At 38.2% G+C, this 70,061-nt stretch overlaps 7 protein-coding genes and 1 long non-coding RNA gene across 9 annotated transcripts; 5 read left to right on the forward strand and 3 right to left on the reverse strand.

Annotated features, from left to right (window-relative positions):
• Positions 1 to 470: 470 nt before the first annotated feature.
• Positions 471 to 3,533, reverse strand: LOC111581810 (retinal cone rhodopsin-sensitive cGMP 3',5'-cyclic phosphodiesterase subunit gamma-like). Its single transcript, XM_023290160.3, has 3 exons — positions 3,375 to 3,533; positions 1,785 to 1,904; positions 471 to 1,126 (listed from the first exon to the last, which is right to left on the reverse strand). Exons 2-3 carry the CDS (start codon positions 1,892 to 1,894, stop codon positions 1,009 to 1,011), a joined length of 228 nt encoding a protein of 75 aa, XP_023145928.1. The 5' UTR covers positions 1,895 to 1,904; positions 3,375 to 3,533; the 3' UTR covers positions 471 to 1,008.
• A 3,090-nt stretch (positions 3,534 to 6,623) lies between these two features.
• LOC111581809 (retinal cone rhodopsin-sensitive cGMP 3',5'-cyclic phosphodiesterase subunit gamma-like) lies at positions 6,624 to 8,346 on the forward strand. Its single transcript, XM_023290159.3, has 3 exons — positions 6,624 to 6,765; positions 7,398 to 7,513; positions 7,632 to 8,346. The coding sequence occupies exons 2-3, from the start codon at positions 7,410 to 7,412 to the stop codon at positions 7,747 to 7,749; spliced, it is 222 nt and encodes a 73-aa protein (XP_023145927.1). The 5' UTR covers positions 6,624 to 6,765; positions 7,398 to 7,409; the 3' UTR covers positions 7,750 to 8,346.
• Positions 8,347 to 21,502: 13,156 nt separating this feature from the next.
• LOC111581813 (endoplasmic reticulum resident protein 27) lies at positions 21,503 to 27,007 on the forward strand. The gene is made up of 7 exons (XM_023290163.3): positions 21,503 to 21,696; positions 23,142 to 23,227; positions 24,339 to 24,476; positions 24,593 to 24,709; positions 24,989 to 25,114; positions 25,327 to 25,524; positions 26,903 to 27,007. The coding sequence occupies exons 1-7, from the start codon at positions 21,639 to 21,641 to the stop codon at positions 26,942 to 26,944; spliced, it is 765 nt and encodes a 254-aa protein (XP_023145931.1). The 5' UTR covers positions 21,503 to 21,638; the 3' UTR covers positions 26,945 to 27,007.
• Positions 27,008 to 35,399: 8,392 nt separating this feature from the next.
• On the forward strand, positions 35,400 to 37,151 carry bglapl (bone gamma-carboxyglutamate (gla) protein, like). Its single transcript, XM_023290161.3, has 4 exons — positions 35,400 to 35,560; positions 35,677 to 36,057; positions 36,173 to 36,269; positions 36,470 to 37,151. Exons 1-4 carry the CDS (start codon positions 35,500 to 35,502, stop codon positions 36,570 to 36,572), a joined length of 642 nt encoding a protein of 213 aa, XP_023145929.2. The 5' UTR covers positions 35,400 to 35,499; the 3' UTR covers positions 36,573 to 37,151.
• A 5,569-nt stretch (positions 37,152 to 42,720) lies between these two features.
• slc34a2a (solute carrier family 34 member 2a) lies at positions 42,721 to 52,062 on the reverse strand. Its single transcript, XM_035957203.2, has 13 exons — positions 51,888 to 52,062; positions 50,847 to 50,910; positions 50,626 to 50,733; positions 49,510 to 49,638; positions 49,134 to 49,277; positions 48,912 to 49,023; positions 48,042 to 48,234; positions 47,454 to 47,549; positions 47,244 to 47,364; positions 46,926 to 47,093; positions 46,694 to 46,810; positions 46,269 to 46,393; positions 42,721 to 45,364 (listed from the first exon to the last, which is right to left on the reverse strand). The coding sequence occupies exons 1-13, from the start codon at positions 51,909 to 51,911 to the stop codon at positions 44,798 to 44,800; spliced, it is 1,968 nt and encodes a 655-aa protein (XP_035813096.2). The 5' UTR covers positions 51,912 to 52,062; the 3' UTR covers positions 42,721 to 44,797.
• Positions 52,063 to 55,221: 3,159 nt separating this feature from the next.
• On the forward strand, positions 55,222 to 57,873 carry LOC111581804 (OCIA domain-containing protein 1). Its single transcript, XM_023290154.3, has 8 exons — positions 55,222 to 55,403; positions 55,629 to 55,713; positions 55,810 to 55,863; positions 55,965 to 56,012; positions 56,477 to 56,606; positions 56,754 to 56,926; positions 57,409 to 57,570; positions 57,683 to 57,873. The coding sequence occupies exons 1-8, from the start codon at positions 55,350 to 55,352 to the stop codon at positions 57,718 to 57,720; spliced, it is 744 nt and encodes a 247-aa protein (XP_023145922.1). The 5' UTR covers positions 55,222 to 55,349; the 3' UTR covers positions 57,721 to 57,873.
• Positions 57,874 to 57,998: 125 nt separating this feature from the next.
• On the reverse strand, positions 57,999 to 59,959 carry rhbdd2 (rhomboid domain containing 2). The gene has a single exon (XM_023290156.3). It carries the CDS (start codon positions 59,720 to 59,722, stop codon positions 58,739 to 58,741), a length of 984 nt encoding a protein of 327 aa, XP_023145924.1. The 5' UTR covers positions 59,723 to 59,959; the 3' UTR covers positions 57,999 to 58,738.
• Positions 59,960 to 62,685: 2,726 nt separating this feature from the next.
• On the forward strand, positions 62,686 to 66,705 carry LOC129348819 (uncharacterized). 2 transcript variants are annotated; one of them, XR_008601518.1, is made up of 3 exons: positions 62,686 to 62,754; positions 64,594 to 66,426; positions 66,531 to 66,705. It is a non-coding gene; the product is annotated as an uncharacterized LOC129348819 (long non-coding RNA). The 2 variants fall into 2 exon arrangements; XR_008601519.1 differs by lacking the exon at positions 62,686 to 62,754 and adding an exon at positions 62,839 to 63,620.
• Positions 66,706 to 70,061: the final 3,356 nt, after the last annotated feature.

Raw genomic sequence — 70,061 nt, forward strand, 5'->3', positions numbered from 1 at the left:
ATGTCCTTATTTTTGAAATAAAAGGAATTTTTTCAATGAAGATAACATTGAATTATTCAGAAATACAGTCTAGACATTGTTGATGTGATAAATGATTATTCAGCTGGAAATGGTTTATTTTTAATGGAATACATTACAAAAACTCTGTTCCCTTACATAGGAGTACAGAGGCCCATTTCCTTCAACCATCACTCCTGTGTTCTAATGCTACATTGTGTTAGCTAATGGTGTTGAAAGACTGATTGATGATTAGAAAACCCTTGTGCAGTTATGCTGGCACATGAATAAAAGTGTGAGCTTTCACGGAAAACAGTAAACTGCATGGGTGACCCCAAACTTTTGAATGGTAGTGTATGTGTACACAGTTTAATAGTATTCACTGTAATAGTTGATGAGATATTTCTGTCTGCAGGACCAATTTAGTGAAAAGACTGAACAAGAGCCATTTAAAAGACAGGAGAAGACAATACTTCTTGGGGAAAATATTTATTTACAGTTATACTTAACTGTGAGTTCCACTAACGCATTTAAATCCATAGTTCAAAAAAATAAAAATATATATTCAATAAACAGTTTTACATCAGGAGGAATTGCTCCAAAGAGGGGGAGGGAGGTAGAGTCAAAAAGGCATAAGAGAGGAACAAAGGTTCAGTGATTAAATTTGCTTATAAGAGATGCCAGTTATCTCTCAGCAATACAGAACACAGGTGCAAACATGGGGCAGGGAATTGGGAGTAATGGTGTGTAGTATGGACACTTCAGTGAAGCATCTATAAATAAATTATTATATGACTTTTTAAATATTACATGTGCCATTGTTAAGACATTTTGAATCAGCTTTGGGCTCCAATTTACAAGCAGCATTTCCCAAAACACATGAGGGCCTAGCTCAACAACAAACATCAGGTCAGGTACATGGGGAGGCGAAGGAGAACAAGGTGAGATGGAAAAAGGAGGAGGAGGAGGAGGAGGAGGGGGAAGTTCAGGAAGATCGGTGCAGGGAGGTTTCTAGACAATTCCATATTTCGCCAGGTCGCTGAGCTCCATGTCCCCAAAGGCTTCCCATGGGCAAACCACTGTGATGTCAGTGCCGAGGCCCTCCATGCCGGGGATGTCGTCTCCGAATCTAGAAAAGCGACCAAAAATATGTCTTAACTTTCTGTCAAGCTGACAAAAAGAAGCAGTCAGGCTGTATATTTCAATAAAAACATGCTGTTACAAGTAAAAGCTTTGCATTCCAAATCCTGCTTACAAGTACAATTACTGTCCATGTGATTGGTTAATTATTGCACTATGCTAAATTGTTAATATTGATTCAATAATCTATCAGAAGAATATTTCTTTTCTAGGTGAATGTTGCTGTTTTATATCCAATCTGGCAGATTTATATGGCCATGAAATGAATAACAAAATAAAATGGGGAAAGAATAAATAAGTCCTGCCACATAAATCTCCTCCCATTTCTTGGACTTTTCTCTAGTCGGTTTTTTTTTATTTGTTTGTTTGTTTTTGTTTGCAGGAAGATCTATTTTTCGTAACATGACAATGTTAACCATCACTGGTTTTCTATTTTATGAGATCATAGTGTGCTTTTTAGGAAAAATTTTAATCTTGTAATCTTAATCTTGAAAAGTGCCTGCAACTGTGTGGTACAAGTAGTGGAGTAAAAAGTATTTTACTTGGAAATGTAGTTCAGTTGAAATATTAAATGGTGACACGTGTAAATACTCCAGTAAAGAAGAAATAGTTTCCAGCACTGGAGGCATTCAAACCCATCCTCTTACCCCTTCTGGCCTGGTTTAGGGGCCTTGCTCTTGAAGGTACGAGTAGTCCTCTGCTTGAACTTGGGAGGTCCCTTCTTGTCGGCGGGAGCTGCAACGGCTGCGTCTGCCATCTTTTATGCTCTGTGCCAAAAAGAATTAACAGTCAGTTAATCTTGCAGTTTAAGACCCTTCCTCCTCCTTCTCTTCATCTTCCTCTAAACCCCTTCTGTCCCGTGCATTGATGACATAACACTCTCAGGTTAAGTCAAGTTATACACCAAAGCTGTCATAGCTCCTTAAGACCCTGTTACACAAACGGCTTTGATTATTTTTACACCTCGGCTTTTCGGATTACTCTCGGCCAAGTTATGGACTGAATATTTTAAGACCAGGACATCACCTAATTCCACAGTTCCACTGAAGTCAACATATTCAGTGTGGTGAAAATAATTAAGCCTAAGCATAAGGAGATTTTGTCTCTAACAACTCATTTTCAATCTGCTTAATCTGACCTTTTCTGACTGCAGTGAACCGTTGTCTTATTTTACAGGAAAGCTGAGCAGTGCTGTGGACTTTACTAGAAATGAGCTCACTGATGGCTTCTTTGAACATAAAGTAATTCAGCTCTTATACTTCACACCCTAATTTCTATTTTTTTTAATATACTTAACATGTTTACAGTATGGTGCTGCTGATTTTACATAAAGTATACTTTAGAAATGAAGTCACAGCAACAGTTAAAAAAAATGTGCAAAGTGTTGACAACAACAAACCCACAATTTTTTCAGGTATATTCCATTTTTTTTTTCTTATTGCTATCATGTACATTTTTACAGCTACCATCTGTTAATTCTACTGTGATAAAAAAATACTAAGAAGAAGAAGGAGGAGAGGAGCAACATTTTTTATAGATTGTATGCTCTAGCTTTTACACATGCATATTCATTATCCCTGAAACTGAGGTTGGACAAATTGTAAAAGTAATCCTAATGTGGTAATATTCAGATGGTGAGCTGAAAATGAACCCCAGATGGGTTTAAAATGACCGTAACTAAAAGTTGTTTCTCCTCTTCGAACTTTGTTTATATAAAGCAAAATAAGGCTTTTTGAAATCAGGCTGTTCAGGCACAAAATATATACTGTAGGTTTCTGTTAATTTCTTCTGTCAGATAAGATAATGACAAAACACCAGTAAACCCCCTGTCGTTTAACAAGAGACATTTCAAAGCCAGTGCGGTTCACAGCCTCCAAAAGGTAAAAAGAAATAAATTAATAATTGAACATTCACATCTTTCAAAAAAAAACGTTGAAAAAGTTCTTTGCATTGGAAGAAAGTTTAAAAAATAAGTAGGAGAGACATGCAAAGTATGATTTAAAGCAAGGGTGCACACTGCACAGTGCACAAAACACAAAATTTAAAGGCTTCAAAATAAAGTTCTACAGAAGTAAGAGCACATGGATGACATCTCTAGGCCATTCTCAGAATTTGCACCTAAAATTGTGCTTCCTCAACACTTCCCTACTTATTTAGGCTACTCCCCTTAATCCCTATCACAGAATGGAAAGTTAGCCAGAAGTCACAGCTGAGCAAAGGTCAGAGTTTGATCTTACCTGTTTCTGTAGCAGCACAGTTGGCTTCAGGCTGATGTGTCTCTGGTCAGTTGGTGTCTTTCTGGTCTGGGTCTGTGGTCGTCTTATATACTGCCACCTCTAATCCCCCAACATGCTCATCAGTGCCGTCATAACTTTTTTTTTTACACCCCCCGCCCTCTATTTTACCTGTTGGCTTTATCAGCTTAAGGAGGGGACTCCGAGACCTAGATTGCGTGCTGCCATGTGAAGACATTTTCTGCCTTACATAAGGCAGCATCTCAGAGGTCAACTAGGTGGGATTTACTCAGCAGTATGAGATGCTTTGAGACCTGATTCTGAGCACAGATGTGCTCCTGTCTGAATAGGTGCATTTTTATAACACCACATTGTCATTCTACAACCACCAAGCAGCAAATGTCTGACAGTATGAAAACCCTGGTGAAGCTATAAAGCGGCCTTTAAGTTAAGATTTTCTTTACGAAATTAAATAAAATAGGAAGATTTGGGGCTAAAGCTAGTTTTTATACAATACAACTGAGAGCACCATTAATGTTAACCATCTTTAGACTCTTCAGTTCAGAGTATTAATTATCTCTTATGTATTGATCTATTTACTTACTCATTGTTGCCCTTTGCCTTCAGTCCATGCCATGAGACAGGGATTAAGAGCTGAAAGGTTAAGTGTTCTTTATTTACCACCATGTGAATGCTCACCTGAAAGAAGTTCACTGAGCCTCTGCTCTTACATCACATGTTCCAGATCCCCGAGCATTCAATGCCAGGGCACATGTTTGTTTACAAATGAAGGGAACGTGTATCCAGATTTTTAGTATTGCACAATTTCTGCTGGTTTCCTGAAGTGACTTGTAATCAATGAGCATTCAAACCTGCCTGAATGAAGAGAATGAAACATATTAATAATAATATTTTTACACAAAAAGTAATGGCACTGTCATGATGGCTCCAGTTACTATGAGACTTCATGTAATAATGTAAAAATTCTCTTTTCAAGTCTGTCATGTACAGAGCAGTGAAAAAATATTTGTCCCCACTACAGAAATCTTCTATTTTTGCATATTTGTGACATTTAAACATTTCAGATCATCAAACTAATTTTAATATAAGATCCAAGAAAACACAAAATGCAGCTTTAAAATCATGATTATTGCAGGAAAAATGCTGTCTAGCCCCAACTTGCCCTACATGAAAAGGCAATTCCCCCCTTAGCTACTAATCTACTAAATGACCAAATTCATTTGGCATTTGGGTTCAGTTTCACCAGCAACATTCACGTATAACTACTGCAGGCTTGTTGAAACTAACATCAGTGAAATACAACCTGTCTGGAATTGTGATGTAGGCTAAAGGCTCTCCAAAAGCAGCACATGATGCTACATCCTAAAGACATTGAAGAACAGATGAAAAACAATGTCACTGACATTTATGAGTCTGGAAAGCATAACAAAACCATTTCTCAGGCTCTGGGAGTCCAGCGAACTATAGTGGGAGCCATTATCCTCAAGAGGAGAAAACATGTAAAAGTGGTGAACCTTTCAGGAGTGGCCGGTCGACCACAATTTCTCAAACATCTCATCCAGGAGGTCACAAAAGAACCCAGACGAACATCAAAAGAACTGCAGGCCTCACTTCCTTCAGCTAAGGTCAGGGTACATGATTCCACAATAAGGAAGACACTGGGCAACAATGGCATCCATGGGAGAGATGCAAGGCCCAAACCACTACTGACCAAAATAAACCTAAAGGCTTGTCTGGTATTTACAAAAAATATATATGAATGAGCCCCAAGACTTTTGGGATTTCATCCTGTGGACCGATAAGTCAAAGGTGGAAATTTTTGAAAGACATGGGTCCCGTTACATTTGGCATAAAGCTGAGACTGCAATCCACAAGAAAACCATCATACTAGCAGCATGGTGGTGGTAGAGTGATGGTTTAGGGCTGCTTTACTTCCACATGACCTGGACAACTTATCGTGATTGATGAAGCCGGGAATTCTACTCTCTATCGGAAAATCCGACTGGATAGCATCCACCCATCAGTTCATGATCTAAAGCTCAAGTGCGAGTGGGTTAGGCAGCAGGACAATGGCCCAAAGCAAACAGGGAAGTCCACCTCTAAGTGGCTCAAAAAGAACAAAACTAAGGTTTTGGAGTGGCCAAGTTAAAGTCTGTACTTGAATCCAGCTGAGATGCTGTGGCAAGATCTTTAAAGGGCAGTTGATCCTCGAAAACCATCAAATATGACTGAATTAAAACTATTCTGCAGATAAGAGTGGGCCAAAATTCCTCCATGGCCATGTAAAAGGCTGATCGCAAGCTATTACAAATGTTTAACTGAAGTTGTTGCTGTTAAGGGTGGCCCAGCCAGTTATTAGGTTCCACAGGGGTGATAGAGGTTTTCAATAAATCTTCAAAAACCATCATTTAAAAACTGCATGCAGTGTTTTGTGAGTTATCTCTGTCTAATAATAAATAAATAATTCTAAATATTAGATTGATGATGTGGAACATTTAAGTGTGGGAAATACGCTAAAATATAAGATATCAAAAAGGGACAGATATTTTTTCACAGCACTGTATCTACTGCATATATATATAACTATGCAAACTCTATAATTCATACAATTCTATATATTTGTTGAGTCTGTTATTATTGTGGGTAGCTACGTAGTAAAAAGGGAAAAGGAGGGGAGCTACTGAATCTAGAAAACTGAGAAAGCATATCAGTAATTTATTTCATGAAGGCTTTTTCATGCAACATTTCTTCTCTCTTTCTTGCTGTAGGCTATTATCACCAGCCTGTTTGAGAAGTTTGTTCTTGCAGATTCACAGGAAAAACTAAAAGAGCATTGTTTTACAATTGCAGTTTTTTCTCTACATATTGTAAATCCAAATTCTTCTTTCTCAGAATCCAAATGAACAGCTTTTTGTAGCATGAAATTGCCAAATTCTCTATAAATATGAACATTTTCATGCTACAGATTGCCACAGCACGTGATAGGCAGACAGATAGACAGACATCTATCAGCAGATATTCTCAGCTTCCATTTCACAGTCCTGCTAATTGCTGCTATTCACTGCTGCCAACGATTGGCACCTCTATAATTCACTTCAATTGGCACTCTGAAAGCCATATCTAACTTGAAATACACCTCGTATATATTTATCTCGCTCTGCCCTTATCTCTTCTATTTGTGTCTGAGTTGGCACTGAACAGAACTGGGCAGAGTTGGCACATCAAAGAATGTTAGATTGAACATCTGAGAGGATTAGCAGCTCAGAGGACTTTATAAGGGAGACATCAGACTGAGAGAGAAGCATCACAAGTGAGAAACTGACAGACTGATCAGACAGCATCAGAAAAGGACTTTTGGGATTGTGAATCAAAGGTAAGATGAGACCGCAATTTTCTCAACTCTGATGCAGGGAGTTAAGACTTCAGCTGCTTGACATGTATCGCCTCAGATTATTTTTCTGTTTTTGCAACTGTTTCCTTACAGAAGAGAAACACAAGTGGAATATTGGCTTTTTTAAAAACAATTTCTCTGAAATGGAGCTGAAACGAGACACTTCATAAGGAGCACTTCTTTCTGCTGGGCATTTTTGTTTTTTTGAATCACTCGAGGCCTTGTCACTATTTTGTTTTTGGATCTAGATAAATTTTGAACACTGCTTGTGGATTTTCTTTTCAATGGTTAATGCTTTTCTAATTTGGTGATTGGGCAGATTGCAAGCTTGATGAAGAGGGTCAAAAACACAAGCGATGGCATTATACGTTCACAGCGAGGAATAAATTTGCAGTGATGATGTCTCTATAAAGGGGATATTATTATCAGAAAACTACAAAACTACAAAAAAAGAAACATACAATGTGACTGCTTAAAAATTGTAGAGCAATTAGAGAGCAAATTACAAATGAAGACTGTTTTTCAGTGCATGGTAATGGCAAATGTTCATGCTTGGGTTTGGAAGTAGCGAGATGTGGAGGGAACTCACATATTTTCTTCTTTGTTTCTTTCAGTAAATCAGAAAAATGGCAGATGTAGCAACTCCCGCTGAGAAGAAGGCACCTCCCAAGTTCAAGCAGAGGACCGTGCGCACCTTCAAGAGCAAGGCGCCCAAACCAGGCCAGAAGGGGTGAGTTTATTAAGAAACGCAACACACATTTTAGAATTTTAGGCCTGCTTTTACTTCATCAATCAAAACACCGCCCTTCAGTTCGTGCTCATCAAAGCTTGTGTTTTCCTTCATTCAGATTCGGAGACGACATCCCCGGCATGGAGGGCCTCGGCACTGACATCACAGTGATCTGCCCATGGGAAGCCTTCGGGGACATGGAGCTCAGCGACCTGGCGAAATATGGAATTATTTAGCACCTCTCTCCTCAGCCTTTGCCCTTATTGCCACTACTGTCCCTTATGTGATTGTACTATTAATTAAGCAGCTGGTAAGCTACTACCTATGTGCTCTACAGAGGAGGCAGCCTTTGATGTTTTAGAGGTTCAACCTAATACTTCCTGTCCTCGCTGCTGTTTCAGGGACTTTACTTTCCCTTGCCTTTCTGCCACTACCCCTTCTTCCCTTCCTAATTGTCTTCATTCCTACCTCTTTCTTTTCTTCTTCTTCCTCTTTACGTCTGTCATTCGTCTCTTGTAACCGGTGCAGTCAGCACAGGGAAAGACAAAAACAAACTGAATATATTGTATGTGTTGTAAATATGAGAGGAGGTTTGACATCTGCTGTTGTGAAATCCCAGGACTGCTCTCATTTCTCTCCTCTTTCACCTCTTCTTCTCAAAGCTGCTGATTCAACATGCACAGATTTTGTGTATTAGATAAATTACATTTTATTTTTATGAGAAAGTCTATAATTCACTTTACTCTTTCCGGAATAACATCAACCCTGTCTATTTTCTCAGTAGAGAGGAACAATTACGAAAAACAGAATAAAAGTGAATATTTTCCGTAGAACATCTGTGTTTGTGTTCCTTATTATTAACACAGGAAGCTGACGGTGAAAATTACTGGTGAAATTATTTTGGTGTTATACTCACAGTACTCACAATAACAAAAATAGCTACATACATACACATTCTTGTGCCTCACTGTTTCCGTCTTCATTTGGTGCATATAATATACTCATTACCGACACTGGTGTGACTACACTTGCATATTATGAAACTGAAAAAGAGTGCATAATTATTCACTCAAACTGTAAAAATAAATCTGGCTTCAAGGATAAAGCGTGAAGAAAAATAGGAGGTAGTGAAGATAAATGCAGCTCCTGTTGCCATGGCTACCAGACCTACTTATTCACAGACACTTACAAAGTCTTTTTGGATTTTCAGCACCACTAAGAAAGAGAAAGGTTTTACTGGGAAGATGAACACTAAACAAGTCAACAGAAACACTGCAACAAAGCCCATATTACTGTTTGCTTCACTCTATTCATTCATTCATTGAACCTTTATTTACACGTTGAGTACACTGAGGTATGAAGCCCTCATTTACAACGTGGCAGAGTAAGGGGATAAAAGATGCAGTCGCAGAGTTAAGAAACTTGGGCAACAATGATAATAAAAATATCAAGGCAAAGTAAAAACAACACAAACAAAACATTAATTAGAGCATTGAGATTTAACAACTAATGAATTAAGTAAAACAAAAGCAGCTGGAATTAGAATAAGAGGCAATTGAAAATTGAGCTGCCCCAAGGATAAAAATGAATCAAGCTGCAGATTGTTCTGCAAGTTATTCCAGGTTGCAGGTGCACAGTGAGTAAAACTGGATTTTCCGAGCTCAGTGAAAACATCCGACACCTGCAGAGTTATCCAGGCATTTGAGTGCATTTGGTAAGAGCCCAAATATAAAAAGACAGCAATGAGGTTATGTAAGGGGGGTAAAAACACAGTAGGAGCTTTATAAATAGATAAACCCAGTCTCTGTCATGCCTTATAGAGAGGGAGGGCCACCCATCCTTAGCATATAGCTAACAGTAAAATGTATTTTAATTACCACCAATAATAAATCTTCAGGAAAAGTTTTAAACATTGTCTAAGAACTAAAGAGTTGCAGGTGAAAACATGATTTATTCCTATAAAAAATATATTTTTTTCAGAGTTTAGTCAACAATGTGGTCAAATTATCTTTAAAAACCAGCTAGTCATAAAATGTAAATAAATGCCTGGATATTTGTACTTTATTGTGGCGCTTTTAATATTTGTGTCGCTCAGAGTAGAAATGACCAGATTGTCATGAGCAATATTTCTGACTTTGGTGAAAATCATGAATTAAAATCTATCAGCACTAACAACATACACAAAAATGTGAAAAATAATTAGTTGAAAACATGTAATGATTTGTTGTTATGATCTGTTAAAAATGTTGCAATGCTGGTGAAAAATGCTGGTGATTAGTACTAATGTGATAGGATTCATTTCAAAATGTGAAAGAGTTGATTTTTTTCTTACATAACTGATAATTTGTACAAACATGGGACAGGGTTCATGAATTGTTCAAAAATGTTACAAAGGTGGTAGTTTGCACAAGTGAAGCATGATTTGATGACAGTTAATGATTTCCTAAAAATGTTAGAAGTGATAATTTGCACAGAAATGTAACTGGTGTGATTTTGAACAAAATGCTGCAAATATGCTGATTCATACAAAACTGCCAAGAAAGATATTTACCAAAGTTTCAGAGATGGGATACCTCTGACTTTTAAATACTGGAACAGATTTCCATATATGTGTGTGTGTGTGTGTGTGTGTGTGTGTGTGTGTGTGTGTGTGTGTGTGTGTGTGTGTGTGTGTGTGTGTGTGTGTGTGTGTGTGTGTGTGTGTGTGTGTGTGTGTGTGTGTTTCCTACCATCATTGTTGTGGAAATCGTTGTTAATAATTATTGTAAGGAATAATTAACATAAATGTGATCAGACAGTCTTTTTACATATTATTTTCATTATTATTATTGTTTAAAGATGATGGAGCAAGTTTGCTATTGAGGAAGTTTGTATCAAAGAAGTTGCCCTTCGTACTACTCAGTACCCTTGAAGTTGCTCCCAGGTTCAAAGAGGTTGGTAACTCCTGGTTTAGAAACTAAAAGTAAAGAGAGGAAGATTTCAAAAAGGAAAAAAAAACTAAATACAATATAGTCAATATTTGTTATGACCATCCTTTACCTTTAAAACAATACAAATTGGGTTCCGTCGGGGTCAGACCATCTGTTGCAGGACTCCTTCTTCTTCTGCTTCTTTTTCTTCTTACTTGCTCTTGTTTATACTCACTTCTTCTTTGTGACTCCTGCTGTGTGTTTGAGAATGTTGTCGTGCTGCAGAATGAATGTGGGACTGATCTGAAACCTTCCTGATGATATTATGCATTGGATAAGAATCTGAACTTCTAAAAAGTAAATATTTTGTGGATTATAAATTTGCAGGAATCATATGTTTAATTAAATATGCAGCCATTTGCATACATTTCTGGAACAGAAATCTGGACATTGGATGAGGTCAAGATCATTTTGGCTGTCTCTTTTAATTACTGCATAAAGAGAAAATACTATCAATACCAAAAAATAAATAATACATTTTTACAAACAAAACATTACAAAAATCAGCCTGTGACTGTTGTATGAACAAACTCCATGGTAAAATCCTTGAGAATATAGGCTTAAAAAACTAAAAACTATGATGCATTTAAATGCTGCTGAAGTGGAGATTTCAGGCTCAGCGTTAAACATAGATCAGCTACTGCATTAAACATTAAAACCACCTGTTTCATATCGTTTAGGTCCCCTTGTGTAGGAGCAGCCAAGCAGTTCTGAACCATTGGAGCACAGATGCAGGATCTCTTGGCTGTTCCGTTATTTTATTTTATTTTATTTTATTTTATTTTATTTTATTTTATTTTATTCATTTTATTCAAGCCTTTATTTAACCAGGTAGGTCAATTGAGAACCAGTTCTCTTTTACAATGACAACCTGGCCAAGAGGCAGCATAAAAGGTAGATACACAAAACAGTGAGGACATAAACAGAAAGAAGAACAAAACACAACCCAAAAAGAAAAAAACAAACACAAAAAACAGATAATACAACTATAAACAGTGACACATAATAGCAGGTAGTGTACAGTAGTGGTACTGTTGTGTCTGTCATGTCTCAAGGATGCTAGATCAGATCGGGATCTGGGGATGTTTGAGACCAGGTCAATATCCTGGGCTCTTGGGCTCTTGGTCATGTTCCTCAAGCCATTCCTGAGAAGTTTCTGCAGTATTGAAGGCCACATTGTCCTGTTGGTATGTGTTGAAGTTAAGTGTTATTTACCTTGTCTGTCAGTTTGTGTAGTGGTTTTAATGTTGTGGCTTATCTGTACGCAGACACAAATAGACAAAGTGGATAAGAATAAACATCTAAATGTCTATTTTGGACGTTTTCTTTCCACTTGTCTAAGAGAAGGCATGTTATGTAAGCAAAATAGGAAAAAAACTCAAAATTAACCAGTGTGTGAAAAAAATTGTTTTTGTCTCACCCATGGCAACCCTGGGACCACAAAACTTACCCACATTACAAACCCCAGTTTATCCTCTGGAAATATTCAACTGTCCTAAAGTCATACTTAAGTAGAGTATTTAGCAGCTGCACATCCAGCGTTTCGTTTGGATCTGGTATTATTTGTTGGCACCAGTGACATTGTGCATGCAGCCTCCAGAAAGCAATGTGCATTTGTGTCACTGCATCAGTTAGCTGTTCAAGCCTTCAAACTGTAAACAGACAAAAGGGACAGTGCCTGGTGCAATGTAGCATAAAAAGCAGTTTAAAACGTTTGGCCAGTTAGTTTATGGGGACCTGAGGTGGAGACGTGAGGAGACGGGTGAATGCAGAAGAGTAAAAGTGAAGGAAAGCTATTACAGGCTGAGATAACAAAACCCCAGCAAATAAAACTAACAACTTTTTTTTTTGAAAAAACAACAATACATACAGCAATTTTCAGTAGAACAGTTTTTCTGATTGTTTCTTTAGTCTTCCAACTGTGATCAGATCATGTGTTAGTTTGAATAAGTCCTAATGAATGCAATGAGGGAACGTGATCCACTACTTCACATGTAGATTAGAGAAAAGATTACTGAGAAGAACTTCACGTGTGCTTTTTTCTCATCCCATGACTCCCGACTTTCAGGTTGAGAATTAGCTGTAGAGCACAAGACAAAACTCATGCAGTAAAGGTGTGGTTTGCAGGATATTTACAAGAATACAACTAGGAGGCGGTTTGTTGCTGTCAGAGATGCATCATCTGTATCTGCTGGTTACTGATGGAAAATGATTTTAATGTGGCAGTTTGAGACTTCATTTTACAACAGAAAATACCAGAAAGCCTCTAAATGAGATATTTCAGTGAAATGTTTTAAGGATTGATTTGGTATTTTTAGGCTCAGCAAGTGTATTTACAGATACCTGAAGCAAAATTATCCTCTCCAGTCTATTTTTACTCCCTGGCAATGGGATTTAGACTTTGCAAAGTTACAGACAACACATGCACAGTAATCATTTGGGATTGTTCAAGCCGTCTATCTTATTTTGTGTCGTCATTAAAGCTAAAGCTGCTCAGCCAGTAAAATATACCCTCTGTCTGTCCTCAGGCATGGACAAAGACCACTGTGTTCAGCAGAAGGCATTAGGGACTGGTATAGGGTAAATGAGAAACATTACAACCAGTGACAGGAGAAGTAAGTGCCATTGATAATCTTGGTAAAATGCAATTTTCTGATGGAAACTTTGAGTCCTAGCATTAATGGAGATGTTATTTTGACATGCATCATATGAAGCAAACCCCCTGATGGGAACAGTAGTCACCAACACCAGCGACCAGCATGACAGTGTTACCTGCTGTTCCCCAGATCCCAGAGCCCACTGGTATGCCAGCGTTCCAGTGCCAGACACCCAGAAGTATCATGTCCTTGGTCCAACAGAATAGAGCTGTTTTGAGATTACAAAGATGACTTACACAATATTAGGCAGGTGGTTTTAATGTAGTGGCTGTTAGATATGTTGCAAAAAACCAAACTACTCTGATAGCTGCAGTGGGTTCAGTAAAATCTTGTATTTCCATTATAAAAATCTCAAATCTGATTCACCCCGCTGTCACTCAGACTGCTGTCTACCACTGTCTAAAAATGCTATATTTTGTCATAATTAAATTAAAAGTAATTTACAAAGACTCATTTCTTGTAATAGTCCCTGAAATCTGGCCATAGGTCTTTAGCTATCTCTCAAAGTGGGAAGCATATTAGAATTGCTAATCAAAAGCCCGTGCACATGTGTCAGTAACACTGAAGTAAAGTGTAATATTAGAAAATATTTGCCCTCAAGTGCCAGTAGTTGAAATCCAGGCTGTTGCAATGATAAGATGCTTTTGTCCCATCAGCCTTTGGCTTTCTAAAAAGAGATGTAGAAATATTGCTTAACCGTTGCGTCATTTCTTTCTACCTACTCTCCTGTCCTGAGGATGAAATTTTTTTTATTTTACCATTTTTTTTATTGTTACATATTTATATTTGTATCTTGCAATGATTTCTATTTCTGAAGATTGTTAGCTGCTGCCTGCAATCCAAATTGCCGGTTGGATTTGACTTGACTCTACTCTCTGCTCTACTGAGCTTCTTCACGCTGTAACTCTTAAAGGAAACTGAAAAGCAGCATCAGTTTTTAGCCCCAAAACACATAAATATTATGTTGATCTGAAAATGAGTAAACAAATAAGCAACTAAATCCTTTATAAGTAGAAGATTAACAGACGTTTAACTTATAAATAATTGATAACCTACGAACTCTAATTCAAACACTGCATGCAAAAATATGCACTCTCGAATGCCAAGTTACAGTCAAAGGAACCTATAATACTGAGATCATCAACGAGAAATTTCAGTTGGTGTTTGTGTTTGAGCATCGAGTGAAAAGATACAGTTCTAAGAAACAGTTTGCTTTTTCAGATATCTACAGCGGTGTAGTGTCATATAAAGAAACATACGAAATTGTTCCACAAACCGCAACTTTTCTTGGAATCATCCACAAACTATGCCACAGATATAGGATTAAAATACAGTTCCTAAAAGAAGAGAGCAGATGTGTGTGTGTGATTGCAACATGCAGAGTCTGTATATGTGTCTCCGGTTTTCCTCTTTTTATGCTCGAAGCAGTGATAACAAATATTATATATTCCTCCTCATAATTGGGTCTGGAACACAGAACAATTACTGGGACCCCTGAGATGATGTCTGCCAGGTACAGCTCTGGTTTCTTGTTTGTCATTTTGTTCTTTGATCTGGCGTGAAGGTGCGACTCTTCACTCTGAGGCTCAACTAACTGGCAGCTTACAGGCTCTAATAGGATTGGTACGTGGCCATATAGGTCAGTACAGAGAGACAGACAGACTTAGTAACAGAGTGTTATTGCAGCCAAGACTAAAGTTGAACATGATCAGCTACTGGCAATGCATGTATATTTTTTGTATAACATAAAAGGAGAATTCATAGATACATGTTTAATTGATGCAGTGGTGATACAGTCAGCTTTGGAAGCAGACAGAAACTGATATCTGATTGTGTAGGATCACCTTGGTAGATTTGTTGTATCTTTGTGCCAAAGGAAGATCTTCTTTAAGGCTAATGGTTTGCAAGAAAACCCTATTTGCATTTAATAACATTACAGCTTCCAGGACCAGTTGAATGATTTGAAATGTGAGAATGATGCAGAAAAGGTCTTACAGGCAGACAGGTGAAGGTGAAGGTTCAGGTACAGATACCAGTAAAGAACAAGATGAGAATGAAATCATGACAATCTGGCAGTCGTTAATGTACCGAAGAGATGACTGGAGGATGAGGAACAGATGAGAAGGTGGTCCTACGAGACTGGAGAGGAAGTCTGAGGGCATCTGGTGGTCAGGTGGTGAACAGTTGGGGGTCTAGGGGAAGTGAGAACATGGCTGAAGGCAGAAACAGAGGCAGAACGGACAAACAGAAAAGACTGAGCCTGCAAAAAATTAACTTCATATAGTACTGAGCTACTTACAAAGTCACTGGATTTTTTTTCAGCATGCACAGTGTGTCACATCCAACTTCTAGCTATTTGCTATTTGATTCAAGGAATAGACTGTTTACTTGGTTATGATTTTATTTAGGGTTTTATCAAGACAATCATCAACTTTTTTTTTTTTAACACCAATTGGTTGATTCATTACCTACTTTGCTACCCACCCTCCTCCCTATGTAAACTGTGCATGCATCTTCTACACATACAGTATCATAGGTAATTATACAAACAGTGTCAGAGGGCTTCCCCGTTCTCTGTGGTCCTCTGACATAACCATCAGACAATCTGTGAGCTGCTTACATTCCACCCAAGAAACCCATACTGCAAACACTCCCACACAGCTGACACAGCCGCCATGACCAGACACAACCACGACGGAGGCATTCTGAATATTATTTTAGATAATTTAGCTTAAGATTATTTTAGATGATGCAAATATTTTGCATTTTAAAGTGGTTTGCTTATAGGGTTTTTGGTCCATTTTGTAGTTATGCTCAAGTAAACAAACTCAATATTTCCAACAGGCTTCTGAAATCAGAATTTTGGAAAAACTTCCTTTTTTAACAATTCTAAATGTTTCTTTTGATTGAGATGTTTGTTTTTCTTATCTTCATGACAAATATTGAGGGTCACATGTGCAAATTGCATAAGTGAGCCACTTACAGTGTCAGAAGAAGCTCAGCAGCAGGGTCTGAGGATTAGCGAGACTCTCACACACACCGAGGCTTCTTCAAAGCCTAACAGGGTTAAAGGCTGTCTAACAGATGATTGAAAAATAGTGGCAGCTTTAACCTTGCCAAAGTCTAAATGCCAGTAATCCATCAGCCTCAGTTTTAGCTGCATTACATCACTGATCTCACCACTAAACACTCCTTCATATCTACCTGTGAACTCTTGCTCATGTGTTGGGACCACTTATGTACATGTCATAGAGTTTGATTTTATCTTATTGTTCAGTTTGGTTTAGTTTTATGTATATATAGCACCATTTCACAACATGAGTCATAAGTCAATATTAAATTATTGAGAGAAATCCAACAAATCCAGTGATTAAATTTGAGCCATTACTTGGCCACTGTGGGAAGAAACAACTCAACTCAGAAAAGTTTGTCAGAAAGATACAGCAAGCATGAGAATAATAAACAATGGGCACGTTGGTGAGGTGCAGATCAGAAACAAGCAGCTCACGAGCCACAGATACCTGCAGAGCAAACAGAATTCAAACCACGGGAGAGAGAAGACACAAAGTTAATGGCATGTAATGGTGCCATATAAATGCATAAAGGGGGAAAATAGGAGAGTAGAGAAGAGGTGCTCAGTGCATCATGGAGAGTCTCCCAGCAATCCAAACATATAGCAGCATAACTAGGAGAAGGCTGAGGGCCGTCTGAGCCAGACCTAACTATAACCTTTAGCAGAAATGAGAGTTTTAAGACTAATGTTAAAAGCAGAGAAGGGCGTCTGCCTCCTGAACCCAAACTGAGAGCTCATTCCACAGCAGGGGAGCTTGGAAGCTGCCTGTTTGCTCTGCAGAAAAAGGGCATCATTGTAACTGCATAAACTGTCTTTTTGCAATTAAGCATCCATGTAAATTCTGACAGGCCTTGAAGTGCAGCTTGTCTTTCTTCTTTGTTTCACATTCGGGTTCTCACCTCAGTTCGCATTTGCAACATGCGATCGGATCATGTCTTAAAGTGCGAAGCTGTTATGATCGTCACATGATAACACAAGCCATAGCTGTTGCGATAAACTGCACGCCTTCTTCTGTCACCTGCTGATCATGTGATCTGCTCTTTTTCAGTCCTCTACAAAGAACTGATGACAGATTAAGGACACTAGGTTCTGGCCAAGTGCCATGATAGCAAAGACCTTTAATCTGTGCAGGAGCTTATCTTTAATTATTGTATAAAATAACGCCATCATCTCGCTTAGTTTAACAATAATGAAAGAGGCATTGTTTCTTTTTTTATTAACTGCATTAACACAAACTAATTTCTAATCTGGAGGTTGCAAAACACAACCGCTAAATGGTGCAATGTGTGTGTGTTTTTTAATACAAAATCATCATGGAAGAAGTCGTGTCACCACAATGCTTCAAGCAAAACACAGTGTGCAACAAATGTGATGTTTTAATTTGTGCCACTGTGTGTACTGCAATCTTCATGTCTGCTTTGTTTATTTGTAGCACCGAGTATATGAGCAACCGGGCCTGTAATTTTACCCTAAGCTGCACCCTCTTTGAGCCAGTTTAACATGTAACACAAAGTCAGAAAAGTTTTATTTGTTCCATCCATTTCTGCTTTTTCCATTTTCTTCCTGTCACATTTTTTCTGCCATTTTCAGGCATGCTTTATGTCAGGAATGTTATAAACACCAACTTTAGTGTCTCAGCACTGTAATAACTTAAAGACAATAAAATTCTCTTTGTTGCCTTTCAAAGTGTCACTAGACGAAAGAGATTTCAGGCAGACAGAATAAGACAGAAAAAAATGATGATGAAAAATTGAACGCGAATAATATTTTATAGCTTTTAGCCACTAGTTGTGATGATTTCTCAAATTCCTCCAAAGTTATGCTATATTCTGACTTTGAGAGTCTACAAAACACAAGTTACAGTGTAAATCTCTTGTACATACATGGTAACAGGAAAATATTTGGTAAGTGAGGACGTGCAAGAAACAAGGGGTTAAAATTTGCATTAATGAAGATCGAGAACTAAATAATGCTGTTAGTGCTTTTTTAATTGGTAAGATTATATTTATATATTACAAGGTGCAAACAGGGAACCTGGAGATGTTTATGTGTATATCATGAAAAGGAGTCAAACTTTGTTTAATGAAATGAATAAACATTAATATAAACGGCAACCAGACTGTAATTGCAGTGGAAATGTTGTAGACAATGGAAAATTATATGTTGTTGTCCAATATTTATTAAAAATATTAGAAAACTTAACCTAAAAACAAGTATATAGATATTCTATAAATTTATATATTGTGCATAAAATCAAAACATTTCAATTTTATTTTTGCATAGATACATTGTAATTTTGAAATAAATTTAAACATCAGCAGTATTATGCTACAGTGCCTGCCTTGTTACTAAGTAATAATATTCTGTCAATAATTTAAAACTTCTCTTTCGTGCAGATTATTAAGTAATGCATTTTTTAACAGATACCTTACATATAGTAATTAAATGCACAATAATATGTGAGCCATAATCTAAAGCGTCATGTGTCACTGTGGTGTGACGGTGCAAAGACAGAATAGGTGTTTGTAAGAAGCTTTACTTTCATGCGTCCTCGCCTGAGAAAAGCTGCAGGCTCATGCTATGTCTGTGACGTGTTCATGGACATTTCCAAGAAGCCATAAGTCTCTGATGGTAAGTGTTGCCCTAATTTGCAGCAGTATTTTCCTATTACCCTTAAGTCCCATCTGAACACAGGTCATACACAACAGCACTGGTCCCATAATTACTGTCGACACTTGTTTGTGTGACAATAATGAATCCATTTGTGAGCCGAATAATAATTACCACACTGAATAAACCAATGAGTCTTCTGTTTCTCTTATTATTTTTTGATTTGTAGCCATGCTAGCAGTGCCTTTAAAAAGTATTCTTGCCCCTTGAAAGTTTACCCCCTGTAATGGCTTTTCAACACTGAATTATCAACATGCATCAATCTGCCAAGAGCAGGTCATCCTCAAAAACTGAGTGACCATGCAAGAAGGAGACCAGTGAGTGAGGCCACCAAGACACCTATGACTCCTCTGAATGAACTTGAGCTGCTGAGATGGGAGAGACCGTACAAACAACCACTGCTGCCCTTTCTTCAGCAGTCACAGCTTCATGGGAGAGCGGTAAATAGAGAGCCACTGTTGAAAAAAGCCCTTATTAAATCCAGGCTAGAGTTCACCAGAGTATATGTGGGAGACTCTGAAGTCAACTGGAGGAAGGTTCATTGGTCTGAGATTTTTTTCAACATAAATAAAAGGAGGGAAAGCTTTTTATAGTCGCTGTAGCTCTGGAAATCCAGCATGTTGTTCCAGACTGAAATATAGGTCATCAACTACTGCACAGACTGAGGTGAAATTGTGTACAGATGTGCCACAGATGGATACCACAGTCTTCACATATAGATAATGTCTATAAGATGGATTGCCGTAAAATGCGGTGCTCGCTTTCATATTCTAAGATGTGTTAGTATGAGGTTCAAAGCAGCACGATGCCTGTACAACCTCACAGAGCTGCAACGCGAAGTTTATTGTTGTTAATGGTTGTTTCATTATTTATGTGTTCTACTTCTGTGACTGCTTCGTTTTTCTGATTATCTGACCTGATTATTTGCGCTACTGACGTTCTGCTCATGTCTTTGTACATACTAAGAATTGTCTCGCTTCTTTTATGTGGTGTCGTTTTCTTGTTTTTTTTAAACTACTACTGTCAGGACCCTGAGGATTTTCTCATTATTGCTCTCATGAGTCTCCTTCTTGTACTGACCACATGAGGACAATTACATTGTACAAAACAGCTTTAGGAGAACACAGCAGTAAGAATATTTTGGTTTCGCAATAAAAAGAGCCTTTTTGTGTTTCATATTTTTAGAGTTATATGTTACAAGTATTTGGATTTTATTGATTTTAAAAGAGAAAGTTCATTGGGTTTGGGTAAAAACTGTCTTGTCCTCAAGAGTTCAATGTATTTTTGTGCACTGAGCTGTTTTCTTTCTTTTTTTTCCTTTTTTTTCCCTGTGGCAAACCAAAATGTAACATGCATGCATTTTTAGCAGAGTTTTTTTTTGGAGGATGTTGCTTGGTGGAATGTAAAACTTAGTGTAAATCATAGTTTTTTAGTCATGTTTAATAAATTGCTGTAGTGCTGCTATGAAATAAATCTGCATTTCAGAGATGTTGCAATTTTGTTTTAACATCAACACAAAAGACAACATTTCTGGGGTTGTGGGAGCTGCTGTTTGATTGTGGGCCTTTTTTCTTTCTTTATTGAGTTATGACAGAAAATGCTCTCCGTATTGGTTTTTTTTTTCGTCTCATTTTTAGATCTCGTTCAATTATTTCTGTCATCACTGTTTTGTCAGTAATTTGAAAAAGATTCATATGGATTCCTTATGGATATAATAACTGGTCACTGGTTCCTTTATGGCATTCAGTAAATGCACATCTGCACCAGAAAAAGCAACAATATTAAGTTTTGGAATCTGTACCATCAGACATTCTCATTTCTAGGATTGTGAAGTTAATAGATGATCAATCTCAAAGATTTTGATTTGACATTTATTCAGATATGTTGCCTTACACTCACATAACGTATGAAATGCATACCTGGGATTTTAATAATGATAGATGGTTGTAGTAAATCGTTTTGTATAAGACTTTACTATCTTCATAAAGATGTCTTACAGGATTAAAAGACGCGACTCAAGCAAAAATTGTTAATAGATAGCTTCTTTGTCAAAACACTATTGCATAAAAGCTGTTTGATTTTAATGCGTTTCCAAACACCACATAGCTGAGAGGCAAAATGAGCTTTCTCTGCATGATGATAAATAAGTAGGAGCTGTGTCCCTCATGTGGTGCAGCTACTGAAGTGCACTCCAGTTAATCTTTGGCCTCTCGCTGGTCACACAGGCCTCCTCACCGGCTATTAGCAGCCTGCCTGGGGGTCCGTCATAAATATTAACCAGAGTGCTATTTCTCCTCACACGCAACAGATTTAGGTAACACATTGCGGCAGAAGACATTTAAAGGGCAAAGTTATTAAGAGGATGGTGCTAATGAGACATCAAGACACAAGAAAAGGTGTCTGATGCTGCACAAAAGTACGCTTCAACTGGGCTAACCCCATCATTAATGACCCCCTCAACCTCAGATGACCACAGGAAGCACACACTCATACACAACTCGTGTCTCCTGTCGCACAGTGACACGTAGTCCAGCGTCCGGCAGCCAAACTTATCAACAGCACCTGGCTGATTCTCATGGAGCTTCCAATCAGAACACAGAAAGGCCGCAGCAGCCACAGCCGGCTGCCATGTGGCGGCCATCAGACACAAGGCAGAGGTGACAAGACTTTTTGTAAAGAGCCACACAGAGTCTTCTGGGCTTTCCTTGGCTTACCTTTAGTGCACCTGCTTCTGTGTGAGTTGAATCATTGCAAACATGCTGATTACTCTATTTTTCGCCTTCCTGGTGTCTTCTGTCATTGCCACAAAGAAAGGTAAATTATTTTAAGTACTTTATATCATCATTATAGTCATGTCTCTCTCCTTAATGTAAATATATAACACAATATGATTTTCTTGCGCTTTATGTGTTATTCCTTTTTGCAGCTGTTGTCATCCTACACAGTTTTTTAGCCATTATTTCAATGTTGGGTTTCCTGGTTGGTAGAATTAAATATTTGTACAGCCACAGAGTGGACTGGATTGGTATTTTGTTAATACATTCATTGCCTCTAGAGGACAATCCTAATGATTTTGGTGTTTCTTGACTTGACCTCTACCCTCAGCATTAGATTCACAATTTTGGTTTTCACTGAAAAACAGTATTGTTCTACTGAGATTGAACTGTAACAATTTTGGAGGTTCCTTAACTTATTTATTTATTTATTTATTTGTGCCATCATCAGGTGAATTTTCAGCAGTTTATGATCAAATACTTCTTACATTCCCATGAGCCTCAGCTAACGATGTTCACCATCTTAGCTTAGTCTGAACTGCATTAATAATAATTTATATAGATTACATACTTTCATGTGAACTACAACAAATGGATTGATTTGATTTACTGCTGTCTGCACGTGGACCAGATCAGATAAACTGTCAATGAGTTGCCCTGACAAATAAAGTTGTTTTGTGTGTGTGTGTGTGTGTGTGTGTGTGTGTGTGTGTGTGTGTGTGTGTGTGTGTGTGTGTGTGTGTGTGTGTGTGTGTGTGTGTGTGTGTGTGTGTGTATGTGTGTGTATATATATATATATATATATATATATATATATATATATATATATATATATATATATATATATATATATGTATTTATTAGGCAAGCTAGCAATGCAGCTTAAAAGGTCCCATATGGTAAAGCCCATTACTACTGTTGTGTTTTTTGAGTGTAAAGCCTTTAAACCAGTGAAAATTAGCCACTTAAAATGGGGTTAAAATCCCGTTTTCCAGCAGTCATGCTAAAATGAACTATCTTTGCAGCATGTTTCACTGAAAAACTAAAAGACGCATTCTGAAGAGATGTGACATTTAATATTAATTTACCTAAAGGGGGCACAATATGGGACCTTTAATGATGGCAATAATAGTCAATCAGTAGGTTGAATCAAATATCAGAGACTGAATTGTCATGAAATTTTGGATATTCGTAGCTCACAGAGGATAAATCATACTTTCGATCCCACTCACTGAACATCACAAAATATTTGTGAAATTTTTGCAAGCTAACACAGTAAACTACGATGGTAAATATGTAGGACACTACAGTGTGATAAACACTGGTACATGTTTACTGTGTGTTGATGCTTATGTTAGCTTGCATCTCTATGTCTATGTACAGCCTCACTATGCATGGCTTTAGACTTTTAGTCTTGTTAAAACTGTGAATCGGGGTGTGCAAGTTATGCTGGATTCTGTTGTATCTCATGTTTTTATTTTGCAGACAGTGCCCTTCCCAGGCTGAACGACACCGAAGCTGTTGAGGCCTTCATCGACTCGGCCGAAGTGGTGATCGTTGCATTCCTGGAGGTCAGACAGGAAAAATGCATGTAAACTTTAAAAAAGCAACAGTCTGAAACATGGACTCAAATAAGCTTGGTTAAAACAAGGCCACAGGAGCTGTTTCATGGTTTAGTTTATTATGCTAACATGCATGGAGCAAGCCACACATGATCAGATCAATTAGCTGAGAGTGAGACTGTGAGGTCTCCAAAAATACTGCATTTGTTTGCACCCTGGTCTCGGTAATGCTGCTGTCACGAATAGATTTCGAAGAAGGATATATTTCCTGGGGCCACACCTTTGGCTGCACCAGTGCTATGAGGACAGAGGGTGGCTGGCTGTCCCACAGTGGAAAGCTCTTTGGCCAAACTGTGTGTGCGGGGGAAGATGGCAGGCTTGACAGGAAATGCATACGTATCTGAGGACTGGTGGGATTGGCTCCGCTGACCCCCTCGTAAACAAGTGCAAACGCAGGGAGAAGGTTCATGAGAGGAGAGTGGAGGAGAGAGACGGAGAGCACAGGAGTAGTACATAGTTGGACTGTGATGCTGAAAGTGACCAAAATATTGGTGCTGTGACTCACTGAGAATGAACCCATATTACAGGCTGCAAAATGAGAAAACGGAGTGCCAAAGCTCATGCAACAGTGTCTCAGAAATAGATGTGATTCACCTTCCTTTGACTCAGCCTCATCTCTCTTTATTTACTTCCTTTATTTTTTCCAGTTTTCTCTCTGCCACCTGCGCTTTCAAAATTCCTTTTGGTTCACATGCAATAGTTCTCTGAAGAATCTATGGGAAAGTTCCTGGCATTCCTTGCAACCACTGGTGGTTTTGAACAGTCCGAACAATATTCAAATGATGTACACTGCTGTTCAAAGTTTCTACACTTTTGTTCATGTGCTAACATAATTGCACAATAACAATATCTAGAATGTATTTCTGATTAATGTTATCTTCATTGAACAGAATGCTTTTATTTTAAAAATAAGGACATTTCTAAGTGACCCCAAACTTTTGAACGGTAGTGTATGAATAATAATTAGCACATTTTAATAAAAGAAAAAAACTGGGACAAGTTGAGAAAATGAAAATAAAAAACAGAGATATAATTGAAATGATCTCCCTCTGTATTTTAGGGAGAGGAGAGTCACGGCTATAAGGAATTCCTGGCAGCTGCAAAGCGAGTCGACTCAGTTCCTGCAGCCATTTGCACTGTGAAGGAAGTGTGGGCTGACTACAGCCTCTCCTCAGACACCATCACCCTCTTCAGAAAAGTACTCTACACCATCACAACCATGCTTGATTTTCTCTACATGTTGTCATAAATAAACATTATGGATTCCATCAGTTATATCAGAGTGATGATGATGATGTGATATTCGTAATCCAGGCAGATAACCACCAGGAGAACCTCGTCATCGCTGATGCTAAAAAGTTAGAAGCTGATGGTCTTGTGAACTTCATCTCCGTCAATGAGGTTCGATATATCACAGAGTACAGCCAAGTGGTACGTTCAACTTGTGCTTTCAAAAAGTTCCCACTGTTAAATGTGAATTGTCCTCACATTTCTTCACTTCTTTCATTGAAAATATATTGAACTACAAAAAGAGCTAGAATCAAAGAGCAGTTAACAGGTGCACAGATGTCAGTGCAAGAGGAAGAACACTTTCTCTGGGTGTTAGATCGAAACAGAAGATCATGGGTAGCCAGTGGGAAGTAGTGCTTGTCCCAGTTTGAACCTCACTCTTTTTATATGCTGCTATCTCTTCTCTTCTGTTTCTCTCAGACAGCAGTGGGTCTGTTCAATTCAGAGGTGAAATCACACCTCCTGGTCTTTGCCAACAGAGGAACTAAAGAATATACTGAGCTCAAGAAGGAAATAGGAGCTGTGGCCCCTGAGTTCACAGGAAAGGTGAGAATACTGAGAAACTCCCTTCACCTCCGGAGGAACAATTTTAAATCAATTTGAGCATTTCACAGGTTGAGCAAGTTCTCAGAAATGTATCTGGCAACTAAGTAGTGACATGTTCACAGTATACCTCATTCATATTCTGCCACGATTCAAGTGACTTGATTTAATCTGTAATTCCATCATAAAGTTAAATGTTTGTGTCTTTGTTCCAGTTCTTGTTCGTTCTGATTAATGGAGCCGTGAAGTCCAACTCTAAATCACTTAGCTACTTTGGCCTCAAGTCACAGGATCTCCCACGAATTGGCATCTACGACGGCGACTCTGACATGAAGTGGCTCCTACCTGAAGGAGAGCTTTCTGCAGAACGAGTGCGAGAATTCTGTCAGTCGTTCCTACGAGGAGAACTGAAGGTGGGCAGCCACAATGTAAAACTAGTCCCAACTGAGAAGTGTGTCTTTTTATTACAGTGTGAATTGATGAGTAACACTACTGAATTCTTCAATTTTGAATGCTGCCATTTGACAAAAGTCCTGTATTATTATAACATGTACACGGATTTTGAGTTCAATTCTAAAATTTACTTCAATTAGCAAAAAGGACACTTTCTTGGTCAGGAGAAGCAACTTTTGCTAAACAACTAAAGCACTCTGGTGGCACTTTGATTGGAATTATACAGCACAGCAAAGTATAAAAAACCAAGAAGCAATAATCTGCTTCACGTGAAGAAAGGAAAATGGCAGCCGGACTGGGCCACGCGAGTGGTGGACAACAAGACTACAAGCTCTTCTTGCTGTCATTGTAAAGTATATGTGCCACACAACAGACAGGAAACCTCTGGTCTGTGCAGCAATTTGTTCTGTGACACCACACAGAGCTCCAGCTGGGTGTGACACACAGTCTGAAGCCTTCAGACAGACGAAACTGTGGCACTAAAAAGCCTGAATTCAGATTACATTATATAGTGTGAATAACCACCTGTGGAAAGAAAAAAAATGCATCTTTTACTTGAATAAAAGCAGCAACACTGTAGAAATTCTATATAACAAATAAAAGTTATGGATTCTAAAGTTTATTATCATTTCAAGATTAAAATATTTTAGAAACTTGAATGGAAGAGCACCTTTGACTATTATGATCTTTAGCTTTTTTTGAGATTTTTGACCACTGGAAACAATCATTTCTGGTGCACAACAGTCCTGAGCAAATCTTTGCTTCCTTTGAAGTGATGTGTTCAAGAGAAGGTTTATCAAAAAGAAAAAAAGACTTAATTATGAGACAGACAAAGCTTCTCTTCTTTAAAATTCTCCCTTCAGGTTCCCTCACAGCAGCTGCTCCTTCATCAGTCACCTTGAGTTACTGCTGATAACAGCACTGCTTCCCTACACTTACTGTCACCAAAATCACCAGTAACACAATCAGTTCTACAACTTGCTGCTGCAATTTGCTGGTTTTGTTCATTTGCCTTCAGGAAAGTCATGATTTTTCATAGAATGTTTTCAAGCTGTCGGCAACTTTACTCGAAAATGAAATGCTTTGACTGTAACTCCCTTATTATAATTTCTGGACTGTTTTCTTTATGTTTACTTGATAAATGGGATTGACAAGTTCTTTGTCTATCTACTTTCTGTCCTATGTTCATTTTAAAAATAAAGAAATGAGTAAATATCTTCACAAGTCAACTAGGAATGACTTAAAAAGACAAAGTCCTCAAATTAATGTGAAATTCTGTTTACAAGTGTCCACTGTTTTATCTGCTGTATTTCATTTATTTATCTTTCTGTGTTTCAGGAGGTCGAGCAGGCTGGATCAAAGCCCAAAACAGAACTGTAAGACAATGTAACATGAATGAATTATTATACATTAAATAAAAAAATAAATGGGGGGAAAAAAACATCTCATGTGAACTCCGTCTGGTGTGAGAACAGAAGGGTTTTGTATCAGACTCTTGTCTTGCCTTTCAGTACAAAGGAAACTATGCAAGGTTCCCATTTGCATGTGTGTATGTGTATATCATGTGTCCTCACTTATTTACCCATCTATGTTATGTTTTGTCTGTTTACACGAGCGCGAGCCGTCTGTGGTCTGGTTAGCCGACCTCAGGTCACTAGCCGCAAGTCGCAGCAATCTGGCAGAGTTTGTTAGTCTGTCCGCTAATGTTATTGTCAGAACCACAACACACCGACCTCAGAGAGACTGACAGAAAGCAGACTGGGAAGATGTGGATGGAGGCAGTTAAAGACGCAGTAGTTAGTGGTAGTTTCTCATATGATTCATTCAAGATAGAAAAGTCAAGTTGAGTCCAGTCACTTTTATTTATACAGCACAATTTAAAAAAAACAAAAAAAACAACAGAAGTGCTTCCCAGACGAGACAGATGGATTAACAATACAAAAGTTAAAAACAAACACAAAACACGACAACCACAAAAACACAAGAGGCAAGGTGAAGCCTAAAAGGGCAATAAAGAAGCTGAATAAAAGGCAGCAACAAAGTCATTCACAGTAAGATTAAGTTAAGAGTACTTGACCAGGGAGCAACATCAGACTGATGTGAACAGCAAGAGAAGTAAAGTGGTTTTGTTAAATCTGATTTTAAATCATCAGTGGTGGGATAGCATTTATTATGGGATGGGAGATTATTCCAGAGCGCAACTGAGAAACACCAGTCACCTTTGGTTTTGAGTTGTAAGTGGCAGAGGAGTTATTGTGAGGACCTTAGACCAGATTATGGAGTCAGCAGATTACCAGTGTATGGTGCAGGTAATCCATTGAGGATTTTATAAACAAAAGATGAATTTTTTTTAGAATAATTTTATATTTCACTGGTAACCAGTGAGAGTGAACCAGAGCATGAGATGTGTTGTCTTTAATTTGTCCAAGTTAGAAGTCCAGCAGCTTCATTTTGAACCATCCATCCATCCATTGATCTATACACCGCTTCATCCTCATTAGAGGGGCTGGAGTCTATCCCAGCTGACTTAGAGTGAAAGCAGGGGACACCCTGGGCAGGTCAGCAGCCTATCACAGGGCTACAGATAAAGATAAACATCACACTCGCATTCACATCTACCGACAATATAAAGTCACCAATTAACCTCAGCATGTTTCTGGACTGTGGGAGGAAGTCGGAGAACCCAGAGAAAAGCCACACATGCACATGGAGAACACGCAAACTCCATTCAGAAAGATCATGGGAAGGCCAGGACGCAAACTGGTGATCTTATAGCTGCAAGGCATAAGTGCTAACCACCAAGCCACTGTGCAGCCCCATTTTGAACCATTTGTAATTAAATATTTTAGGATACAGTGAGTTACAGTTGTTCAGCTGACAGCTAATAAGAGCACAGATCACTGTTTCTAGTTCCTTATAAGACCGAGATCCCATTAATTTAATTCTAAGGGGATTTAAAAAAAAGAAGACTGTCCAGTACTTCGCAGTACTACTGACATATGTTTAAGTTTAAAGGCAAGTTCAGGGTATTTAATTACATCTGCAGACAGGCGACAAAAGCACATTGCTGAGTTTAGTGGCAAAGCTAGAAGGGTAAAATATGATTAGTTGAAGTTTATTTTCATTTACTTGAGGGAAATTCCTCACCATCCAGCACCTGATGTAGTTCAAACAATGAAATGGCTCAATAATTAGTGAGCACTCACAGGTAAAACCGTGCAACAGTGGATAGGGATGTTGTTCAAAAAAGAGCACTGGGGAATCCTGTACGAGAGATAAAATGGGCCCTCAGGTGGATCTTTTGGGGCATGAGATAAAGGGAGCAGGGAATAAAGAACTGTTGTCTAATCTGATCAAAACGGTTCTTTCTCTCAGGTAGGAGGTGAGAGAAAGAAGCGTTTCCAAAAATAAAGTGTGTAAATAAAGTGGAAAAACACAATCTGTGCAAGTTAAACTAACATGAAAACCCTCAGTAAAGGATGTTTGGAGGCAGCAATCAGACGCAATTAAAAAAAAAAACAACAACTAGGGCATCAAATTCAAAATTAGCTTGATATTTGACTTGAGGACATATCAGACTCTGTAAATATGGGATAAAAGGGAGAGTATTTCGCTGTAAAGGGTGTAAAAGCTCTATAAAAGAACAACAGATGGGCTGCAGACATCAAGAGTGAAAAAGTTTGGGTTTGTCCCAAAAATATTCTCTCAAGCAAGAAGGGAATTTCAAGGCCCAGACTGGGATCAGTATAATTAGTGGTGTTGCGCTGCCAAGCGGATACATCCGGCGGAATTGGGAAAGCCTGGCAGGTGGACACTTCTCAGAGACCAGATGGAAATATACAGTATGCATCGCCCGCCATCTGAGTTTGTTTATGGCTGCAACTGAGACAACCGACAGATGAGACGGTGTTACGTAAAGAGCTGATGAGGGTCGAAGGGTGACAGACATGAGTGACGCTGTGTTTTAGTCCTCTAACATCAAAAGGTGAATTGTAAGTTGAGGTTCCCATATAGTTAGCTTCTCCTTATGTTTGATTTTAAATATTACTGCACCCCTGAGCCAGTAATTAAACAATTCAGTCACTAATTACTCATGATTAGAATATGATTCAGTCAGCATGTGGGTTGTTTGTCTTATTTATTCAACAGTCATTTTTAATAAACAATCAAGGCTGCTCCTGGCTTCACATCATGTACAAAAAAACACCTGCTCTAAAATGAAAAATAGCATGGCCTTCTGTGGCTTACAGCTGATTGACTGAGAAACTTGAAATGTTCTGACAATTAACTTTGTCTTTTAAGTTTAGACTTTGCAGATTATTAAAAGAAACTCAGTACTTCAGTTCTGGATGCTGGAGGCTGGAGAGACTGATGAACATCTGTAGCGCCGGAGGCACCAACATAACGGTGTGTTTTATCTAATCTGTTCCCCCTAAAAAACATCAATTTGTTGTGATGTCCTAGATTACACAAGGTAAGGAATCATTGTCAAAGTAAAGTTTTAAAAAGTTGAATTTCTGAAGCTCTTTCATACCTGATGCAAGCACGAAAAACCGCAATGCAGCAGATTCTTTCACATCATAAACTATGACCACACTGGCTTCTCGGATTACTTTCTGACTTTGCATTTATTTGGACAAACCTTTCACAAGACACGAGATTGATTTGGCACTATAGTATTTATCTTTTTGAGCTATGGAAACCACAAATCCTCTCAAGATGGGTTATATTTCAGCTATGGTGGTACAATTTTGCCGTAGCTTGATGCTGGTGGTCATGGAAACGCCACAAAAGGAAAGTCACAGCTTCAACCACTTGTATTCTGTAATTTGCACTATTGTAGGTGTTACATTTACAAGTGCATTTAGATGGTGAGGTTGACGATGAGAAGATGAATGTTGTCTCTTATGACATTTGACATGTGAAGCGACTCTCCTCCTTCATCTCCTGCTCAAACTAAACACGATACTCTCTGTGCTTCTGATCTCACAGGCCTGTTGCTCCAAACGGAGCAGGAACTTGGCTCTTACGGTCTCGAGGAAACATCATAAATCTACATCTAAAACTGGCCTCTAAGAAAGACAAGTCTTTAATAAGTAAGCAATAAGTATACTGTAGTAGGAACTCTAGTCTATTCTCTAGCCAAGAGTATGACTAATGTTATTCCTAACTTTTCAAATACATCTTTCTTTTTTTTAAAATCACATGAAGCTTTATGTTTATCCTTTCAATCTGACTTGATGTACTCGAAAATATATATTTAAGTGACAAATTAGGTTTTAATTAAATGGCTGTTAGCATTAGAGGAAGGCTACTAATAGAGGAGATTTTCTGATCGTGCAGGAGATCTGAACTTGTTCAAACAGAATCACCAAGAAATCTGTCTGCCAAACACAACAATTTAACAACAAACAATTTACAAAAAATCTTTACATCTAATGCAACATATACAGTATACTGTATATACTGTGCTGTATAGAGACTTGAAATCAAATCCTCCACATACATGTTTGCTGCTCCAAACATGAAACATCATGAACGGCCCATTTAAATCCATTATGTTTGTGGACTTTTCTTTCATTTACATGTAAAATAGCATTAGGAGAGAATAATCTCCAGAGGACTTTGCGCATTCAAATTTATCTTTACAAGTTTTTCAGTCGTTATTTCTTTTCTACTTTTTATTATTGAATTTTTTAAAGATCTAATATAAATGTTTAAAATTGTCTTTATCTATCTATCTATCTATCTATCTATCTATCTATCTATCTATCTATCTATCTATCTATCTATCAGTAGAGTAGACAAACAGATTCGGGGGACTCCTATAATCCCCCCATGGTAACATTGTTGTATTACAGCAGCTTCCACTGATGTCAAACTTTCAGAATATTTCATCGTCGGCACAATGTAGCTATTATTATAGGTACTGTGCTGGAAGGTGAATGCACGACCATGAAAAACAGGAAACCTTCTGTCTGTCTGTGAGCTTCTACACGCACAGTGAGGTAATGGCTTTGAAAAAAATGCTGAACGCACGCCTCTAACTGGTCATTTGAAAGTTGTTTGTTCCAGCGATATGAAGCATGTGCGTTATGCAAGTGGAGAAAAGCTGGCATGGACAAAAGAAGGAAATTTACAATTAAGACCTTTCAAGATTACAAGAAGAATGGCTGCAGTTATCCAACACCAACACAAAGTCTGTGCTGTTGTACACTTTTACTGACTTCAGCTGCAAACCTTTAGTGAAAAACACATTTCTTTTTGTATAGAAATTCCAATATAAATAAAAAAGTAAGCCCATTCCTACATTTATAGCACATTCAAAACCATAAAATTAGATTCAGCAGGTCCAGATCAGGTGCCAATGGCTGAAACCTCCTTAGAGAGTGACAGGTGTAAAACCATTCTTTTTGAAATCTAGGATCTGTTTTTCTCTTCTGTTTCTCTTCCCTTCGCATCATGCAAAGATCTAAAATATCTCTAAGGTGCTCTAATCTCCAGATTATTCGAAATGAATCATTCCACTGTGGAGAAAATCACCTCCAAGTGGCACAGATTTCAAACAATTGCAAATTTGTCCAGGATTGGCTGCCCCAGAAAATTCAACCCGAGAGCAGACAGTTTTTTCTTCAAGGAACCCCAAATTTCTTCACAAGATCTGTAGGTAACTCTTGCAGCTGCTAGTGTGAAAAGGCATGTGTACAATCAGAAGGAGCTCAGGAAAAAGCCCTTGGTGCCCAAAAAGAACATTAGAGCAAAACTGAATTGCCATTGAACATACAGGCAAGGAGCGAGCCATTTGGAATGATGTGCTCTGGACAGACGAATCAAAGATAGAGCCGGTTGGCCACAGTACAGTAACAGTAGACATGTTTGGCATTGACTAAAGGCAGCTTTTCAGGAGAAAAACCTCACACTAACTCTGAAGGGTGGTGAAAATATTGTGGTTTGGGGTTTGGTCTGCATCTTATCAAAAAGTCCTTGAAGGTGTCCGAGCGGTGAAACTGCATCAGACGTGAAACTTTTATCAGAACAATGGGCAAAAAGAAAGAAAGAAAGAAAGAAATATAGAGTTGTGGACTGATCTGGTCAGTGTCCTGGTTTGAATCCCACTGAAATGTTGTGGGAGGACTTGAGATGGGCAGTGCATGTTAGAAAACCCTCAAACTGGAATTTTGCATGAAATAGAAGTCAACAATTTCAATAAGCCGATGTCAGAGAGTGGTGGACACAGTAAGGCAAAATGCCTCCAAGAAGTTGTTTTTGCTTAAGGGAGTAATCCTAACTTATGATGCCAGGGGTGAACTTACTTTTTCTACAGACCAATATTATATCTATTGATATTCTTGTTGAATAAATGACTGAAAAGCTTATTTTCCTTGTGATTTTGTTCAAGTACTTCTTGTATGCAGTGTTGCAAAGGGGATCATGTATTTGCTCATACAAATACATCTAAAAACAACAACTGACTGTGTCATGTGTAGATTTGAATCTACATGTGTCAGCTCAAACTTACGAAGGTTAAAGAATCATATTACTGTAAAACAACATTGTATTACTGGTTTTAATAAATATAATTATTACAAAGTAATAATAACCCTCACATACATATGTAAATGGAGAAATGTAGCAAACAGTAAAACAACTTAAGACTAATGTATAAGAAATAAAAATGAAAACCAATAAAACAGAAAATGACTAATTAACATGGAAAAAAGGCAATAGAAACATTTTAAGATGTCAATACAATAAAACAAATAATTAGATCCTATTTAAATTCTGGCCCAAAAAACAATCTAATCAAACGCCAGGCTGAAGACGCACTTTTAAGTTCAGCTTCTTTCCTCAGACAGACTGTTCCAGCAGCTCGAGGCATGAAAACTGAAAGTTGTCTCACCAAATGTTTTTGTCCTACGCTTTGGAATGACTAAAAGACTTGTGCCAGGGAACATGATGGACCTCAGGGGAAATGGTTTAAAAACAAGTCAAAAACTTTCAAATCAATACAAATACACGAGGGAAAACTCATTACAGACAGTACTATATTTGACCTGTGAGGATAACAGATCATGTAATGTAAAGGATGATTAGATGTTTATCACTGGGCTGACTGCCAGTAGCATACACAGAACAATATCTGGCATATGGTTGCGTCTACGTCCACCGGAGAGACAAGAGCTGCTGCCTAAACCTGAAGCAACAGCAGAAAAACAAAACAATGTGAGCTTTACTCATTGTCTAGATGAAATGCTTTTAAAGCCAAAATGCAGCAACAAATAAGGAACTCATCCAAATCAGAAATGCCCCAGACGCTGTATTTCCTGCCTCCGCAGGGACGTTACGGCAATTGTTTTCTCCATCTGTGTCCCCCATGCACTGAAATGCATCCACAAAAATGGACACCGGACCAGACATTGAAATTACATGGCACACAGTCCAAAACAAATCCCTGACACCAGGAATAACGCTAGACTAAGAAACACGAACGACACCAGGGTCACTCTGCAGCACCACTGAATCTCTCGCTGCATGACAGATGAAGCTAGTTGGGGGCCCTCCGAGATATTTATACGCGAAGTGATATGTGTGCACAAATGTTTGGTTATCTAGACAGTATTTAAGATGCAATATGGTTTAGGTCAAAATTGCAAACTCCAAATACCGTTTTTTATCAAAAAACCACAGCTTGAACCATATCATACAAACAGAAGGCTGCATCCAAACCCGCATGCATAACGCTGTGCATCCAACACACGGGGGCTGCCTATATTTAGCTCTATATATGCTGAAATACATCAAGCGAGGCTGAATATTGGGCTACTGGTCGGTGTTGGTAAGCCGTGGCCGTGCACTGGATCTGTCGAAGGCCCGGGCCGAGATGGATCCGTAAATAGCGACTGACTGCGGTTCTAGTGGGACTCTGCAACACTCTAATTAAGCTCTGTCGCATAATGAGGCTCACTGCTGTTCCGTGTCACTCGATTAGTAGCTTGTGGTCAGCTCAGGCTATAGTTTGGGGTTTGTGGGGGTGGGAGATCACATCTGGGGCAAGGAGTATAGTAGCATAACGGCAATGGAAGAACTGGCAACCTCTAGGTTAAAGAGGTAGTGCTGCAGTGGGTCTCCCTGATTAAAAACTAATTACATTTCAAGGTTATTTTATAGAAATCTTGTAACACCACCAGTTTGGACTCTCAGGGTTTGCTGTATTATTTATACTTTGGTGATGAAGGATGAGGATTGAAAGGAATTTGAAGGAGATGCACAGAAATAAGACAAGCAGAAAAATGATTGGTTTGACCTCAGGAAATAATTGGCAGGGAAATGAAGGTGTTTTGTTGGAGGAAATATAAGAAAAATATTGTTTAGTTTATCCACAAGCCTGAAAAAGAAAATATTTTAAGATGGCAATATAGTAATTTAATATGACATGGCAGGTCTTGCAAGTTATTAAAAAAATTGTAGGAAACATGTTTTTGATTCCATGTAGTACATCACAGAGACGGGGAATCCCCTGTAGTGTGAAGGTAATCCTTCTCCCATGTTGAACTGACTGTCAGGTGAAGGTTTACATACATAAATACATATATGTTTACATGCCTTACCGTGTAGTGTACGTGAAGTGAAATGCCACGGATGTTTGTGGCTTTGTAAGCGGGTGAATGAGAGTTTGGTCTTAGTGCCAGGGGCTGCGTGGGTGTTTGTGGGAGCTTTCACGACAAGTGGAAGCGGAAATGTTGACATTTGATTCCCCAGCCAATCAGAGGGTTATCTCATTGTGTGGGTCTGGCCTGATTCAAGAGGTGGACTACAGTATATATTGACCTGAACACAGGGCAAAGAATCAGAACAAGCCATCGAAGCGAAAGCAAGGAAGAGCAAGCGACAAAGAAACCAACTTGTCTACGACGAGACTCTAACTACAAGGCATCATGAAGACTTTGGCTCTCCTCTCCATCTGTGCTCTTCTGTCAGTGTGCTGGTCCATGGGAGGTAAGGACAAACTCATGCTATCATCGCTGCAAATCCCAGTATTACTGTCCACGTTACTCAATGCAATGTAAGGATCTACAGTATGTTTAACAAATGTGACTTTCTGTGTGTTTCAGCTGTGGAACCTGAGGTTGTCGTGGATCCTGCTGCCGACACAGCCGCTGAAGCTGCACCTGCCGACCCTGCAGCTGCCTCCTCTGACTCCTCATCTGCTTCAGACTCTTCTTCATCTTCCGAGTCTGACTCAGCCTCATCCTCCGAATCTGACTCTTCCTCGGACTCTTCAGCATCTGATTCCAACTCGAGCTCAGACTCTTCAGCCTCCGATTCATCCTCCTCCTCCTCTTCTGAGTCCTCCGAGTCCTCCGAGTCCTCTGAATCTTCTTCCTCTGAGTCCTCTTCTTCTGAGTCCGACTCCTCAGACTCCTCAGACTCTTCTGCCTCTGACTCTTCCTCTTCATCATCCTCATCTTCATCAGAGTCAGCCAGTGCTGAGGGTATGTAGCTGTTTGTTTCCAGAGGGAATATTTGCATGGTTTAGAGTTTAACATTTTTCATATGAATAGAAGAAAAATCAAGAAAAGCCTGAGTTTGTGATGTTTTTCCCCTCAGCTGCTCAAGTAGTCATGAAGAGGGACCTGGCTGCTGTTCTCCTGAGGAGAAGAAGAGCTGCTCCAGCAGGCGACCTCTCCCCTCTGCAGCTAGAAAGGTAGCTATTTGCTCTAATTGTATAAAATTGATTCACTCAGGTAGAATACAGTTGTAGATTCTGCAAGTTATTTTTTTTATTAACCCTAATCATAATTTACCGTTTTACTCTGGTGCAAGAAACATAATTAGGAAGCAAAACACAGAATGAAAAGTGATGTTACACACCTTCTAATCCTGTTTCTTTCTCCTTCCATCCAGCCTGAGAGAGGTGTGTGAGCTGAATGTTGCCTGTGATGAGATGGCTGAGACTGCAGGTATCGTCGCCGCATACGTCGCCTACTATGGACCCGTCCCTTTCTAAGTTAAAGACTCCTCTTTAGTGCATGTGTGAACAGTTTTTTCTGACATTTTGGTATAGAACAGAGCAACAACAACTTCCCTAAATCCAGACAAGGAGCAGAAAAACAAAAAAGAAGGGTTTGGCCCATGGTATGAAACCAGATGGAGATTTTTTTTTCTTTAGGCACAAATCATTGCACAAGTGACCAGCTTCAGTGGTTTTATTCATATAAGGCCTCTTCGATGCTTTCAGAGAGGCACATGGAAATGCTAGCCTGTGAAGTATGCAGTAGCCCCTAAAACTTTAAATTATTCTTTGCGTCTACAGTAAAATGCAATGAATGGTGCTACAGGTGCAAATGTATTGTATGTTAATGTATTGATGTTTTTATATCATGCTTTAGTCTTACTTTAATTGTTAGTTCTAGTGAGTAGTGGATGTAGTAATGAGTTGTTAGAAGTACTGTAGATTTAGCAGTAATGTAGTGATAGTGGCAGTGTACAGTATGTGTAAAATGCACATTAGTTATCTGTAATGACTGTAGTCACAAATCACCTCTGGGTTTGAGAATAATAAATTATTTTGTTTTGTCAAACTGTATTGTCTTTGTTGCCTTAATGTATTCTCAATGTTAGTTAAGGGAATATTATTATTTTAAACTTAAACATTTCAATGTGCAGAAACATTTTTTTGGTCTCTGGGAGCTGTGGGAATAAGGTCCTCTGAACAAACTAATATTAGTGTGACCTTGTAAAATTAATTTGGCAAATTTGTAAGCAAACAGCCTCTGATTTACACATTGAGTAGCTCTATTCAAGTTGAACATTTAGAAGTTAAACAAGGCGAAATCTTAGCTTGAAGCATTCCCCAACACATTATACAAAATTAAATGTCAACATGGCAAACAATAAGCTGTCTGGAACTAAACCTATAACCAGGACTGAAAAAAATGAAGCCAAGGCATAAATTGAATAAAAATGCAGTTCCTTGAATGCGTTTTGATTCTGGCTCCAAAAACCAGTCAGTTCCAAAGGACCTCCATGCTAAAATGCTCAATTTTACAACAAAAATAATGTTTACAGCCTGGTTCAAAAAATGGTTTTGGTCTTGGGCTAATTTCCTCATTTGTGACGACTGCATTTGGGGTGAATTTTTGTATAACTCAGTTTAAATTGTATCAATGCTTAAAGATATGCATAATTAAGAGTGTGTCAGCTCCACTCATGTCCTTGCTCTTGGCTCATTTTTGATTAGTTGAATAAAGTTAGGTAGGAGGAATCAGGCTCTGCCAACATAGTGATGGTTGGAACCACCACATCTCAGAGGTTTTGTTTATCTTTCTTTGCAGTCTATGTCTGGAACACAACACGCACATTGGGGTCAGAGGTAATCGTCAGGTTGTCTGAAAGTTAATTATGCAGCTCTGTCTGGAATGCTGGAGGCTTGTTTAAAGCGATTACCACCACTCTGATGGTATTTCTCGAGTCCCCATAGTGCTTTTTGCCTAATGATGAAATTAATTTATTTTCATCCTAAGATGGAACTTTGATTCATACACCTTATACCTTGTTGGCGAGCTGCCATTTTGTGTGGTGAATCAGGAACAGAAATGCAACTTGGGAAATGAGTCCAAATCTTGCAGCCTGGTACATCTACTAAATAACTATGTAGCATTCACTCTGGAATAGTTCGTTGTTGTCCATTAGGAATCCCAACATGAACAGACACCGCCAGTCACAATCGGTCACAATCAGTCACAGTCAGTCACTTCCATATTATTGGACCTCCTCACAGTCACTCTCAACACCTGAGCCAATCACCAGCAGTCTCTCTTCCACCTGGAATCTTCCTTTATTTGAAGCCCATCAGCTTCATTCAGTCACACACAGTCACTTGAACAACAGGATCACCCTACACCACATCTCTGGAAACCATTCACTTTTCACAAGCCTGGAAACCTGGAAATCACAGCATCAAAGAGGACGTGAGTTCAAACTCTCGTTAAGCATGTTGGAAGTTGGTTGATATCATGCTATTGCTCATTGTAATACTCATGCTAATGCTAACAGGCCTTCAACTGCTTTTGGATTTCTGGATGCCACCCACCTGAACCAACATTGTGCTGAACATTGATATTGGTGAGCAACTAATGGAAAATGTGATGAATGACTGATGAAGATGATAATGATAATTATGAACCCTTACTGCTGAACAGGTTAGATTTGAACTGATGGTGAGCTACCCTGGACCAAACTGGAAAACCGTCTGACAAGTTTCAGCCCTTCACCCATCCCACTCATTGGCAGGTCTAAAGCCCCACAGCTTCATCCCTTCCAGAATGGTGTGGTAGGACTTGTTGGAAATTGTGGGATTGATATTGAGCAAAGCACATAGTCACTTTATATTGTTTAAAGTGAAGCTGCTCATTGTGATTTGGATTGATTTGAAGGATAGGTGAAGGTTTGATTTTCTGATTTTCTGTTATTGTTTTGTATTTTTGTATTATTATTTTGATCATTGTTTTGCTTTGATACATTCAAGTATTTTCTGTTGATTATTTTTAATACATTACCGGTGAACTAATTTCTGTGTTTTGTCTTCAGTAATTTTCACACAGCTCCCAGAGCCGAACCTTTTCACAGCCTAGCCCTTAGCCCACCTAATAGTAACCTATTTCCATTTGCAAGTGCTACAACTAACTCGAAGGAAATGAATACTCATGCAATCATTTATTTCATGTTTTATGTTTTTAAATAATTGACATTACTTTGAAGCAAAATCTGTTTTCACTTTGACATGAAAGACTATTTTTTGTAAAGTCTTAAAAACTTCTGTAGTGAAATTAGACTGACCATTACTCAATGTTGAAATGAAATAAAAGGGGGAAGCTTCCAAAGGCTGAATGCTTTTGAAAGGCACTGTATCTGCTGTGAATCAGTGCTGAATTTTACAACCACACATAAACATGTCCAATAAAGATGGCATCTTTATTCAGTCTCTATTACTCCCTCAGCATTCAGCTGTCTTAATATGTTCCCATAACTACCATTAGATGGCAGTGTTGTTCAATTAAACACATACTCGTCCACAGATCAGAACATTCATTCTATATTTCTCTGGAATACATGACAAGTCTACAGTCTGAAGAGGAGAGTCTTATTCATGTTTGGTAATGATTCCAAACAGACTATGGCCTGGAAAGTCAGTGCATGCTGCTGAGCCACTCAATACAAACACACAGAGCAGGAACCCAGACAACTTGATTACAAACTACAGTTTCCAAAGGGGTCAAATGTCTGATGCTGAATTATTATTTTTTTTTTTAGGAAATGATGTTCAAGACCTTTACAATATTATTATTTGCTTGACTAAAATGCAGGAGTTTAGTTTGACATCCAAGCAAACAGATAATAATGTTGCAGCGTAAGTCCATAAAAGATGTATTGATAAGCGCGGCTAGTAAATCAACGCAAAGGAGCTAAATTTGTTTTGGGAAAAAAAACATTTAAACTGGAGGACATGAGTGTGACTTGATTATGCTCCTCTTGGTTCTGCATTTTGCTTGAAGCTAAGATGTACAGTCTTCATTCAAGCACGTGACATACAGTGTATTTGTTTGTGCATTTGCCCTCTGCAACTAAGGTCACAGACACCACATCCTTACAAGTCTGAAAAGACGTCCATCCATCCATCCATCCATTATCTATACATTGCTTAATCCTCATTAGGGTCATGGGGGGGCTGGAGCCTATCCCAGCTGACTTAGTGCAAAGGCAGGGTATACCCAGGTAGCTTTCTCATGTGCAACCTGTTTAAAGTGAAGATTAGGTCAGTGTGGTTGTCAGTCTATCACAGGGCTACACAGACAGACGGTCACACTCACATTCACGCCTACGGACAATTTAGAGTCACCAATTAATCTGAGCATGATTTTGGACTGTGGGAGGAAGACGGAGTATCCAAAGAAAACCCACGCATGCACAGGGAGAACATGAAAACTCCATGCAGACACATCCTGGAAAGGTCGGGAATCTTCTAGCTGCAAGAAAGTGCTAACCACCAAGCCACTGTGCAGTCCCCTGGAAAGACATATTTTGGAAAATTGAACAATAGAGAAAATTACATTTAGTTTGTGTGAAGGAGATGGAGATGAATAACTTGCTTAATGTAAGTGAATGTGTGGTTGACTTCTGAAGCAAATTCAAAATGAGCAAAGAGAAACTTTCCCAATTTAAGCCAAAGTGAAAACTGCTTCCTGTGTCAAACTCATACACATCGAGCTGCATGACACAGCTCAAAGATTTATGTAAAGTAACAATGAGTAAAAGTCCTTTTTTATGTTGTGGAGACAGACTTTGATTCTCTAGATTTATTAAAGTAGGCGTAGGAGATTTGAAAACATTATACCTCAAAACAGTCACAGCGAGAGTCGATAAGATTAACGGTGTGTCGGCCTCATTGGCAGGCGTGTTAATAAACTCTGGTGACACTGTTGCTGTCATAGAGGCGACACACCCTATCACATGCTGAGCAGCCATGTAGGCCTGGACGAGTGCAATGTGCCTCTGCTTTATCACTTACCGGACAGATCAGCCCCTCTCAGCTGCCTCCCTTACACACAGATAGACTCCTGAAGCTTGTTTCACCGCCTCTCCTTGAGTTCAAACTTAATCCCTAGTTATAAAATTACTAAGTAGAGATTTATGCATCACTGAAGAGAGAATAGACAGAAGACACAGTTTCTTACACAGAGATACAATTACTGACTGCCTGGTCACTGGGCCTTAAAGGGTCAAATGGTCTAAACTATTGTAAGATACCACATCAACAATAGTGGTAGCAGTTGCAGCAATAGTTCACGAAAGGTTTAACTTCATAACTCTAGCTTCTTTCTCAATTCCTGTGTCCTGCACACTTTGTGCTCCAACCGACATAATGATTCAGAGCTTTTAGTGCTGTTTTCATAAAAGAAAAATTAATTTTATGAGGTTAACTGACTAATTTAATGTTAGCTTTGTAATACACAACCTGCTTAAAGGGAAGAGTAGGTTATTGTGGTTCACGGCCAACATGTGACCTGACATTTTATAAAATGCTGTTGAAAATATTTTAAAATGCAATTATATAAAAATGATAAAACATACTTATACTGTAATATAGCAAAAATAATAATAATAATAATAATAATAATAATAATAATAATAAAATTACTATGATACATAGATATTTTCCATTCAATTTAAAATATCATTTCAGAAACCTACATGTATTCAAATATAAATACAAAGTGATAACAATGATAAGGTTCCATATTGTTTCCCCCACTAAAACTGCATTTGTGGAAGTCAGCCTGGGGTTTGAGAAGCTACAGTGATCTCCAGTTTACATACTTCAAGCTTTTTACTGGAGGGTAAAGAGGTTCCCTAGCAACCACATACAACAGCTCTTAAATTTTGATGGTCCAATGCAATAGATGAATCGCTAGTTTGAAACCGGCTCAGTTACTACGTACTAAAGAAGCATGTTAATCACAAAGATATTAATACATTTGCGAGTAGTTGATGCATAAAGACTGATGTCCTTCCTATATACAGTATCTCTGTGTGTGTGCATTCCCTGTAGCGTTGAGTGCCAGTTGACCATGTGGAAACTCTCTCGTGGTGTTTGTGGCGTGCAATTTCGCACAGTTGTGCAGCTTCTATATTGACATATTGATAATCCATCTCATGTTCTTTGCACATGGCTCGCTGACATGTGACAGTGTAGCAGGCAGCACAACACTGGAAGTTTCCTGGACACTGGCTCGGACAATTTAAGAGCAAAATAATACACAACATACAAATGCAACAGTCCTAAACTAGACCCAGAAGAGCGCCTCGCCCTCTTAAAGAAAGCTGTTACAAAAAAATATGAGCCATTATTGATAATAATGTTGATGCTGATAAAAATTTATGATATTTTAAGACATAAATCATGTTTGTTTTTCTGAACACTTTGGACTCTACGTATGTTCACGCCCACTTTGTTTTACTCAGAAAAGATAACACTGATAGCAGGGCAATAAATATAGGGTCAGCATACATATAGAATGAGGAATGCATTCACAATGATAAGTCTGGTGGTTTCTGGAAGGAAGCTTCCAAAGTGACTCATTCAATTAGGTAATTAGTAATGTTAATTTTTTATTTTTTCATTTTCACAGAGTATTTTCAAGACACAATATACAACTCAAAATTTTAGACAAAATGTCAAAAACATACAGTCAGATGCTCATTCATCTAATTTCAGACCACATATTCCTTGAATACAATTATCTGTTCAATTACAAAAGAATTTTACACCTTAAAACGATGCGTAAAGGATCTCAATGTGTCTCACACAGTAAAAAACATTTTTCTTTGTATAAATGCAAAAGAGAAACCTGATAGAAATGTCAAAATGTGGCAATTCTCTGTCTGCTTAATCAAACCTGCTATCTGCCTGTTAGGATCTAGAATAAAGGCCATGGCAGCTGTAGTAGTTGTTACAAGTTAACCTATAGATAATAAAACAAGCTAACAGAGTGTGCTGGCCAAATACAGACACAGAGCTTTACATCGATTATTACAAATCCCAGATGTTACTTTTGTTGTGTTCTAACTTTACATGTACCATACATTTTATTGGTATTATATATTGTATTTGTAGATAAAACCCAATAACTGTGTTTGATTATTTTAAATGGTGTTCTGTTGTTTAGGTTGTTTAAAGGGGAATTTGTTCATTAAATTCAAATATAGAAGGATAGGTCTGGTAATATTTTTTGTTTTTCAAACTGTCCACAAATACCATTAAAAGACCAAATCCAATATTGTCTGATTCTACTAACATGCGTTATCAGTGTAGCCAAGCCTTGATTATTCCTCCGTGTCATAAAGCCCCATTGTTATCCAGGTAGACTAAGAGTTTACAGCCATGGTAGCTGTGAGATTGTATGTTATCAGCACATGGTGCTGTGACTCAAATGATACTCATGTCAACCCACTATTAAGCTCACAAAGACGGTGTTTACAAGCTTTTGTTATGCAGTTATAATAATGTTATGCTCTTCACCATGATGGCAAACTGACAGTTACTTTTAGCATAAATCTTAATCTCAGTTTCTTTATTAGTACTGAACACAAACACGCTGTTCTGTTGCTGAAAATAAGCAACTCATTAGAACATCAAATCAGATGAAAATAATTACCAGTAGTTAAGATGAAGCAGTTATGCTTATTAACTGTTTACTGCTATGATTGGCAACAATTTTAATCTATACTGTTTCACTGAATGAAAATACCAAGTCAAATTTCTTGTTTGTGAAAACCTACTAGACAACAAAACCTTCTGACTCTGATTTTGATTCTGACTGAATAAATGTTCTCTCTTCTTTAATTTGAGGAATGATAATGAAAAACTACGGTGCCCAGCTTTAAAAAAAAATTAGAATAAAAATTAAAGTAAGTATTTTACTGCTTTTTCATCTCAAAGTCCCTCTGGAGCAAATCTTGCCACTCAGCAACCTTCTTGGTAATGCCTTCAGGCAATTATTTTAGGTTAACAAGACTACAATCCAATCTAAATGAATGGAGAGAGAGCCCTAACTGTAATTTCAGTGGCCACCATGACAAATAAGCTACATGCATAGAATTATAGGTCAGATTTTGGTGACTTTGCATCAACATCAGGTTTTTAAAAAACGTTTCTTTTCCAGTAATACTTCTACTACATGTGCACAACACATTCTTACAGTTCAGAAACGTGATTGGCTGAATGTTTCAGGTTTGACCATTATAAGGCAGATGATTGGCTTTGTGAGGAGAGGGGCGGGATACGTGTCAGACGACTGCCATATTGTTACAGAGTTCTGTCAAACAGACCTAAAGCTGACAGCACCAAACAGGGTAAATCAGAAAGTACTGAAGACAGATTACTATGCTGTTGGTTTGTCTTTTCATGGGATTTGTACACAATAAACCTATAAATTACCATTGTAATCCCTTAAAACCCACTTCACTTGTATTTCATGCATTTGTCATTGTCTCTGTCTCACAGAAATCTCGATACAGTCATATCTCATGTTACACTTTAAAAATCTATTACCAGTAAAAGTATAAATAATTTGGAGCTGGAAGTTGTCTGAATGTATCTGGTTCTCGTACCATGACCAATACGTTTCTTTGCATCATCCATACAACATCACACAAGTACAATAACTATAAAACCTAAAGCCTGGTCATTTTCAGAATCTTCAGCTCTATCTTTATCTCATCTTCCACTTCTTTATCTGCACTCATCGCTGGGTTATCATACACCGCTGTGTGTGCTTTCTTGTTCTTTTCTGCAGATTCTTGTACTCCATGTTCTTGGTCGTCGGACGCAGCTTGGCAGCATTTGCAGCAGCAGCAGCATTTGGCAGTAATCACACCAACCACTTTGTCCCAGGGAGCCAGGGAGCGGGCCCACAGGGGGAGGAAGTCCCAGGATCTCAGTGCTGCAGGCAGGCAACTAGGTTTCCGTTTCTGCAGCATGTTGATGATCAGGATGATGATCAGCAGAACGAGTATAGGTACACCGACGCCCACCAGTACCTGCCATCCAGCCAGCGACAGGCTGAATACGAAGAGAGGTATAACGAAGAAGCAGCAGATGATGTAGACAGCAGCAAACCAGCGGTATTTAGCGGTGATGCTGCCCAGACCTTTAGCCAGCCGGATGGGGATGCGAGTGAAGGGGATTGGATACCAGAGAACGATGCCGGTGATGTTGAACAAGAAGTGCACAAGGGCAATCTGGAACGATCATTAACAAACTTTATTGACTAACTTTTATGTTTTTCTGCCAAAAAAATGAAACAGTACATAATATTACATATAAAAAGTTTGTATGTAATAATTCAAGTGTGGGTAAGTGACTTTCTACACTTTCAAGGAAGTCATTTATTTTAATTTTATTAATTTAGCAAAAGCTTTTTGGATTTTACTTGTTGGTAATTTAACAATTGTTTTCTATTCTTTTTCCTGAAAAAAAAAACTGTGTTTAGTACTAAATACTTAACAGACATAGCATTTAGCTGGTACACCTCCAACAATTCTCATTTTCAGCTGAACATACAAAATAATGTACATCTTGTCCAAGAGTACAATTAAAGATTAATATTTACAAGGTTTTACAAGTGATTCTTTAAGGTATATGCAAATTTCCCCTTTATTTTTGTTGCAGGGTTCATAGCTGTTTTTAAGAAACATACTAGAAGAATTTTTTATTTTTTTTTTTTAAATCATCCAATTTTCTGCCAATGTAAAGTAGCAAAAGAAAACAAAAACAACTTCTGAAATGTGATAATTACTTAGATCCGATTATGGACTATTATGCAGTTTAAATGGTAGCAATTTAAAATTGGTGTTTTGAGTTTTGGTAGTCCAAAATGTGACAGGAAATATAATAAATATGTTATTTTAAACAGCTCTTTCTCTTTAAAGAATATGTATTTACAATGATGTTTACATAAATATACACTGAAGAAAACAAAAGGCTTTCTCAATGTTAAAGGTCACATATCTCTGACAAATCATAAATAAATCAGAAATACATATAAAATCTTTTGAAAAAAAGACATCTGGAATCTGGAGTACCATGAACTATATGTGTCAAATCAGTCAGTATTTTACAAATGTTTTAGTGTGAATGTCTGACCTGTAAAGCGTTTGCCAGTGTGTCTCCAGGACTAGCCATGGCTGCCAGAATGGCTGTGGTCGTGGTGCCGATATTGGAACCAAGAGACAACGGGTATGCTCTCTCTATGCTGATGACACCGATACCTATTCAAACACAAGAAACACATACACCACCAAAGAATTAGAATTATTAGCTGAAGGTCTTTTTGATTATAAATAAACAAAACCACCCTGTTTCCCAGGTTGCTCTCTGCTCTGTTCAGTCTGTTTTCTTAAAGATGTGATGTGTTTTATTACTAAGATGTCACATAGAGAGCACAAACCACATAGTTATGGAATACCTTAGTGGGAAATTCTAATTCAAAAAACACATAGAGATAAGAAATGGTGATGAGATGGCGATAAAAGAAATGGATGACTGGACTGATGGACGATTGACCTCACCAACAAGTGGAGTAATTGCAGAAGTGAACACCGAACTGCTCTGCACGATGAAGGTCATTGCAGCTCCGACTAAAATGGCAATGTAACCTGTGACCCAGCCGAATGGAAACGGGAAATCTGCAAACACACACACACACACACACACACACAGTTGCATACAAAAACATTCATGTATTACAAACCAGTGCTTTACACCCAGTTGTTTGAAATCACAGTGTGCGGTGCTGCTCACCGGTGTTAAGGATCTTCTTGATGACTGCAGCCACCTGTCCCTTCAGCATGGAGTTGAGCAGCTTGACAATGAGGACCAGGCAGGAGCAGAGCACCAGCAGAGACAGAGTCAGCAAGATCAGACCCACCGCCAGGTCGGGCAGATTCACATTCACAAAGAGGTGGGTGCCTGAGGACATAGAGGAAAACACATATAATTACAGGAACTGAATATCATGCTAATCACTGTCTTTTTCTCACACTTAAACTTACAGATCATCCTTTTTTCAACTCAGTGGGCTTAAAAAAAGACTATAAATTCTGTGCATGGTGGTCTTACATTTCTGCACATTGTACGTCTCAGAAATGTTCTTTAGTGTAAAGGTGTAGTTGCCATCAACCCAGCAAAGAGTCGGAGAAGTGCAGTTCTCTGGGCCAGGAACCGTGACGTTCATTAAGGTCTGAAACACAGAGGCAGTTTCACATTAAAGGTTTCATTAGCTTATTATTTTAGAATACTCGGTATGTGGTTACCAAGCTTTGGCCTTACTGTGTTGGTGAAGGTTTGGCACCATTTCAGGATGAGACTCTTATTTCTGGCTTCTGGGTCTCCTGTGGCAATCCCACTAATGACAGACTGATCCAGCTGAGTCAGAGGGAAAGAGAAAAACAGTGTAGAAATGTGCAACCATGACAAAGATAACAACCCTACTTAATGGCATCGTATCTCACTGATAGTCCTAATGACATAAAAACAACACAATTAGGATGACAGGAAACATACATAATCATCTTCCAGTAAATGCTTCAGGCTTCATACATAACCACCAATTAATCATTTTCAGCTTCTGTGCAAATTCAGAATTGCCCTTTATAAAAAACGCCGACCATGCCTGCTAACTAATTTATTGCCATATTAACCAACCTGCTATTGCAACATTGCTTCTTTTGGTAATGTTCTCTAGATCTGACTGTCAGTCAAATTTCAGAAAAAAAAATGTTGTTGACATCTTTTGTCAAAACAAGTAATATACTGATCCTTAGCATTATTACTGGCCCAAATCTGAGCAGAGTATCTGTCATGATTTTTTGATATTTTTCATCAGACTTGAACAACAAAAATCATCCTGACATTTACCTGTATGATGGATTCAGTGAGGGGGTCAGTGATGACGTTTAACAGGGCTGGGGCCTCTCCGCTCTCGATTTTGAAGGAGTCGATGATGAGCTTGGTGACCTCGTACAGATAACCGGTGGCGACCTCCAGGGGCAGCAGCACCAGCACAGAGAGCCAGTTAAAGAAATCGTGCACTGTGGCCCCTGCAAAAGCCCTGAGTGCGTTGTGAAAGAGGGGCGATAAATGCAAATATTAAAGAACCTTTCATCGTTCCAATGAAATTGCTATCTAGGAAAACATTTCTAGAAAGTTAGTAGCTCAGACTTACTACTTGTGCAGCAATAATCCGTATTCAAATGTGAGGATTTTGGAATTTTTTTAAAAGCAAATTTGAGCATCATAAATTAGAAATTAAATATGAATTGGTTGTCATCAGATGAAGGAGAAACATTAAGTTTGTAGATTAAGTTGTTGTAAGTTTACCTGCATCTTAGAGAAAATAACACCCTTTTAAAACGATGACCTGAAGCTCATAAAGGTTGGGTTTTCAGTTCATTAAAAAACAATTACATTTTCAAAATATGAGGATAATAGTTACTCTGGTACTTCAGTGACAGACTCAAATGTCAGACTTGTGTGGTGTCTGGTTCACAGGATTTTGGAATTTGTACAAATGCTTCAGAACATAACTTTACAAAAAATTATTATTTTTTGATTCCTTTTTCATTACAGATAAACACACATGACTGCCGGGGAAATAAAACATAATTCGTCATGCTGCTTCTGCAGATGCTGCTGCAGAAAGTCAACAAGATTTGCCAAGTTAATTTCTGCACATTCTTCTGTTCAGCAGTGGAAGAAAATTTCATCCATTAAACATAAAATTGTTACCTGCGAAAGGTGCTGCGGTCGCCAGCCTGCGTCGTAGCAACTAATGTGTTGGTGACAGAGGTGCCGATGTTGGTGCCCATGATGATGGGAACAGCCACCTGGACCGTCAGCACTGTCAAAGCACCACAGGTCTCCTTCAGCATTTGTACCTGAAGTCCAACATTTCTGTATTCTGTGCATGTCTGAATCTCTGTGTATGTTTGTGTTGAGGCTCCTACTCACATCCAGAGGAAACCATGCTGACAACTATTGAGGAGGACGTGGAGGAGCTCTGGACCAACAGAGTGACCAGAACACCAATGACCAGACCAGCCAGAGGGTTAGACAGAACACTGTTGTCCTGAAAGATGTCGCCTGCTGTTTTTCCTGGAGAACATGAACACCAGAACATGTGAATTCTCAAAAAATACTCATTTGCATTGCATATTATGCTCAGGAGAGTGATTGCGTATTGACTATGGTTTATCTATGTGTTGTTTCACGATCACACTGACATGGCTTAATGGGACTATCTACAAATTACCTACTGTGATAAAAGACATATAACATACAATTTTATGGCTCAACATTATATCATGAGTTCAGTCAGCGTGTTTACCTCCAACAAGCTGGAAAGCTGAGCTGAGGATGTCAAGAGAACAGATGAACATGTAAAGGAAACCCAGCAGCAGAACAATCTTCCCCACCGACACAAACACTCGCAGCACTTTCCCTTTGGTATCCAGAGCTGAAGAAACAGGTAAAGAAAAATACACGGGATCAAATACAGTTAGGTTAAATCATACACAAGTGGGAAGTAAAGAGGACGATAACATGCAACTGGATATTAATTAGGTTTTTGTCATTATGTGGTAGGCATTTTAGACAACAAATCAACCAGAGAAACTTTTATAGTGCAAATCGTGTTTATTAAAATATTATTCTCATATATTTGTAATATTACTTGTATTTTCTACTTTGAGAGTTCACCTTTTGGTCTGTTGTACTAGCTTGAAATGCGTTCACTCATTTATCTTAACTGTCTACAGTATGTTGGCTATACTTGGCTATTTGTCTGACTACTGCCTGGATCGTATCTGTTGTCATTTATGACATCCATGCTTTCTAAATAATCACATCAGTCACTGATTTGAGTTATTACTCTCGAAATGAGGCAGTAACAGCTTGGAAGATTAGACAACTTTTCAACCCATTAACCCCTCAAACATATAGGTTTAGAGATTTAGATTACTTGATCAAAGGAGATTTAACAGGACTTATCTGATGCTGGTCATCAGAATAAAGAGCCATTTAAGAAAAAAAACATCTCTCTAGTGAGTGATCTAAATAAATGGCAAATATAACATAGTAAATACAGGGTTACCTGTTCACTCATTTTAATGGGACACACCTAAAAGTGTAGTACATCACCTGTGTGTAGCTGAAGGGCTTTAACTGATTTAAACACAAGAAACAGGAAAACAGTGTCCATAAAACAGACACAAACTATTTTTTTTCATTCATTACTTTCAGCATGCATGCATTTATATTGTCAATACTACATGTCATAATAAGGAGTATTTAATGAACGGCTAAGTAATAATCTATTTGACTGATCAAATCAATGAACTTGTAAATATAATGGAAACACACATTATGTTCCTTTATACACACAAGTGTAAGGCAGTATTTGTACTGTTATAAATGGTTACACAGGTACATTACGAGTCTTCACCTGACCACGGGACCCCAGTGTCCTTCAGTTCTGGCATGTCCCATGGGTCCATGTCCTCCGGCTCGTCTTCAATCAAAGCCATAGTGGAATGTGCAGGACTGGCTTTGACTGTGACAAGAGACAAGAAGTTTGAATACATTTACTATCCTTTTTACAGCTACATGTTTTATCTATTAAAATTCACCAGTATCCCTATACTGTATGTAGTATAAAAAAAACACCTTTGCTTTTATTTCCATGTTTTTCATCTTGGTCCTCCCTGCTTTTGCTTTGAGGGTCCATTTCCTGTAAAAGTATACATATATATATAACATACATAAGGATTTAATTTCCAAAGTGCTATGTATTTATTGTGTGCAGTATATAAATTGTATTTGTCAGTATTTAAAGGTGATAAATAACTTCAAAAGTAAAGATATGAGCTTTCAGCACTGGAATGGGGAATTTCTCGTTTTGAAACAGCATCTGTGAATATCATATCATGCCAACCTGAAAGTTTACTACATGCATTGCAGTCGTGTTTGGATTCATTTGTCATTAACTGTTATAAATAACCTCAGCCTGTTGCATTGAATCCTTTGTTCTTGGCTTACTCCGATTAACAATTCTAATAATCGCCAGTATCAAGCATTTAGTTCACAAAAATCACATACACACACATGCAAGCACACATACACACACACTCTTTCCCTCACGTGCTGGGGTATTGATCTTAGTGTCACATGCTTTAGTTGCAGTAAAATTCCATTGACACAACAGTATGACAAAGAAGGCACAACTGCGTCAATATTAACTTGGTGTAAGCTTCATCAACTTGTATCTTGGATGTTATTCTTTAACGATTGATTAAATCCTCTTACATCTTCTTTGTGAAATTTATTAATGCCCTGTTTTCTGTAATAACTTGTCTTCAACAGGATCACAGCACAGTTTTAAGTGGACATTTATGTTTCGTGTGCTGACTTTCCAGCATTTTCAAGCAAATTGTTACTCATACAATAAAGAAATTCCAGATTAACAAGAATAAAGTTGTTTACTTGAGTAAACAGTATTTTTCCAAACTCATTAGTTACTTAAAAAAAAACATAATTTCTCATTTCAATTAAGAAATTATACATTTTATGTACCCTTGATTTTCATTTACCTTTGATGCATAGAGGTTTTAGATTTTTCTATAGATTAAAAATAATAAAGCGATACCCAGTTTTCAGATGACTGCAAAATGAAAGTATTCAAACTGACAGAAAGCAGCGCATTCTCACCTGTGGCAGGCTCAGCGAGTCCATCCTTCATGTGTGCTCAGCTCACCTGGGCCTCAGGTTTTTTGAAGCGCTGCCCCCACGCAGACGGTGCGGAAAGGTGTGGGGGGTCGGTAGAGGTCAGCAGAGAGGGTGATGTGCAGCTTTCACATCACCAGGAACATTTCTGCCTCATAGATAAGATGAGCACACCTTTCAGACCATGATTAGTCTTACCTGACACTGCTTTAATCTGCAGTTGTGTTGCAATCCAACTCACATTGTACCTGATAAGTTGGTGATGCCTCCCTTCACCTGGACATCTACACCTGCTGCTGTTAAACTTTATGCTTTGCCTAAATACCTGGCAGGTTTTCGCGTCTGAGACTCACAAGAAGTTCTGTTATTTTGGTGGTCCAGTTTGAAAATATTTCCATCCATTTAAGATATTAATTCCTTCAGGGAGAAAAACTGTATTTCTTGTATCCATTTAAAAAAAAAATATGTGCAGCTCAGGGTGATGGTAGCTCCAACTGATGGACCCTGAGGTTAATAGTGGCAGAGAGAGTGGCTTTGCTTGCAAAAGTTTATCTAGAGCACATGGGAGTGGTGGGGTGCCGGATGTGCACAGTGTTATACAGACCTAATTTGAGTTTGCGAATGCATCTATGTTCTATTTTAAGAGCATTTTTTTTTTTTTTTTTTAACAATCTATTGATTTTCTCTATACAGCTACCCATTCGTCAATACTTTATAATATCAATGACCTAAGTTTAGGCCTGTAGAACTATTGATGATGGCTTAGAGAACTTGGAAGAGTAAAAATCAGTTGGAGTTAGACTGATGTACTGAATTTCCATAGAAGTTGTGACCTGATGGGAATCAAACAAACGCTCTGACAGCCTCTTGTCTCACACTGTTACAGTCACCATCACTGCTCTAATGTACCAGGACAAGCATTAATGGGACTTTTCCACTCTTGGTTCCTATCCTCGAACATACTCAGTTGCAAGTTCTTTTGGTTACTAAAGCTAAGGCAGTCCAATGCAACAGTCCTACATCCAGCCTTTATGAATTTTTAATGTTGAGCTCTGGAGATGTGCTGATATAATTTTGTACTCATGTACCCAAACAAGCTTAGCATTAAGGGTATTTATTGGGGAGCAGCACACATTAATCAAAGCTAACATCAGTGTCCATATGCCAGGGTTAGCTCAGCAGGTAATTTGCACCTGTGGCCCTGACATATCACAACTAAGGGCTACCTGAGTGACCCAATTAAGTGCCAATCTGATTTGCTGAAGTGCCCCTACACTGACCCAATGACACTGGTGCCACTATTGGTTGTCACAGGTGCCCCTCTGCGCCCCTCTGCAGCCCAATGCACCAAAGTACCCATCTGTTCAGCCCAAAAGTCTGCCTGATGGCTACTCCCCTGGTACAGCTGTGATTGGCCCACATCACCTGCCTCTCTGGTTTGACCTTAACCCTGCAGAGGAGCTGCTCCATCACACATTCCAGTACGGATCAGACACAAATGATTTTTCGTCTCCGGTCATGCAGTGAAACTGAATGATTAATAACTGGGGCAACAAAGGGAAAAAATCACCTCTATTTTTAGGTGTATCAATAAAGACTAGGCTATTGATTGTCATCTAGTTTCTCTCTCATCTGTCTATTACTTCCTGGACCGGATTAGGAAAAACAGATATAATCTAATTGCTTTGAATGTGAACATTCGAAGGTTGTTTTTTTTAACTTTCAATGCAGGCACATTTACTGTGAGGCAGTCAGAGTCTTTATTGGTAGTTTGCAAGTGCAACAGCATCACCTAGACACCATACAATGCTATTACAGCAGTATGCTGTTCTATTCGTATTGGGAATTCTAGACATTAACTTACTATGTGTAGCCATCAGTCAGTTGTAACTGAAGTAGCTTTTTGGGTGAGAGGTGAAGCGTCTTCAAGAATCAAGAAGAAAAGTGACTGAATTCTACTGAAGCACTTATGATGACCATAACCTGGATGTCTGGGAGTCTACAAGGACATATATACTGTGAGGTATTGTATGTTCATTCAGCATAGACATGTAAGTTCCCTTGCTGCCTTTAAAATGTGAGTTAACTGCACTTCAGCTGATTTATTATTTCAAATTCATCTTATGAGTAGTGTAAGTGTAAAAATACCAAAGTTACATTGACTACACTTGACATTTTAAGTACAACATTTGTTTTTTTTTTTTGTTTTTTTTTTTTTATTAATCCGATGGCGAGCTTTTTGCATCGAAATTTCAGTCTGATGTGCACCAACTACTGTATGTTCTGGTTGACAATGAAGTGGCTATTCTATTCTAACAAACTTGGGATATTCGGTTGAATAAACACGGGTATCTGACATATTTGCTTTGCTTTTATATTTTAAATGTTGACAGATGTTCTTCTTCATGTAACATTGAGAACCAATAGCCTCAACTACTGAAGCCTTTTTTGACTAAAGTCAGTACAAAGACAATCTGTGAGACTGCTCCTAAGTACAGCAAGATAAGTTGTAAGTCTGCAGGCACAGGGACTGAATTTAGCACTGAAGTTTGTCAGGTTAGACCTACTTTAAAAACCAACAACACGCATGCACGCACGCATGCACGCACACACACACACACACACCGCTTACTTTAACATGTTTTAGAGACACACAGTGTCTCTATAACAAATGAAATGGGGGTTTTGACCTCTTGAACAATGCATTCTGGGAAGTGTGCTTGTATACTAGTTTTGTTTCTTCATTTAATGAGCTGAGAAAATTCACAAATGTTCATTCAACACACCACTTCAAGTCAAAATACTTCAAGTTATAAGAACTCATGTTTAAAGATCTGAAAAATTAAAATAAGACATTTGAAGATCAATGGACACAATTTGCAAAATTCATTTATTAACATTAAGTCGTTGATTTGACTAAATTCCTTTGTGGTGTTTTACAGTGTTGGTATTTGATTATAAGTAATAACTACATTGGTCATAATGTTATCTTAAATGTTTGGTGAAAATATTTAGTTTTATCAAATACTACACAACGTCATAATGTTGTACAGTATAACATGTTACCCTTGATTACTAGTGTGTTTTTACCTCAGTGAACATGTGAAATACAACCACTAGAGGGAGTCAGTTGGAATTTTAATACCTTCACGAAGATCCAGTTTACAGCTCTTTTTGGATTTTCTACACCATTTAAACGGTAAAAAAAATTACCATGATATAATTTCCCTGGTGTAATTTTTATGAGTTGACAGTAATAAAGGCAACAAGCCTTTTTTTTCCGGTAATTTTAGGTAACGTACAACTTTTTTTTAAACTTCCGGGTTATGTCACCGGAAGCAGGAGCGATGACATTGTACCAAATAAATAAGTCAGTCCGCCGAGTGGCTAATACTTTGTTAACCTAGATGCTTTAAAGCCGCTGTAAGTGTCCGGATTGTAGTAAATATGTCGTCCACCACTACAGGTTTCACGGAGGAGCAGCAGCGCACAACAGCGCAGGTAAAACTCGTCGCTTTTTCTGGGATGCTAACGTGTTAGCTAACGTTAGCTCGCTTTAAGTTTAGGTGAGCTGCAGATACAAACAGTCTCATTAAGAGCTCTGTTGTCCTCTGTTTAAGTCTCATTGGTTTCAAGGTGGGACTGTCTGTGTGTGTTGCTAAAATACCTTGTGCCATTTAGCTTAGGGAATTAAACTTAAAACAAGGTTCGTGTGTCAATCTCCAGGCGCCTCTTAACATGGACTACATCCCCACAGAGGAGGAGAGGATGGTGTTGAAAGAGTGCAACAAGGAGAGCTTCCTTTATAGGTGTAAGTGTCTGTCTTGTGACAACAAGTCAGCTTAATATTAAAAGTTAAATCCAAAACTAAAAGACCCACTGTGTCGTTAATATGCTTTCTTCACAGCTCTTCCCTTCTCTGTGATCAGCATGGCTGTCACTCAAGCCCTAGTTGCCAGAGGTAACACAACACATAATGTAGAGGAATCAACAAATATACAAATGCATGAACAAAGACGCATATTGAACTTTGCATTGACACAGATCTGTTAAAATTTATAGGGGCTCTGTCTGCATCTCCAAGGTTTGGATCTCTCCCCAAAGTGGCCTGTAAGTTCGTGAACTTGCGGAAACAACACACACAGTTTACTTATATAAATAATTAGAGAAGATGTTAGAAACACCGTTCAGTACATTGTACCACAAACTGCAACCCCTAAATGTAACCTTTTTACAAAATATCAAACCCGCTTTCAATCCATTTCAGTAAATCTGACTTTATAATCATCTGTAATCCACTCAACAGCATTAGTTTGAACTAAGTATACCTAATAAATTTTTACATAAGTGTGATAGAATCTATTTTACCTGTAGAGCTGTGACTATACTTTACCTGTTCAGCTATAGTTTCATATTTATGTTATCAATAGTACTTCTCGTTCATACTGACGTGTTAAATGCAGTAATTTATGTTCAAAATTGTTCATTTGGCTAAATCCTCTTTGCTGTATCTCTGTTAGTAAATGCTTGTTTAACATTTGTATTGATTTATTCATGTATGCTTGCCCATATAGTTGCTGGCTTCTGTGGCTACCTGGCTGGTAAACTGTCGTACATGAAGACGTGCCAGGAGAAGTTCAAGAGGCTGGAAAACTCCCCTCTAGGAGAGATCCTCAGACAGAGGACAGGAATGCCTTCACAATAGTGCGTAGTATACACACTAGAAGTCGCCCTCATTAAATGCTTGGCCTGTTAAGGTTATGTTACAGTGTGCCTTACAGCATTTCGGATTACTTTCACTTCTCTACCTTTCTGCAACAGTCCTTTGACCATTTTTATTCTCCTTCCCAGTTCCAAAGGTCAACAGTCAGAGCTGAGTGACCCAGACACCCAGTCATTTGGCACCATGTTTCAGCCCGCAGAGGCCCCGAGCAACATGTCCACCCACAACAAAGATTATGGATATGGCTACCATCCAGAGCCACCTGCGCAAATGGGCAGAGCAAGTGACTTTAATGCTCCAGGTAATACACAGGGCCACTGTGAGCTATTCACAAACCACTAACTACTATGATCACTGCATTTGGAATAGAGTCATTTAGGTGATAGAAGCCGAACCTTTACATGTTATCAGCTTTGAAATAGAAAACCATGAGGCAAAAATGTGTTTATTTTAAATTTTAAGCCAGTAGCAATAGCCAATATTTTTCAACCTTTGCTGAGCAATACTGACACTAGGAGCACAACAGATTATGCCTTTGATAAACTGTTGTATAAAGGGACATACAAGTGATTAGATCTAATGAAAATCGAGTAATATTAATTGCGTCACTTTATAAACATGAATGTGTGCAAATAGTTTTTCATCTTCTTGTAAATAACATAAGTTATTGCATACCCAAGCTGCAAATTGATAAAAAAAAAAATTCCTGAGGGTGACAGAATTTTAGTCGTAACATATACAAATAACCCTTTTTTTCCCTCTCCTTGTCGCTGACACCTTCAGCTCAGTCATATGTGGAAGAGGGGGAGCCCAGGAAGAAGCCCATCCTCTATGAGGACCTGAGGCTCAAAAACAGAGAGAACTATGAGGTCACACTCACTCAGAAGGCCGACACACTGCTCAGACCACCCACTGAAAGGGAGCCAGAGAGACCCAAGAAAGAGGGTAAGCTCCTCCTGCAGAGATTTGTATAACACATAGTGGATAAGGGAAAAATACAGAGGGAGATACTGAGATTACATCAATCTGTGTAAACTTTTACTTTTTTATGTTACAGTGAAGAAGAATATCTATGGAGACACCTGGGAAGAATGAGTCCGTGTTTGAACTGACAATATAATTTGTACTGTGGCATCACTGATGCAACAGGAAACCAGCATCTTAATGGCAACTTTTCTTGAAGTTGTATGAGATTTTGATCAGTATGTCTTTGCGAGTGTCAATAAAACCCGATTTGTTGATGAGTAACCTCTCCGGGCGTTGACGCTAATTTGAATTAATGCACTCATTTTATATGCACAAAATTAAAGTTCCTTAAAGGAAATAACAATTAAAGTTTGTTTTTACTTCTGTTAAGAGCTTAACATGCATGCATTCATGAGTTTACTAACCTGCAGAGCTGAAATCAAAATATGTGTCAACTCATTACATTAGATTAATACCATGTTGTAAGTACAAATAACAGTATTCAGTGCCTTGATGATATCTGAGGTTGGCTTTGTTGTGATATATAAGTGGAAATTTTTTCAGTCTCAAAAGTGTGTTAAAGGATAGATTCATAGATGAATGTGAAAATAACAGTTCATCATCCTAAACTTAACTGGCAACATAAAATTCACATTTGGACCCTTTGGTTTTCTCTAATGCCCAATAAAATACAATTTGCTGAAAATAAACACACTAACCTAATTATATCCTGTTAACACCATACTCAGGTAATCAAGATATATTTAGAAATCGTTTAAAAAAACATGGTTAGAACATAACATGACGGTACCGAAAACATCACATGCAGAGACTTTCCATTTTTAAATTTCTTATCCTAAACATGCGGCAGGATGTCTACTGCCTTTATGCTAAATTTACAGCAGAAGTTTTTAAAGACTTTCTGTGGGTTTTTATGTATTTAATAGCAGAATTTTTTTTAAAAACATGTACATTTTCTTAATTTATAAAAGTCACCCATAATATTTAAACATTCAGAAAAATGTTACTACACACAGTCAGAGCTCACCAAGTTTAGCAGTGAAAAATACAGTAGTACTGATAGAATAAGGCTTATTTTCATAGCTGGAATGTTGTAAATAAATCATACAAATAACCATCATTATTGTTAACCATGACTATGACCATGACTGTGGTTGCAGCTGTGTCCAGAACTCTGCTCTGAAAAGTGTGCGTGACTTAATCCAAAGTTATGTGCTGAGACATGTCCGTGAAGATTCAGAGGAGGTATGGGAGTGGACATGGGACCAGCTGACTGTGGCCAACCTTCATACATCATAGCTGTGTTGCTAGCAGCGTTGATGCTGGACAACGGAGCATAAGCCTGGACCGGGTAAGACCCTGGGGTGGGATTGATTTGTGGAAGCAGGGTCTTCCTCCTCTCCTCTGTAGAAGCGGGGACGAAAGTAACACCACTGATGCCCCTCAACAACCTGAAAGGTGTCATCTTCTCCAGAAGGCCAGCTCTGGCCTCAGACATGTCCAGAAGAGAGAACCATCCTTTACCGTACATCCACCCAACCAGGATGGCGATGATATTACAGGGCAGCACACTGTGAGGGATGAGGGCAGCGGTGATTATGAGGAACACCCAGGGGAGGGCCATGGTAGGGAAACTGACTCCACACAGAAAAGCTCTGGTCATCTTTGTATGCATGGTAGTCAGAGCCACACAGGCCAGAGTCACAGGAACCAAACCCTCAGTGTGGCCCTGGATGCTGTCATCCTGCAGGAGGTCCAAGAAACTGTACAACAAGCCCGAGGTGGAGGAGAGCAGCAGGAACAAGAACAGGAACCGGACGGTGCCGACACCTTTCTCCAAACTGCCACTGAGAAACACCAGGGCTGCGATGTTCAGGAGAAGCTGAGGAACGGTTCTGTGGTAAAAGGGATACATGAAGAGCCTGTGGAGGTGTCCATTTCGAAAAACGCTTGCGCCAACGCTGAAGACACCTTCGGTTAAGTTGAAAAATGTTTGGATACCAAATACAGCAAATGATAAAAGAACCACTGTGAGAATGCCGCTTGTGAAAACAGGAACGACATCTTTGACAAGTCTGAAAGTCGTCTTAAAGTGCTCAGTTACAGTCATCTTGCTAGTTTACCAAACTGGTTCATCTGTCCTCAAACCTCCTAAACTTGAAGTAGTAAAATTTCCGGTCTGCTTTGACTGACGGCTGCTGTAAACCTCTCAGGATGGTGACATTCTTGATGGAGAAAAAACAGGTTTACTGTCAGGATTTAACAGTAGTTTTATGGAAACACAATAAGAAAACTGTTGTTGAATAGTTTCCTCTGGGTCGGGGAGACAAACTTCCGTGTTCAGTTGTAGCTTCTCGTCGGACTTTTCAAAATAATATATTTTAACGCGTAGTGACACATTTTTGAAGGAAATCTATTCCTAAATGTGTAGTAAACTAAAGCATCTACACACATAATAGTCAGAACAACAACATTCAAGTATCCATTGTCTATAATGTTAGCAGAAAAGCTAAAGATACCTTTTTGCAATCACGTTCATGTCTTATTTTGAAAGAGACTTCTTCTTCTTCTTCTTCTTCTTCTTCTTCTTCTTCTTCTTCTTCTTCTTCTTCTTCTTCTTCTTCTTCTTCTTCTTCTTCTTCTTCTTCTTCTTCTTCTTCTTCTTCTTCTTCTTCTTCTTCTTCTTCTTCTTCTTCTTCTTCTTCTTATTTATGAATTCACAGTGAATAGTTAATGCAAAACATACAACAATCTTACAGAATTATGCACTGCATTAATTAAACAAACCAATAGATTTTTTTAAATAGACAATGTTAAAATGCTGCCGAAGAATGAAGTATCAGTAATTACAATTCATTAACATTATATACTATAATAGCTTCTCTTCTCTTACTTTGGGAAAGTTGCAGGACTAGTAATTGAGTTTTATGTGGGATTTCTGCATGTATCTCAATATTTTCTCCTCTGTTCAGATACACTTACTTGCAAGAAATTTCCTCTTATTGCAGTTAGATTTTGTCCACCACACCAAAACAATATAAACCACGACTCTGTAGAAGATTAAAAAAAAAATCCTATCTATGGCAGAACAAATGCGCATTAGTAGGCAAAATATACTATGAAGAATATAAAAACACTAATAAATTTACAAGTGTAAAAACAAGAATCATAGAGGGTAATTTTAGTTCCAATGAGCAGTAAAAAAAAAAACATTTTTAAAAATTTGATTTTAAAAAGTGGACAGATACTCACCCCTTTTTTAAAGATCGAAAATTCAACATTTTACAAAACCATCTTTTTGTAAATTGTGCTCCATTTAAAAAGGGATAGAAAAGAACAAAAACTAAGCACATCCTGAGTACACATAAGTATGCAAAAAACAGCACAACATAGGTAGAATTCATAATATTTTTCAAAAAAATTAAAATACGCAGAAGACTAAAATATATATGTTTCTAAAGTAGCTTAAACTAGCCTTAAAAGGCAGATCAAATGCACATAAGTAGGCAAAATATAGTATAAAGAATTTAAAAACACTAGTCAATCTACAAGTGAACTGATTCACTCTCTATTTTTTAGAAATTAAAAATTCAACATTTTAAAAAAACCGTCTTTTTGTAAACTGTGCTCCTTTTAAAAAGAGAAAGAAAACAACAAAATCGAAGCACATCCTGAATCCACATAAGAAGACGAAAACCAGTATAACATATGTAGAATTAATAATATTTTATTTAAAAAAAATTTTTTTTTAAATACACAGATGACAAAAAATATTATAGGGGGTAATTTTAGTTTCACAGAGCAGGAAAAAAATCTGTCAATATTTATTAAAATTTGAATACAAATGTCAACACACATCCACCCCCTTTTCTTTACAGATGGAAAATTCAACATTTTACAAAATCATCTTTTTGTAAATTGTGCTCTTTTAAAAAACGGAAGAAAATTGTGCTCTTTTAAAAACGGAAAGAAAATAACAAAGCCTAAGCACATCCTGAGTGCACATAAGTAGGTGAAAAACAGCATAACATATGTAGAATTAAAAATATGCAGAAGACAGACATATATTTCTGAAGTAGCTTAAAGGTCCGTGTATTTATCTGGCAATTGGATATTCCGTTCTGAAACGGGTATTGAAAAACAAAAATCAAGTGGTTATTTGATCTTCGTTTTAAAATACAAAAATTAAAATTGAAATACAAGGCGTTTTTCCTTTTTATGATCAAAAAGGGGTGTACGAAATTTAAAAAATGCTTTGATTTTCATTTTATATTTAGAATAACAAAAAAATAAAATCAGTAAGACACAGAAACGAAAAAAGGTCAGTTTTTTTCATTTTCTGAGACCGGAAGTGGTCATCAGCAAGTGTGGAGCCAAACGACAACAAGATTCTCAGAGGGCGGAGCCAGAGAGCAGTGATTGGTCAGACCATAGATAATGTAGAAGACAGCGCACGAGCGGATCTAGTCTCTGTATATCGATGGTCGGCACGTCTGGTAGCATCTCTGGCTGCTGTTGATCTTGTTTTTGGAGTAAAACACGGTAAGAAGATAAATACTTCTAACCTGTAGCGTTGTTTTGTTGTACGTTAAGTCAGCGACTTGTGAAGAGTTGTGTTTTGTCGTGTTTGAGCAGTTGGTCCGGACGCGTTAGCTAGCTAAGCGGCTAAGTTAGCTAGCGGGCTAATTTACACAGGTGGCTAACTTACCGCTGAGCACCTGTGTTAGTTGCTGCCGCAGGTGTCCGTCATTAGTAGAATGACCTTCTCAACCTGTATTTCTCTGCTGTGTATTTTAGCTTTTAAAAAAGTTATTTTACTTTAAGGTTAACTGAAACCCGTTGAGCTGCACTGAAGTTTAATAGTCAGCTGGTTTGAATTAAACTGAGCTTAATTTAACATTGCGCAACATTACCTCTCTGAATCTCCATAATTTCATTAAATTCCTTCTCTCTTCCACTGCTCAAGTTCAATCCAGTATATAAAATGACATTAATAGTGAGTGAACTAACAACCAGCCATTGTATTTATTTATTACTGCATGTATTTGTAGTAAAACATGAGTTGAAACATCCTACTTTAGAGATCTAGCTCCTCACACATCTTTACCTGCACATGAGGAAAATCACTCCTGTAGAATGCAGGTATGTTTGTCATTATTATAAAAAGATGTTGCCTGGTGACCTGTCAGAAACCCATTATACAGAGTCACCCAAAATATTGTTTACACACATCAGGAAAAGAAAAACTTGCATAAATATTTCAATACCAAATTTATTCAGACATCACGAGATTAATAAAAGTTATCTTTGGCCTCTACAATTACAAGAGGTGCTCAAAGTGGTGGCCACTGGCTTCCAGACATTTCTGTTGTGTTGTAGACGTCACTTGTTGATGCTCCATTCATGAGGGTAACGCCATCTGTTGGGAAAACATCGTACAACAGGACACAAAGTTATCGTGATTTGATCAAACTTAGAACGAGGAATCTATATGTGTAGAAGTACTTATACAAATGAAATATTTATAAAAGTTTTTCTTTTCCTGATGTGTGTACATTATTTTGGCTGACTCTGAACTTAATGAGAACAAAACTGTCATTTAATTGTTGCTCTGAAAGCTTCTTTAGTGAAAACCAGCTGGTGTTCTGCTTTGAAACAAACTGCTGTTGAGGTCTGTGTTTTTATGTTTAACCCCACAGTTTCTGAATGAACTGATTGTTTTTTTTCCTGATCAATGTGGACGTTATAATTGATGGTAACATTTACTGATCATATAATCAGCATGACAATATAACAGTATAACATTCTGACCACCTGACTAATACTGTGTTGGTCCCTTTATGCTGCTAAAACTCCTCTGACCCAGTGGTTCATCAGAACCTCTGGGGATGTCCTGTGGATTCTGTGGATCCTGTGGGTTGCAGGGTGGGTCCTACCTAGACCAGACTGATCCTGGACCATCCCACAGATGCTCAATCAGATCTGGATGTGGGGAGTGTGGAACCCAGGTGAACAGCTTAGCTCTGTCGTGTTCCTCAGACCACTCCTGAGCAGTTTTAGTTTGTCCTTCTGAGGGTGGCAGCTGGCATCAAGGACTGCTGTTGCCATGGAGACTAGGGGGTTGTTTGTCCTGCAGTGTTTAGGCGGTGGTACATGTCAAACATCCACATGAATGTCAAGGTTTCCCAGCAGAACGTTGCATTAGAACAAGATGATGGATGTTGTTCTCTTCAGCTGTCAGTGGTCAGAATGTTGTGGCTGATCAGTGGATCTGTCTGCCTTTACTCTGACATCCAGAGTTATACAAAAGTGTAGTATGTGTGCAGTGCAGAAGAGATTTACTTTATTGTATGCATTTTCTTTTTTTTAAGGGAGAGCATTTTTTTATCCACCTGAAGAAGACCTAATCTTTCCCTTCAAAGGATAGTTAATTATTACTACGGCTTCCATAGAGGTTCCATCAGAGAAAATCATATCCATATACAGATTTTTATTAATTCCAGGGCTGGTTCAGTAAAGATTATAATAATAACTTCATCAGATAATTCTTTGTCACAGTTGGAATTTTGCAGCCTGAGAGATGGTTGAGAAGGTTTGCAGTTCTTGTTTTAGCAAAATATGTTATAATAGAAGATCTTTATTGTCATTGTACATGAAATTATCTGCAAACCAGCAAAGTGTATCAGTCTGAGGTATCTAAAAATAAATAAACAAAAATGCTTCTAAAGCCAATAATATACAGAATATTTTGAGGGAATATTCTAAAAAGGAAAGAAAAGCTCCATTCTCACTCCTCTCAGGATAAACTGTCATTAAAATTGACTTTAAATTTAGCTTCACCACAAGATAAAAACATTTACTTTCATTACTGATATTGTCAAGTTTTAATAAAGTTCATGCTACTTTTATAAAATGATGAAAGTGAATAAATTGTATTTCTGTGATCTGTGTTTGATTTCTGTCTTTTCTCCTGTCATCCAGATGTTCAGAGGGAGATGATGCCACATCTGGTCCAGCTGATGGAAGGTCTTGAAGTTCTCTGACTGGCCTCGACTGAAGATGGTCGTCTCACTGGATTTAAGGTTCAGATGCTCAGTAACAAACTCCACCAATGTGCCAACAGGGAAGCTTTAGGTTTATTAAATGTTGCTATGAAGGTTTCGCTGTTTTTCTTTGTGAATGCAATGTGCTCCAACTGAAACTTGAATTAGAACTTAGAAGTAAATCCTTCCATCTGAAAGGATTTAGTTGCATTAATAACCTCATAACATTCTAATTTTTATTCCAGTCTTAGTTGGAAATAGAATCTCTGTATTGATTCAGGTAAAAACTGAACTTCACAGCATGTTGAAGCAAAACAACCAGATGAAAACTGTGATGGTGTTGGATTGTCAGACCGTAATATTGCAGCTCAAAGCAGCTTTTCTATCTCAGTTCATTCTGACATTCAGCTATGAATCAACACAGCAGATGGTGATCCATGCTGTGGAAGTCTCACATCTCCTGATTTAATGGAGCTGCTTTGCACTTTTTACACTGTTTATTCACCAACACTTTATTTAATAAAAGTCCCATCTAGTTTTTATGAGGAATGTGATGTTTTAATTTCTCTGTGAATAACTGCAGTCTAATGCAACAGCTGGAGTTGTAACATCTGTCCTGATATTGATCATGAAGTATTGATCAGAATACTGATGATCAGCAGTCATCCCTGAAGTTTTATATTAAAATCTTTACTTGTGTTGTGAACTTTGGTAAGAAGCAGAAACTTTTGCGTTGCCATGGATATATGAGTGTTAAATTCTGTCCATGTTTCCATTTTGGGAAATGCAGTCCAGTTCCAGAATGTGGAGGAATTTAGTCTCACAATCACAGACAACAAATACTATCTGAAAGTCGGGTTATTGTTGTTTATCAGCACAATACAAAAAGATTAATGTTAGAAATATTCCAGTTAAGACTCTAGAATATCATGATTTATGTAAATTTACCTCAATAATATGAATGTTCAGGTTAAGATTGTACAGTGATATTTATTATGTTAGTTTAGCTGACTAAAGTTTATGACTCTGCACTACAATATTATTTAAATTGACATCATTATTATAATATTTAGGGTCAGACCCTACAGTATTGAGATTAAGAAATCAAATATTCTATAAAATGTAAATACACTGAACTCATTTGGATATATTTAAGTGAGACTCTACAATATTATTTGACACAAATCTATCTAAATCAAAATTTTAATCATTTTCACGCCAAACATTTACTGGACTGATTTAAATATTAAAATCACTCCTTTCTAATCCTCTGCTGTACGTTCAAACCTGAGGCCTTAAATAGAAACACACAAGTATCTGTTTGAAGGAACTTCTGCAGAGTCCTGGTTCCAGAAGATGATGATAGAATTATAGACAAACTTTAACAGAAGCTGCCTGAGAGTTTACAGGTTTTTATGTTGGATTTCTTCAGTAATTTAATGAGAGTTATCAGCAAAAATCAAGTGTTCATTTGATGAACTTCATTTCCTAAAACATACAGAATTGGAGCTCATATCTTTGGCAGCTGTAAAGTTTCTGCTCCTTCAAAGTTCACAACACAATGAATGAATTCCTAAAACACTCTCAATGCTGGAGAGCGTTTGTGATGCTGAAGCAATGATCAGTTTTTCTGTTTCTTCTCTGGAGATGCACAATGAGGGACGTCTGCAGAGACTGAGAAAGAGTCTCACCACATCCTGACATGAGGAAAAAGACTTTATTGAAGACTACAATGAGAAAAACTATCAGACAGCAGACGGCTGCATTCAAGGTGAGCTCTGAACATTTGATCTGGAACAGGAATTCAATAACGGCAGCATGAGCTTCATTTCAGTCTGTCGCTGCTGAATTCATGGATGAATCATCTGGCACTAGAGAAGAAGACCATCAAACATCCATGTCAGCTGATGGAGGTCCAAGAGTCTCACCAAACAAACAACCTACAGAGTGAAGACCTCAAATCTGATTGGACGGCCTCCTATTCAGCCACGTGTGAACAAATGTCTCCAAGTTGATTTGTTTTCTAAAATAAATCTAGTTTGAGTCCTAATCTATGTCTGTGTGTTTGCTTCTTTACAGCGCTGTTAACAGTTTAGGCTGTTAGATTGTTCCAGATAAGACAAGTACAAGATTCTTCAGAGCCGTTCTACCATGAGCCTGACAGGAAGAACTCCAACAGCTACTGAATGTTCCTGTGTTCCCCTCAAGGCTACAGGAGCCCTACGAGGACGAGCCGGTCCACCTGATGGCAGCCAGTCGCTGTGTTCAAAGCCAACACCGACTACGTGGACTTCTACTGGACCACACGGAGGCCTTCAAACCGGACCAACAAGTTCACCGACTCCCCGACTCGTGGGTCTGAGGACGCCGCCGAGCCTCGGTCCAGCCGGCCTCCTGTCTGTGGGTGTTTGAGTGCTGAGACGTTTGTGGATGCATGTGAACGTTCTGTGTTGAAACAGCAGCTTTGGACTCAGTAACGCTGGGAAAAACCAAGAGCTCCTTTATTTGTGACTTCCACTAAAAAAACTGATGAAAATAAGTTTGCCAGGGTTCTGACTGATCACAGATTATTAAATAATGAAAATAATCGTTTAAATATTCCTTTAAACAATCCTTTTAGGTCTACGTTTCCTTTACACTGACATCTTGGTATATGTACAAGTATTTTGGGTGGAATATACCATTAAGCCTGATGTTCAAGGGTTCTTCTGGGAATATACCATTAAACCAACCTTTTAGGTAAATGTTCCAGGATGTTGGGTAGAATATACCATCAGATCAACCTTTTAGGTCTACATTGGAAGATTTTAGAGTAGAATATTACTCCAAACCATCCTTTAGGTCTACATTTAAGGTGGAATACTCCTTTACACCAAGATTTTTTTGGTCTACATTGAAGGATTTTAGGTGGAATATTCCTTTGAACGAACTTTAGTTTATGTTCAAGGATGTTGGGCGGAATATACCATCAGACCAACCTCCAAGGTCTACAGTAGTGAATTTTAGGTGGAATATACCATTAAACTCACCTTTTAGGTCTACATTGGAGGATTTTAGGTGGAATTTTCTTCCAAACCATCTTTTAGTCTACATTTAAGGCTGTTTAGGATGGTATATTCTTCTGAACCAACTTCTCAGGTCTACATTTCAGGTGGAATATTCCTCCATACTAACTTTTTTGGTCTACTTTGAAGGATTTTTTCTAAACCACCCTTTCAGGTCTATATTTGAGGTTTTAGGTGGAATATTCCTTTTAACCAGCCCCTCAGGTCTCTTTGAGGATTTTGGATGGAATACTCGGTTAAACCAACATTTTAGGTGCATGTCCAAGGATTTTTGGTGGAATGTTCCTTTAAGGTGGATGTTTGAGGACCTTGTAGGTGGAATACTTCCTGAAACCAACCTTTTAGGTCAACAGTCAAAGATTTAAGGTGGAATATTCCTTTAAACCAACCTAAATTTCATGTTTTGATCATTATCAAGTGAGAAACCTCAATCCAGACTCCTCATAATGACGTTTGAGATTTATGCTGCTGTTATTTGTTTAGTCCAGACTAAATGACAGAAATCCACAACTGTAATTTTATTTCAGGACTCGGTTATTAAATGTCAAAACAATCCATGTGACTCTAAAAAATCAACAGCTTTACAAACTCTAAGATTAAACTCTCCACAAGGATCCAAAATAAGTTGGACTTCTACATGAGAGCTTTAATTATTCTTCATCTACTTCCTGAAAAGTTTGGTCAATAAAAAAGACAAAAACTAATATTTTCAGCTGAACTAAAGACAGACTTTGTGATTGTTCTGCTCACATGTTGTGTTGTTGTAAACTTACTCTTTCAAATAAATAGCCGCCCAACCCTCTGGAAACCAGCGTTTGTCCTGTTTTTGTGTTGCTCCTCGGCGACCCCAGACAGCCAGGTTGTAATGTTTTTTGAGCAACACACCATACTATGACGTTTTTACAATGATGGTTCTACTATGGAACCAGTTTGACATGTTCAGGTGTTCTTTGTGTGAAAACTCAGAGATTTCAGGTATCAGAAGGTGGTTTTCAACTTTCTTTGTTAACTTTCTGCCTCAACTTTAAACTAAATTTACTTGACTAACCCAGCCCTCTGGACTTCCAGTAAGCTGTGTTCCTATTGGCTGTCCAGGTGGCTGCTTGGTGTTATCAGGAACACCTGAGCAGCTCAGTGTCTTCCTGCTTTATTTAGCTGCAGACAAACATTTCCTCTGCTTCCTTCACCACTGAACTGGGTTTGGCTCCGTTGCTTTAGTTCTTTAGGCGTTGGCTTGCAGCTTCCAGCAGTAAAATCGTCTTTAATGTGTTTCTTGGTGTGTTTTAGGGCTTTGTACTGGATAGCTGTCTTGGTAAATGTGGTTCTTTAGCCACAGTTAGCACATAGGGCTAATGTGTGCAGTGATTAGTGGATTTGGTGCAGCTGAGTTGTGTCTTTATCTTGGCTGTAGTGAGTCTTCAGAGGTTTTTGGTCAGACACATTCTGTATTCTTGTTTGAGAACCGATGTTGATTGTCCAGAAGGTAAGAGTTCCTGTCCTGATTCTCTGTTCTCAGAGGTTCTCTGGTAGGCTGCAGGAGACTTTAGCGTTTGGGTTGTACTAGTTTGGTTTTGGTATGGTTTCATTTGGACGACTATCTTGAGGCCCCTCCATGTGCTTTAGTGAGGTTTTCTGTAACAGTTCTACAAAGCAACTTGCAGCAGAAGAGACAGAGTTTTTAGGAAGTTCTGGAGACCAGACTTTAGAGCAGCAGAAACATTTGTCAGCAGTTTGAGCAGGAGAAGGTGAGCTTCAGAGTAGAAATGAGACGGAAACCTTCTTGACCCGTGTGGTGAGGTCCTGTACCAAGAGTTTGAGCAGGTTGTGAAGAGTCTGTAGTTCTTTGGTCTGAAAGCACAAGAAGAATCGACTCATTAAAGGAGAAAACAGGAGATATTGTTGGTTCTTCTGTCGCTCTGCAGTTTCCAGTTTCCTTCGACTGAATATCAAGTTTATATGTTAAATGATTTCCCATGGGAGCCCAAGAAGACTTCAATAAACTCCCTCCATCCCCTGGCCACAACATATTTTATTACCATGTTAATTTTTTTTTTTTTTTAAATGTTTTTCAGTTTGAATCCTAGTTTTAGCATAGTTTTTTCTCTTTGCTTGTTTAGTTTTGTAATCTGTGTGAAAGGTGCTAAACAAATAAAGTTGAATTGATAAAGTGAATAATTGACTAACTCATGATTGTGACAGCAGAAGTATTTTCATTGTGATTTAAGGGTTTATTTCATTTTTAAGGCTGGGGTTAAAGTCTTGACAGAAAAACAAGATTAAAGAAATAAACTACATAACAAAAAGCAATTAAATCAAAGGGAAAACAATTTAATACAATAAA

Source organism: Amphiprion ocellaris, chromosome 4, assembly GCF_022539595.1.
Source record: "Amphiprion ocellaris isolate individual 3 ecotype Okinawa chromosome 4, ASM2253959v1, whole genome shotgun sequence".
In the NCBI taxonomy this organism is placed as follows: domain Eukaryota; kingdom Metazoa; phylum Chordata; class Actinopteri; family Pomacentridae; genus Amphiprion; species Amphiprion ocellaris.

What these genes read in the sequence shown, in the direction of transcription:
- rhbdd2 (XM_023290156.3), bottom strand. Translation starts at nt 59,722, where the DNA reads ATGACTGTAACTGAGCACTTTAAGACGACTTTCAGACTTGTCAAAGAT.
- slc34a2a (XM_035957203.2), bottom strand. Translation starts at nt 51,911, where the DNA reads ATGGACTCGCTGAGCCTGCCACAG. An exon ending in GACCGCAGCACCTTTCGCAG is followed by an intron (nt 48,235 to 48,911) that starts GTAACAATTTTA and finishes CAACGCACTCAG; the next exon opens with GGCTTTTGCAGGGGCCACAG. An exon ending in GCCAAACCTTCACCAACACA is followed by an intron (nt 47,365 to 47,453) that starts GTAAGGCCAAAG and finishes TCTGTGTTTCAG; the next exon opens with ACCTTAATGAACGTCACGGT.
- LOC111581804 (XM_023290154.3), top strand. Translation starts at nt 55,350, where the DNA reads ATGTCGTCCACCACTACAGGTTTCACGGAGGAGCAGCAGCGCACAACA. An exon ending in GGAGAGCTTCCTTTATAGGT is followed by an intron (nt 55,714 to 55,809) that starts GTAAGTGTCTGT and finishes CTTTCTTCACAG; the next exon opens with CTCTTCCCTTCTCTGTGATC. An exon ending in AGAGAGACCCAAGAAAGAGG is followed by an intron (nt 57,571 to 57,682) that starts GTAAGCTCCTCC and finishes TTTATGTTACAG; the next exon opens with TGAAGAAGAATATCTATGGA.
- LOC111581810 (XM_023290160.3), bottom strand. Translation starts at nt 1,894, where the DNA reads ATGGCAGACGCAGCCGTTGCAGCTCCCGCCGACAAGAAGGGACCTCCC. An exon ending in CCTAAACCAGGCCAGAAGGG is followed by an intron (nt 1,127 to 1,784) that starts GTAAGAGGATGG and finishes TCGCTTTTCTAG; the next exon opens with ATTCGGAGACGACATCCCCG.
- bglapl (XM_023290161.3), top strand. Translation starts at nt 35,500, where the DNA reads ATGAAGACTTTGGCTCTCCTCTCCATCTGTGCTCTTCTGTCAGTGTGC. An exon ending in AGTGTGCTGGTCCATGGGAG is followed by an intron (nt 35,561 to 35,676) that starts GTAAGGACAAAC and finishes TGTGTGTTTCAG; the next exon opens with CTGTGGAACCTGAGGTTGTC. An exon ending in TCCCCTCTGCAGCTAGAAAG is followed by an intron (nt 36,270 to 36,469) that starts GTAGCTATTTGC and finishes CCTTCCATCCAG; the next exon opens with CCTGAGAGAGGTGTGTGAGC.
- LOC111581813 (XM_023290163.3), top strand. Translation starts at nt 21,639, where the DNA reads ATGCTGATTACTCTATTTTTCGCCTTCCTGGTGTCTTCTGTCATTGCC. An exon ending in TGATCGTTGCATTCCTGGAG is followed by an intron (nt 23,228 to 24,338) that starts GTCAGACAGGAA and finishes TCTGTATTTTAG; the next exon opens with GGAGAGGAGAGTCACGGCTA. An exon ending in TCCTACGAGGAGAACTGAAG is followed by an intron (nt 25,525 to 26,902) that starts GTGGGCAGCCAC and finishes TCTGTGTTTCAG; the next exon opens with GAGGTCGAGCAGGCTGGATC.
- LOC111581809 (XM_023290159.3), top strand. Translation starts at nt 7,410, where the DNA reads ATGGCAGATGTAGCAACTCCCGCTGAGAAGAAGGCACCTCCCAAGTTC. An exon ending in CCCAAACCAGGCCAGAAGGG is followed by an intron (nt 7,514 to 7,631) that starts GTGAGTTTATTA and finishes TCCTTCATTCAG; the next exon opens with ATTCGGAGACGACATCCCCG.